The 72,089-nt window shown below is 40.4% G+C and overlaps 1 protein-coding gene across 1 annotated transcript; it reads right to left on the bottom strand.

Annotated features, from left to right (window-relative positions):
* Positions 1-49,586: 49,586 nt before the first annotated feature.
* LOC145396146 (growth hormone secretagogue receptor type 1-like) lies at positions 49,587-69,041 on the bottom strand. Its single transcript, XM_080269589.1, has 5 exons — positions 68,598-69,041; positions 55,893-56,111; positions 53,421-53,569; positions 50,985-51,066; positions 49,587-49,616 (listed from the first exon to the last, which is right to left on the bottom strand). The coding sequence occupies exons 1-5, from the start codon at positions 69,039-69,041 to the stop codon at positions 49,587-49,589; spliced, it is 924 nt and encodes a 307-aa protein (XP_080125715.1).
* Between the last annotated feature and the right edge of the window lie 3,048 nt (positions 69,042-72,089).

Genomic DNA, 72,089 nt, shown 5'->3' with positions numbered 1-72,089 from the left:
TGTGGGTGACAAAGAGATCATTAATATGAACCAGGAACAGTGTTGGGGCCAGAACTGATCACTGTGGCATGTCGACGTTAATTGGGTGGAAAATGGAATATACATCATCTATTTTAATTTTCCTGTCACTGAGATATGAGGAGATCAAAGGAACAAAAGAAGTTAGTCCATAGCAAGGGAGTTTGGACATCAGGGAACGTTGCCATACTCTATCGAAAGCTTTAGAAGTATCAAGGGCTACTGCATGAGTTTCTCCATGTAGGTCACTTGATTGATGGATGGTATGAGTTAGGAGATTGAGTATGTCAATGGTGGATCTTTCGTGGCAAAACCATATTGATAGATACACACACACACACACACACACACACATATATATATATATATATATATATATATATATATATATATATATATATATATATATATATATATATATATGTATGTATGTGTGTGTGTGTGTGTGTTCTTACCTAATTGTTCTTACCTAATTGTATCTTTACAGGAATGAGTCAAGCTCGTACTGTCCCGTGTCTTAAACCATATTTATCGTACATATCCTTAAATTTGTGAATTGTTTTGGCACACACTATTTCATTCGGTAGTGCATTCCATCGATCAATTGCTCTGTTTGGGAAACTGAATTTCCTTACGTCTTTATCACCTCTCTTCTTATGCAGTTTTTTGCAGTGTCCTCTTGCTGATGCTTCTCCATATGTTAAATAATCATTTATGTCTATTTTCTCCTTTCCTGATATGCACTTATATAGCATTATCATGTCACCTCTATTCCTTCTCTCCTGTAGTGTTGGTAGATTCAGTTTATTTGGTCTTTCTTCGTAGCTTAGGTCCCTTAAGCTTGGTATCCATCTTGTAGCGGCCCTTTGAACTTTTTCAATCTTGTCTATATGCTTTTTGAGATAAGGACTCCAGACTACTGATGCATATTCCAGGGTTGGTCTAATGAATGATGTTATTATCCTTCTTAGCATGTCTCCATTTATGTATGTGAATGCTATTCTCATATTTGCAAGCAGTGTATGCATGTTCCGAACCTTCTCGCTGATGTGGTCAGCCGGAGATAGTCTGTTATTGATAATCACACCTAGGTCTTTCTCTCTTTCTGATGTGTATAGGGTTTTATTTCCTAACTTATAATCCCAATCAGGTCTTTTTCCACTTTTACCAAACTTGATTACATGACACTTGTCCAAATTGAATTCCATTTGCCATGTACTACTCCATTCATGAAGTTTATTTAATTCTTCTTGTAGCTCTCTACAAGAGTCTGTGCTAGTAATTCTCCTTTGTATTTTTGCATCATCTGCAAACATATTCAGATAGCTCTCATTTCCAGTGTTACTGTTTATATCATTTATGTACACTAAAAACATGATTGGTGCCTTCACCGAACCCTGTGGTACTCCACTAGTCACTTCTTTCCATGATGAGTAGTTTCCTCTTAGTACTGTCCTCATTTCTCTTTTTATGAGAAAGTCTTGCATCCAACAAAACAGTTTGCCTCGAATTCCTCCTTGATGGTACAGTTTCCATAAAAGTCTTTGGTGTGGTACAGTGTCAAAAGCTTTCTTGAAATCTAAATAGATATTGTCCACCCATCCTTCCCTTTCCTGTATTGTGTTTGTTACTCTGTCATAGTAGCTCAACATATTAGTAACACATGATTTTCCTTTTCTGAAACCAAACTGTCTTTCTGTTATCATACTGTGTTCTTCTAGATGATTTACCCAAGCTTTTCTTATAAGTTTTTCTAATACCTTGCTAACAACACTGGTCAGTGATACTGGTCGGTAGTTGAGAGGATTTTGTCTATTTCCTTTCTTGAATAATGGGACTATATTTGCTTTTTTCCAAATATCAGGTAGTTTCCCTTGACTCAAGGATCTCTTGAAAATTAAAAAATAATGGTTTACTTAACTCCTTTGCACATTCTCGTAATACCCAACATGAAATTGTGTGTGTATGTGTGTGTGTGTGTGTGTGTGTGTGTGTGTGTGTGTGTGTGTGTGTGTGTGTGTGTGTGTGTGTGTGTCTGTGTGCGTATATATATGTGTGTGTGTGTGTGTGTGTGTGTGTGTGTGTGTGTGTGTGTGTGTGTGTGTCTGTGTGCGTATATATGTGTGTGTGTGTGTGTGTGTGTGTGTGTGTGTGTGTGTGTCTGTGTGCGTATATATATGTGTGTGTGTGTGTGTGTGTGTGTGTGTGTGTGTGTCTGTGTGAGTATATATGTGTGTGTGTGTGTGTGTGTGTGTGTGTGTGTGTGTGTGTGTGTGTGTGTGTGTGTGTGTGTGTGTGTGACAGAGAGAGAGAGAGTCCAAAGAAGGTCACTGACGCTGAGAAGTCAATGAAGTCCATTTAAATTATCAAGCTCACAAGTGTTAAAAAAAAAAATAGCTGAGAACAAAAAAAGATATGATGAAAGGAGATACGAAAGAAAAGGAGATGTGAGACAATGCAATGATGAAGGAAACTCTGAGCAAAGACAAAGGAAGTAGGAAATACGGAAGGAAAAATTGAAATGGGGTAACTATGAGGAGAAAGATCAGAAATGGAAAGGAGAGAGAGAGATAAAGGGGTAATGGAAGGAAACGAGAAGAAAAAAAAAAGGATGTATGATATGAAAAAGATAAAGGTTGGCAGGAAGAAATAAATCAAAAATATCAAAGAAGGAGGAAGGGAAGGAGAGAAAAACATTAATGAAAGATATGCTGAGGAAAGAAGATGGAATGAGTGAGTGGGAAAAGAAGTAGGAAATGAAACAAAATAACAGTGAAGTGAAACCTAAGGAAAGTAAAAACAAAAACGGATTTCCAATAGTGCCTCGTTCATCTTAGAAACTTGATTTCCTGTAAAAGAGAGAGAGAGAGAGAGAGAGAGAGAGAGAGATGCGAGCAGGTCAACAAAAGGACGGGTAGTCAAATTATGCAGTCATATGAGTGCTGTAGACATAGGGCACTGAGTGAATGCAGACTAGTGTGTTCCGACGTAGTGTTTAATGTTTTAGTGTGGTGTATGTAAAGTCGTGTAGGTGCCTGTGATGTAGCTGTGTGTGTGTGTGTGTGTGTGTGTGTGTGTGTGTGTGTGTGTGTGTGTGTGTGTGTGTGTGTGTGTGTGTGTGGTGTGTGTGTGTGTGTGTGTTTTGGAAATAAATTGCGCCATAATTATCCTCCTGTGATTTATACTCCGTTCCTTCGGGCACACAGATACTCCGTCAATTGGTCACTGCCCGCGATCGTTCGTTGGTGGTGCACATTCCGTGGATTCCCTCTCATATTGGTCTCACAGCCAACAACACTGCTGACCTCCTTGCAAGGACTGCCAGTGGACTGGATCCACCCACTGTGGATGCTACTAATGCCTCCCCCATTTGCTACAGGCAGATAGTGCGCAGAGCAGCCCGCTCCCCTATTCTCTACCCTAGAAATGCTGAGAGGGTTCACAGTGCGTCCATCCAACATTATGACCACTTTCTCTCTCGTCCCCATATATATCGTCGCAGTGGTCTTATGGTTCGTCGACACAGCGAGATGTGTGTCCGTCTCAGACTGGGCTACCGACCTGTGTCGCAGGTGGCCAGGGTGGGCAACGCACCTCATTTCTCCTCCTGTAAGCTGTGTGACGCACCCAATGCCAACACCCTTGACCATTATTGTCTGCAGTGTCCACTTGTCTCTGATTTAATACCACACGGACTCACAATAGTGGACTCTTGTAAATAATTATTGGAAGATGATAACCTAGATGTTATTTTCATTCATCATCCACACTTTGGTGGGTGTTAATTTGTTATAGCTCGACAGCGTGTCCTGCGTGGCACTATTTCCCCTGTACTCACCTCAGATATGGCCGCATGGCATTGTACTAGATTTGTCGCCTTCTGGCGTAATAAATATATCAAATCAATGAATCAATTTTCGGGCACTTACCTCAGATCAGGGCTGGATTAATAACGAGCTAATGAGAAAAATCGCCGGCATTAAGCGTGGAATCAGAGAGGCGAGGCGGGGATAATCATTAGGTGGGGTTGGAGGTGCCCAATATCCTGGAACCAAATGTCTTCATTATCTGGAGTCCCGAGGCCTTGTTATCCAAAGGTTTGTTCACTTTTTCTTAATTTTACCAAAGGAAGCGTTTTTTATATGGACGATAGTGTATACAAGCAGGTGATGTGTGAGGCTGTGGTTCTCTCAGGGTTCGGAATTAAGGTGCTTTGGTGCAATATTAATGGTGCAGCCGAACTTGTCCCCAAAATGTGGGGAAACAAGGTAGAAAGTGGCTGCAGTGGTGTAGGGGAGTGGAGTGTGGTGTAATGTGGTGTGGTACGATGTGGTTTGATGTGGTGGGGTGTGATGTGGTGTGGTGTGGTGTTATGAGGCATGATGTGTGGCGTGATGTTGTGGTGTGGTATGGTGGTGTATTATGTGGTGTGGGATAGTGTGGTGTGGTGTGGTGTAGTGGGATATGATGTGGTGTAGTGTGGATTGGTATGGGACGATGAGATATGGTATGGTATGATCAGGTGGGATGCAGGGCCGAGCGTGATTCAAGTGACACGTGCTCTACTGACCCATGAACGTACCCAGACAAACACACCTATCAACCAATTTATTTACTGTACACAACACGACAGTGACCAACGTCTCCTGATACCTACTGATACGATCTTCTAAACCACAGCGCCTTCAGAAGTTCTATACGTTTTATGACCCTTGAATTAAAGAACAGAACAATCTTTCTTGACGCAGATTCATGCAGTTCACGCTTTATATCATGCACTTCTGTTCCCATCGGCTTCACCCCTTAAGTTCAGGGATACTTTTTTTAAACATCTTGTTCCTAGTAGCTGAGTTTATTTACATTAACATATTTCCCTGGAAGACGAAGTATTAATGAAGGTTTTACCTAACTTTTTCAGCTTGAAAATTCTCTCCTAAACTCAACAGTGTCGTGGTTGCCAGGCGAAATGTGTTCCGATCTGAGAGCAAGGAATAATACTGGGCATGTGCTTCACTATGGCATCTAGAAGGGCCGGATCTATGACTTTGGAAAAGATGGGCATGATCCACAGCGGCATTACTACAAGTTTGAATTAACGATTGTTTATTGCCAAACTCAGTATTAATTAACTAAACCCTCTCTTCACTGAATTCATCCAATTATTATATGTTTGTATAAAATATTGCTCCGTTATTGTAAGTAATTAATCTACTGAAGTTGAGGGTGGGGGGCGTGAGCACTCCACACTTCCGTCAAATACGTGCCTTAGTAACAAGTGGACGTAGACATTAATAAGCCTCATCAATAAATACCCTGGGAGTGAGCAATGACTTTCAAAATTTTGTGAGGCAATATTCAGAAGTATGACGTACTTCAGCCTATAATGTTTCATATTATCTCTACTAACTACTTCAATGGTGTCACTGACACAAATTGTACAGTAGTCCATATTTTAGGGATATAAACAGGTCTTAACGTCGGCTCTTTCCACTGCCTAACCCACAACATTATCACCTCAACTTGTGCTATCAATCCAGTTAATGGCTGCGGAGTCTTCGAAGAAGCAGCGGCTGTGACACTTTGGAGCTGCTGACTACAAGGTTCTCAGACAGTAATGCTTTGATTTTTCCCTGGAATGATTATTGTTTGCATGGCCGAAAGCCATGTAAGGGTGCCTCGTGCATTATGAAGATTATTCACTGGGGCATGAAAACATACATTCCATTCTCTTATTCAGTGAATAATGCAATGAAAATGTTTTCTCACATTTGCTCTTATGCTGATATAAATTATTCCTTCCCTCTCTCTGCTTGCATCTATGATTGTCTCGTCCTCTGTCTATGAGGCATCACACTTTTATGTTGGATCCATATGACCATAAATATTTTGAAACTTGTGCGCATGTTTATTTCATCTGCATGGATCAATAAGTTGAAAAGCATCTAGAAGCAAATGCATTCATTGTCCTTTACATTTCACACAATGGAAAAACACCGTAGCAACTGCGATTTGGTTGCATCATAATTGTCACCTACACTACTCGCACTTCATCACCGTTCTCTCCTATATTACACACTGGTAATCTCTGTCATGCTTGCCCTTCTTGTCACCTCCCACCACTACAGTTTTATAAAACTCTGACTCAAAGTCTCTCACCATTAACTCCTGCTATAAACCCATGACAGACAGTTCACATAACCAACAATAATTACATAAAATATATCATGGTTTGCTCTTTTTCTCAAGAAGCAAGGATGAAGACCATTTATTTCTTAATTTGTGTGTTGTTAAGAATACCTCACTGTCCACACCTTACTAAATATCAGAATGGTTATATAAAAATAATTTCCAACGAGAAGGATGTATCCTTGAGTATTCTTCACGTAGCTTATATAACATGAGTAAAAGATAATAGTAACTGTATAAATGAGAAAGGAAAGCATGGCGGTGGAATGAGTGAGTTAATGGTGAGTGTGAACTAAGGTAATGAAGGAGCTGACCTATTGATAGTTAGGCAGTTTGAGTTATTGATGATGATTCTAATGCTTTAGAAATATGACTGGTAGTAATATGAACGGATATGGTAATTTTGTTCGGTAATAGCTAGAGATATCATGAATATACTGTAGGCATAAGAATCATATCTCGAACTTATTTTTGTGTGACAGGTTTTAATGTGAAGGGTTGTGGGTTTATGAAACAATCACGGTATTTTTGTCTTTATATAACTTTCATCCGACACATGGCAGTTAAAGCAATGACTCAGTGTTGATATTTTATCGTTTAGAGAATCATTAATATTATTTTCCACAAAATTTTCCCTAGTGCCTATCAAACATGGTATAAAAACAACATTGCATGGAGATGTATCTGCTATATAGATGGATCAGGTAGGGTTTGATCTGCTAGTCTTAAACGTTACAGTAACATTATTCTGGGAGACATAATGAGGTCGCTAAGTTTTTGCTTTAATACAGAATTATAGAGGATGTCTAGATCATATGAGATGCAACAGTTGGTAAACCTGACTTAACCAGCCTCCGCCCCTGTGGCAACCGTTGCTTTAACAGAAAGAATGTATTAATCTACATATTGTGAAGAGCATTTTCACTTACACCTATTCAACTGCAGTGACCATGTAATACATCCATGCTGGCCTTGAGATATCATGTGGTAAGCCTTGGAAAAAAAATATTGCCCAATCTGATAAGTTTTCTTCCCAGTAAAACTCCATCGCTTCTTTAATAAACGATGTCTGTGAGAACACTGGTACAAATAATTAATTAACACAAATGTGCATATATCTTTGTCGATGATTACTCCTTGTTTCCATAATAACTGCACCATAAAATACAGCAGTTAACCAAGATCACCCTGACAAGTAATGAAGTTCATTCATTGAATGCTACGCTTTACAACCGCAGGTTACAAGACATCGCCAACTAGCCACGTGACGGTGTAGCAGGTTCAAGTGTCCGCGGGAGTAAATAACAGATGGAATAAAAATTGTCGCTCAGGAAAGATACAGGCTAATGATACAAAGGACAGAGAACAACTAGAGGTCTGTGTATGGATGCTGCACGAGGAATGCATCGATGTAGGTTAGTGCTCTCATCAACATACGAGTGAGGTAGTTGTGGGGTGAGTAGAAAAAAAAAATAACAGAAAGAGAAACAGAAATGGGAATACAGAGAATGAGGCGAAGGGTTAGTCAAGTGAAGAGCAATGCAACAAGTCAGTCTGTACCGATGTAGATCAAACGAGCTTGTTGCTTAATATGGTAGAAAAAGTTGTGACTTAGATGGTGTCGTCATATTATGGAATGACTGCAGAAATCGTGATATAATGGGTACATGTGAGTGGGTTTCAAGGTGAGAGGAGAGACATGGTAAACAAAGAAGAAAATGGAAGGGTATGGGAAAGTAAGAAAGACAGGTAAGAAAATTAAGGATGCCAGGGAATTATCCAAAAATCGAGTTTTTGAATGAAGTATATGTACGAAGAACCAAATGACAAAGGTTAGGTATCCCTCTCGCCCATCATTTTTTAGAGAGTCAGCGAAGGGCTCTGATATTTATAACCGATGCGCCTTTAAAAGTAATAACAAGTAAAATTTATGAAGATAGTTAAGCATATTATGGTGTTAGGATCCTGGGAGTTTGAGTGATATATGAATGGTTGGGTGGTCCGTAACACTGGGTAAATTGTTCATACATATCCCATATTTATTTCTCTTTGTTTCTGATATCTCCACCACTCTCCTCCTATGCGGGAATATCCATCATTGTAATGATTAGCAAGCACACACACACACACACACGTGTATATAAATAGATAGATAGATAGGTAGATGTATCTATGTAAATATAGATATAGAGATATACATACATACATAGATATATACTGTACATACATGCACACAAACCCCCCCATCTATATATATATATATATATATATATATATATATATATCTATATATATATATATATATGTGTGTGTGTGTGTGTGTGTGTGTGTGTGTGTGTAGGTACGTATGTATTTATGTAAGTATGGACGTAGGTATTTATATGTTTGTATATCCCCTCCCTGTAAAACAAATAACTCAGAGTCAAATGGCCACCCCATACGGGATTATGGCGTCTGGCAATGGATGGATGGATGGATCTATTTTTGTCTAAATGGAGGTATGTATGTGTTTGTATTTATGTATGTTTGTTTGTGTGTGTGTGTGTGTGTGTGTGTGTGTGTGTGTGTGTGTGTGAGAGAGAGAGAGAGAGAGAGAGAGAGAGAGAGAGAGAGAGAGAGAGAGAGAGAGAGAGAGAGAGACCAAAGAAGGTCACGAAGGCTGAGAAGTCAATTAAGTCCATTCTAATTATCATGCTCACAGGTGTTTTTAAAGAAAGAATATTAGCTGAGAACCAAAAAAATATAATGATTTCATGAAAGAAGATAGTACAGAAAATTAGTAGGAGAAAATAGAGAATGCAATAATGAAGGAATCTCTGACCCAAGACAAAGGAAGAAGGAAATGAGGAAGGAACAAATGAAATGGAAAAACTATGAGGAGTAAAATCAGGAACGATAAGGAAAGAGAGATAAAGAGATAATGGAAGGAAACGTGAAGAGAAGGAAGGGATGTATGGTACGTGAAAGAGACAATTGGACAAGAAGAAATAAAATAAAAATAACAAAGAATGAGGGAGGGAAGGTGTGAGATGACATTAATCAAAGCTAGGATGAGGAAAGAAGATGGAATGAGTACGTGAGAAAAGATGTAGGAAATGAAACAAAATAACAGTGAAGTGAAACCTCTGTAAAGTAAAAAGAAAAGATTTTCAGCATTGACTCGTCCATATTAGAAACTTGGTTTCCAGTATGAGAGAGAGAGAGAGAGAGAGAGAGAGAGAGAGAGAGAGAAAGAGAGAGAGAGATGCAAGCAGGTCAACACAGGGACGGGTAGTCAATTATGCAGTCATATGAGTGCTGTAGACATAGGGGACTGAGTGAATGCAGGCAAGTGTGTTGCGACGTGGTGTATGGTGTTCTAGTGTGGTGTATGTAAGAGTCGTGTAGGGACCTGTCATATAGCTGCGTGTGTGTGTGTGTGTGTGTGTGTGTGTGTGTGTGTGTGTGTGTGTGTGTGTGTGTGTGTGTGTGTGTGTGTGTTTTGGAAATAAACTGCACCATAATTATACTCCTAAGAATTATATTCCGCTCCTTCGGGCATTTACCTCAGATCAGGGCTGGATAAATAACGAGCTGATGATATAATCGCCGGCATTAACTGTGGAATCAGAGAGGGGAGGCGGGGATAATCATTAGGTGGGGTAGGAAGCACCCAGGATCCTGGAACCAAATGTCTTCATTATCTGGATTCCGAAGCCTTGTTATGCTAAGGTTTGTTCACTTTTTCTTAATTTTACCAAAGGAAGCGTTTTTTATATGGACGATAGTGTATACAAGCAGGTGATGTGTGAGGCTGTGATTCTCTCGGGGTTCGAAATTAAGGTGCTTTGGTGCAATATTAATGGTGCAGCAAAACTTGTCCCAGAAATGTTATAAGCAAGGGGAAACAAGGTAGAAGGGGGGCTGCAGTGGTGTTTGGTAGTGTGGTATATTCTGGTGTTGTGTGGTGTTGTGTGGTGTGGTGATACGTGATGTAAATGCTGTGATGTGGTGTGATGCAGTGTGGATTGATGTGATGGGGGATGATGTGGTGTGGTGTGGTGTGGTATTGTATTACGAGGTATGATGTGTGATGTGTTGTGTGGTTTGGTATGGTGGTATGATTGGTGTGGCATAAAGTGGTTTGGTATGGTGTGATGGGGTAAGGTGTGGTGTGGTGTGAAGTGGTATGGGATGATGTGATGTGGTATGGTATGGTGTGATGTGGTGGGAAGCAGGGCCGAGCGAGATTTGACATGTGTTCTACTGACCTATAAGCGTACCCAGACACACATAATCCTTTCAACCAATTTATTTACTGTCAACACGGCAGTGACCAACATCTCCTGATGCCCACTGATGCGATCTTCTAAACCTTACAACGTTTTCAGAAGCTGTGTACATTTTTTATCCTTAAATTAAAATGCAGAATAATCTTCCCTAACTCAGTTGCTTGCACTTCACTCTTCATATCATGGACTTATTCCCCCATCGGCTTAACTCGTTAACTACAGAGATAACTTTTTACAGTTCTTGTTCCTAGTAGCTGAATTTATTTCATCATCCGGACCTCCTTTCCCACTCAAGGACAGGGTGAGGAGAAGCAATGTCCAGACAGCACAAATTTGCCCAGTCCAACGGGCCACGCTTCCATTCACTCATCATTCAAGTCCCCGGAATCATGGCTCTATCGGATACGCCAAAGACATTCACCACATTCTGTAGCTTCACCTAAACGTATCCGACAGAGTCAATCCGGATGCAGCCACGATAAAAAAGGGTGCCAATACCCCTTATTATGCTCTTCTCCTCACAGCATTCATCCAGCCAGTTCAATCTCTTGTCAGCCCCCTGGCCTCACCGACTTCCAAACCTCTCTTCCTCACACACTCATCCACCATATCTCTCCACCTTCTTCTTGGCCTACCTCTCCCTATGTCTACAGCACTCATATGACTGCATAATTTGACTACCCGTCCTTTTGTTGACCTGCTCGCATCTCTCTCTCTCTCTCTCTTTTACAGGAAATCAAGTTTCTAAGATGAACGAGGCACTATTGGAAATCCGTTTTTGTTTTTACTTTCCTTAGGTTTCACTTCACTGTTATTTTGTTTCATTTCCTACTTCTTTTCCCACTCACTCATTCCATCTTCTTTCCTCAGCATATTTTTCATTTATGTTTTTCTCTTCTTCCCTTCCTGCTTCTTTGATATTTTTGTTTTATTTCTTCCTGCCAACCTTTATCTTTTTCATATCATACATCCTTTTTTTTTTCTTCTCGTTTCCTTCCATTACCCCTTTATCTCTCTCTCTCTCCTTTTCATTTCTGATCTTTCTCGTCATAGTTACCCCATTTCAATTTTTCCTTCCGTATTTCCTACTTCCTTTGTCTTTGTTCAGAGTTTCCTTGATTATTGTCTTGTCTCACATCTCCTTTTCTTTTGTATCTCCTTTCATCAGATCTTTTTTTGTTCTCAGCTATTTTTTTTTTTAACACCTGTGAGCTCGATAATTTAAATGGACTTCATTGACTTCTCAGCGTCAGTGACCTTCTTTGGTCTCTCTCTCTCTGTCTGTCACACACACACACACACACACACACACACACACACACACACACACACACACACACACACACACACACACACACACACACACACACACACACATATATATATACGCACACAGACACACACACACACACACACACATACACACACAATTTCATGTTGGGTATTACGAGAATGTGCAAAGGAGTTAAGTAAACCATTATTTTTTAATTTTCAAGAGATCCTTGAGTCAAGGTAAACTACCTGATATTTGGAAAAAAGCAAATATAGTCCCATTATTCAAGAAAGGAAATAGACAAAATCCTCTCAACTACCGACCAGTATCACTGACCAGTGTTGTTAGCAAGGTATTAGAAAAACTTATAAGAAAAGCTTGGGTAAATCATCTAGAAGAACACAGTATGATAACAGAAAGACAGTTTGGTTTCAGAAAAGGAAAATCATGTGATACTAATATGTTGAGCTACTATGACAGAGTAACAAACACAATACAGGAAAGGGATGGATGGGTGGACAATATCTATTTAGATTTCAAGAAAGCTTTTGACACTGTACCACACCAAAGACTTTTATGGAAACTGTACCATCAAGGAGGAATTCGAGGCAAACTGTTTTGTTGGATGCAAGACTTTCTCATAAAAAGAGAAATGAGGACAGTACTAAGAGGAAACTACTCATCATGGAAAGAAGTGACTAGTGGAGTACCACAGGGTTCGGTGCTGGCATCAATCATGTTTTTAGTGTACATAAATGATATAAACAGTAACACTGGAAATGAGAGCTATCTGAATATGTTTGCAGATGATGCAAAAATACAAAGGAGAATTACTAGCACAGACTCTTGTAGGGAGCTACAAGAAGAATTAAATAAACTTCATGAATGGAGTAGTACATGGCAAATGGAATTCAATTTGGACAAGTGTCATGTAATCAAGTTTGGTAAAAGTGGAAAAAGACCTGATTGGGATTATAAGTTAGGAAATAAAACCCTATACACATCAGAAAGAGAGAAAGACCTAGGTGTGATTATCAATAACAGACTATCTCCGGCTGACCACATCAGCGAGAAGGTTCGGAACATGCATACACTGCTTGCAAATATGAGAATAGCATTCACATACATAAATGGAGACATGCTAAGAAGGATAATAACATCATTCATTAGACCAACCCTGGAATATGCATCAGTAGTCTGGAGTCCTTATCTCAAAAAGCATATAGACAAGATTGAAAAAGTTCAAAGGGCCGCTACAAGATGGATACCAAGCTTAAGGGACCTAAGCTACGAAGAAAGACTAAATAAACTGAATCTACCAACACTACAGGAGAGAAGGAATAGAGGTGACATGATAATGCTATATAAGTGCATATCAGGAAAGGAGAAAATAGACATAAATGATTATTTAACATATGGAGAAGCATCAGCAAGAGGACACTGCAAAAAACTGCATAAGAAGAGAGGTGATAAAGACGTAAGGAAATTCAGTTTCCCAAACAGAGCAATTGATCGATGGAATGCACTACCGAATGAAATAGTGTTTGCCAAAACAATTCACAAATTTAAGGATATGTACGATAAATATGGTTTAAGACACGGGACAGTACGAGCTTGACTCATTCCTGTAAAGATACAATTAGGTAAGAACAATTAGGTAAGAACACACACACACACACACACACACATACATATATATATATATATATATATATATATATATATATATATATATATATATATATATATATATATATATATGTGTGTGTGTGTGTGTGTGTGTGTGTGTGTGTGTGTGTGTGTGTGTGTGTGTGTGTGTGTGTGTGTATCTATCAATATGGTTTTGCCACGAAAGATCCACCATTGACATACTCAATCTCCTAACTCATACCATCCATCAATCCAGTGACCTACATGGAGAAACTCATGCAGTAGCCCTTGATACTTCTAAAGCATTCGATAGAGTATGGCACCGTTCCCTGATGTCCAAACTCCCTTGCTATGGACTAACTTCTTTTGTTCCTTTGATCTCCTCATATCTCAGTGACAGGAAAATTAAAATAGATGATGTATATTCCATTTTCCACCCAATTAACGTCGACATGCCACAGTGATCAGTTCTGGCCCCAACACTGTTCCTGGTTCATATTAATGATCTCTTTGTCACCCACAATCCCATCCACTCATACGCAGATGACTCAGCACTACATAGTTCATTCACACTCAGACACCTATTTACAGAGTCTAATATCTCTTCCTCTCAATTCAGTACAGCCATCTCCATAAATCAAGACCTATCTACGATCAGTGAATGGGGACAGAACAACCTTGTCTCATTTAATGCTAGTTAAACTAAATATATCCAATTTACTAATAGACAGATATTACCAGATTCGTATATTACCTTCAGCATTACTAATATTCTCATTGCCAAAAGTATTGAAATTCTCGGCGTCTCACTTAACAATGCTGGACCTCTCATGTTAGATTGCTTGCTAAAACCGCCTCAAAGAAACTTTGATTAATGTACAGGGTTCGTAACTTCTTCACTGACGAGCAGTTAGCTATAATTGTTAAGAGTCATGTGCACTCTCAGCATGAATATTGCTCACCCTTGTGGAATGGATGTGGAGAGGTTGCATTAAAACAACTAGACAAAATTCAGAACAAGGCTGTTAGAATTATTAACAACCCTGCCGTTACAAATAAACAACCTCCCCTACAAATAAGAAGGAATGTTGCCTCCTTTGCAATATTGTACAGATATTTTTACGGCAAATGCTCAGGCGAAGTTGTGTCCATGGTGCCACCTCTCCATGCTTTCCCTCGAGCTACACGGGCATCTGGTAGGGCTCATAACTGGAATGTCACTCAGCCATATTGCAGAACTTCTGCCTATCAGAATTCTTTCATTATCCGTACTGCATCTCTTTGAAACTCGCTTCCCCAGAGTTGTTTCCCTCCAAACTTCAACCTACAGCTGTTCATGTCTAACGGTTAAAGATTTTTTATAAATAGAGGGCACCAGTAATCTGGTGTATGGATTATATTTTTTATTCTTTTTCATTCCTCTGTTCTGTTATTAATATATATATATATATATATATATATATATATATATATATATATATATATATATATATATATATATATATATATATATATATGTGTGTGTGTGTGTGTGTGTGTGTGTGTGTGTGTGTGCTTGCTAATCATCACAATGATTTACATTCCCACATAAGAAGAGAGCGGTGGAGATATCGGAAACAAAGATAAATAAATATGGGATATATATGAACAATTTGCTCAGTGATATGGACCATCCAGCCATTCAAATACCAAACTCCCAGGATCCTAACACAATATCGTATGCTTAACTATCTACATAATTTGATGTTATAACGTTTATAGGCGCTTCAGTTACAAATATCAGTCATCGGCTGAGTTTCTAAAAAACGAAGGGCGAGAGGGATACTTTTGTCATTTGATTCTTCGTACATGTACCTCATTCATAAACACGATTCTTAGATAATTCTCAGCCATCCTTAATTTTCTTACCGCACACTCTTACTTCCCATGCCCTTATACTTTCTTCTGTTTACCATGTCTCTCCCACCCCGTTCATACTCACACATATGTACCCATTACATCACACTTTCTGCAGTCATTCTTTCCATAAAGTGACGGAACCATCTAAGTCACAACCTCTTATACCTTATTAAGCAAAAGACTCATTTGACCCATATCTGTACCGAGTGACTTGTTGCATTACTCTTCCCACTACGGACTCAACACCTATTTCTCTTCATTCCCATTTCATTTTCTCAGTTATATATTTTTTTTTCTACTAACCCCACAACTAAGCCACTCACCCATATACCGATGAGAGCACTATCCTCGTGCAGCATCCATACACGGACCTCTGGTTCTTCTCTGCCCTTTGCATCATTAGCCTGTATTTTTCCTGAGCGAAAATTTTTATTCCATTTGCTGTATAATGTACTCCCGCGGACATATGACCCTGCTACATGTCACGTGGTTGGTCGGCGATATCTTGTAACCTGCGGTCGTAAAGCGTAGTATACTATGAATGAACATCGTCACTTGTAATGGTAATCGTGGTTAGGTGCTGTATTTTATGGTGTATTTATTATGGTAACAAGGATCGAGAAATATGTATGCATATTTATGTTAAATAACTATTTGTATTAGTGTTCCTCACAAGTTTTTTTTCTTAACGGTGTGATTGAAATTTTTTGGAAAGAAAACGTACCGGATTGGGCAATATTTTACTCACAGGGTTACCACACGATGTCTCAAGGCCAGCATGAATATAATATTTGGTCATTGGAAATGAAGAGGTCCAAATGGAAATATCTTTCACAGTATGTAGATTAATACATTCTTATTGTTAAAGCAACGTCTACAGTAATATCATGAAGGTAATTAACTAAAATTAAACAGTGACAAAAGTTTACCATCCTGCTTTACCGCCTCCACCACAGCGGGTCGGAGGCCAGTCTAGTCAGGTGTACCAACTGTTCCATTCCGTATGACCTACACATCCGATACTCTTCTGTATTAAAGCTAAATTTATTAGTCAGTGACCTCATTATGCCTCTCACAACAATGTTACCGTGAAGTTTAAGACTAGCAGATCAAACACTACCTGAGCCGTCTATGAAAGTGGTATGGTACATCTCCATGCAATGTTGCAATTATAGCCTGTTTGATACGCAACACGGAATCTTTGGTGGAAAACAATATTAATGATTCTCCAGACCATAAAATATTATCACTATGTCATGGCTTTTACTGACATGTGTCGGATGAAAGCTATATAAAAACAAAAATAAAGTATTTGTTTCATCAGCTGGTAACCCTTCACCTTAAAACTTGTCCCAGTAAAATAATTTCGAGATATGATTCTCATGCATAATTATGTTCATGATATCTTTAGCTATTGCTGAACAAAATTACAGTATCCAATGATATTACTCCCAGTCATATTTGTAAAGCATCTGAATTATCATCAGTAAGGCAAACTGCCTAATTATCAACAGGTCGGCCGGCTTTATTACCTCACTTCACACTCATGGAAAATTCACTCATTCCACCGCCATGCTCTCCATTGTTATTGATACAGGTATTGTTATCTCTTAATCATGTTATATATGCTTCGTGAAGAATACTCAGGGATACATCTTTAACGTTGGCAATAATTGTGATATAAACCTTCTCTGGTATTTCGTATGATGTGGACTATGAGGTATTCATCACAACACACAAATTAAACTATAAATGGTCATCATCCTTGCTTCTTGAGAAAGGGACAAACAATGATTATTTTATGCAATTATTTACGGTTATGTGAACTGTCTGTCAAGGGTTTATAGCAAGAGTTAGTGTTGGGAGGCAGTGAGTCAAGGTTTAAAATAGCTGTAGTGGTGGGAGGTGACAAGAAGGTTAAGCATGACAGAGATTAGTGTCGTGACAAATGTGGTGCCACGAAATTGCAGTTGCTACGGTGTTTTTGCATTGTGTGAAAAGCAATTGACAATGAATGCTTTCACTCCTAGATGTTTTTCAACTTCCTGATCTATGCAGATGAAACAAAATGCACACAAGTTAGAAAATATCTGTGGTCATCTAGATCCAACAAAAAGTGTGACGACTCATACACAGAGGACGAGACAATCATAGAAGCAGACAAAGAGAGGAAGGAAATAATTTATAACACCATTGGAGGAAACATGATTAAACATTTTCTTTGCATTATTGACCGGAGAAGAGAAAGGAATGTATGTTTTCATACTGAAGCGAATAATCTCCATACTGCACGAGGCACACTCAAATGGTTCTCGGCCACGCAAACAATAATCATTCCAGGAAAAATCAAGGAAGTACTGTCTGAGGACCTCGTAGTCAGCAGCTCCAAAGTGACACAGCCGTTGATTCTTTGAAGAGTCAACAGGCATAACTTGATTGATAGGACAAGTCAAGGTGATAATGTTGTGGGTATGGCACTGGTAAGAGAATCTTGAAAGCCGACGGTAAAACGTGTGTATGTCTTTCAAGTCTGGACTTCTGTACAGCTCGTGATCGTGACACCACTGAAGTTATTAGTAGAGAAAATACGAAACATTAATGGCAAAATTACGTAATACTTCTGCATATTGCCTTACAGAATTGGAAGTCATTGGTCACTCCTAAGACATTTATTCAATAGGCTTATGAATATCTATCTCCACTTACTAATCAGACACACATTTGATGGGAATGTGGGGTGCACACGCCCCCCGCCCTCGTCGTTCAATATATTAATTACTTATAACAACAGAGCAACATTATAGAGAAACATATAATAATTGGATGAATTCAGTAAAGAGAGGATTTTGTTAATGAATATTGATGAGTTTGGTAATGAATAAGCATTAAATCAAACTTGTATCAGTACCTCTAGTAATTACGCCAATCTTTTCCCTAGTGATAGATCCGACCCTCTTTCATGCCGTAGTGAATCATGTGCCCAGAATTATTTCTAGCCCTCAAACAGCAACACACCTCGCCTGGCAACCACGACATTGCTGCGAGCATTTTTGACATGAAGAAGTTACGTATAACCTTTAATAAAACATCCTGAGCCTGGGGAATATCGTATTGGGGTACAGTGACAGAAGAGAGAAGAAAATGTGCAAAGTAGTTGAAAGTAGAGTGACACAAGGAAGAAATGTAGCTGTTGCAATGAAGGCCTTGATAAGAAACAGAGGCTTGAGTGTTGCAGCTGCACGAGGCTTACAGGAGGGTGCTAGTGCCAAGTTTAACATATGGATGTGAGACTATGGTGTGGCATGAAAATGAAAAGTCAAGAGTAAGAGCAGTGGAGATGGGAGTGCTGAGGAATGTATGTGGAGTACAGAGGGTCGATAGGATACGGTATAATGTAATTCGTGAAATGTGTGGAGTGAGAAAGTCGGTGGAATCGAAGAGAGTGTACAAAGATGATATAGTCATGTGGAGAGAATGGATAACAATAGAGTGGTGAATGCAGACCAGTGTGTTGCGACGTAGTGTTTAATGTTTTAGTGTGGTGTATGTAAAGTCGTGTAGGTACCTGTGATGTAGCTGTGTGTGTGTGTGTGTGTGTGTGTGTGTGTGTGTGTGTGTGTGTGTGTGTGTGTGTGTGTGTGTGTGTGTGTGTGTGTGTGTGTGTGTGTGTGTGTGTGTGTGTGTGTGTGTGTGTGTGTGTTTTGGAAATAAATTGCGCCATAATTATCCTCCTGAGATTTATACTCCGCTCCTTCGGGCACACATATACTCCGTCAATTGGCCACTGCCCGTGATCGTTCGTTGGTGGTGCACTTTCCGTGGATTCCCTCTCATATTGGTCTCAGCCAACAACACTGCTGATCCCCTCGCAAGGACTGCCTGTGGACTGGATCCACCCACTGTGGATGCTACTAATGCCTCCCCCATTTGCTACAGGCAGATAATGCGCAGAGCAGCCCGCTCCTCTATTCTCCACCATAGAAATGCTGAGAGGGTTCACAGTGCGTCCACCCAACATTATGACCACTTTCTCTCTCGTCCCCATAGATATCGTCGCAGTGGCCTTATGGTTCGTCGACACAGCGAGGTGTGTGCCCGCCTCAGACTGGGCTACCGACCTGTGTGGCAGGTGGCCAGGGTGGGCAACGCACCTCATTTCTCCTCCTTTAAGCTATGTGACGCACCCAATGCCAACACCCTTGACCATTATTGTCTGCAATATCCACTTGTCTCTGATTTAATACCACACGGACTCATAATAGTGGACTCTTGTAAATAATTATTGGAAGATGATAACCTAGATGTTATTCTCATACGTCATCCACAGGGTGGTTGTTAATTTGTTATAGCTCGACAGCGTGTTCTGCGTGGCACTAGTTCCCCTGTACTCACCTCAGATATGGCCGCATGGCATTGTACTAGATTTGTCGCCTTCTGGGGTAATAAATATATCAAATCAATGAATCAATCTCCGGGCATTTACCTCAGATCAGGGCTGGATTAATAACGAGCTAATGAGAAAAATCGCCGGCATTAAGCGTGGAATCAGAGAGGCGAGGCGGGGATAATCATTAGGTGGGGTTGGAGGTGCCCAATATCCTGGAACCAAATGTCTTCATTATCTGGAGTCCCGAGGCCTTGTTATGCAAAGGTTTGTTCACTTATTCTGAATTTTATCAAAGGAAGCGTTTTTTATATGAACGATAGCGTGTACAAACAGGTAATGTGTGAGGCTGTGGTTTTCTCAGGGTTCGGAATTAAGCTGCTTTGGTGCAATATTAATGGTGAAGCCAAACTTGTCCCAGAAATGTGGGGAAACAAGGTAGAAGGGGGCTGCAGTGGTGTAGGAGAGTGTGGTGTACTGTGGTGTGGTACGATGTGGTTTGATGTGGTGGGGTGTTATGTGGTGTGGTGTGGTGTTATGAGGTATGATGTGTGGCGTGATGTTATGTGGTGGGGTATGGTGGTGTATGATGTAGTGTGGCATAGTGTGGTGTGGTGTGGTGTAGTGGGGTATGATGTGGTGTAGTGTGGATTGGTATAGGACGATGAGATATGGTATGATATGATCAGGTGGGATGCAGGGCCGAGCGAGATTCATGTGACACGTGTTCTACTGACCCATGAACGTACCCAGACAAACACACCTATCAACCAATTTATATACTGTACACAACACGACAGTGACCAACGTCTCCTGATACCTACTGATACGATCTTCTAAACCACAGCGTCTTCAGAAGTTCTGTACGTTTTATGATCCTCGAATTAAAGAGCAGAACAATCTTTCTTGATGCAGACTCATGCAGTTCACGCTTTATATCATGCACTTCTGTTCCCATCGGCTTCACCTCTTAAGTTCAGGGATACTTTTTTTAAACTTCTTGTTCCTAGTAGCTGAGTTTATTTACATTAACATATTTCCCAGGAAGACGAAGTATTAATGAAGGTTTTACCTAACCTTTTCAGCTCGAAAAAACTGCTAAACTCAGCAGTGTCGTGGTTGCCAGGCGAGATGTGTTCCGATCTGAGAGCAAGGAATAATACTGGGCATGTGCTTCACTATGACTTTGGAAAAGATGGGCATGATTCAAAGCGGCATTACTACAAGTTTGAATCAACGATTGTTCATTGCCAAACTCAGTATTAATTAACTAAACCCTCTCTTCACTGAATTCATCCAATTATTATATGTTTGTATAAAATATTGCTCCGTATTGTAAATAATTAATCTACTGAAAGTTCAGGGTGGGGGCCGTGTGCACTCCACACTCCCTTCAAATACGTACCTTTGTAGCAAGTGGACGTAGACAATAATAAGCCTCATCAATAAATACCCTGGGAGTGGGCAATGACTTTCAAAATTCTGTGAGGCAATATTCAGAAGTATGACGTACTTCCGCCTATAATGTTTCATATTTTCGCTACTAATTACTTCAATGGTATCACTGTAACAAATTGTACAACAGTCCATATTTTAGGGACATATGGTACACACGTCTTAACGTCGGCTTTCAAGAATCTCTTTCCACTGCCTTACCTACAACATTATCACCTCATCTTGTGCTATCAATCCAGTTAATGCCTGTGGAGTCTCCCAAGAAGCAGCGGCTGTGACACTTTGGAGCTGCTGACTACAAGGTCCTCAGACAGTAATGCTTTGATTTTTCCCTGGAATGATTATTGTTTGCATGGCCGAAAGCCATCTAAGGGTGCCTCGTGCATTATGAAGATTATTCACTGGGGCATGAAAACATACATTCCATTCTCTTATTCGGTGAATAATGCAATGAAAATATTTTCTCACGTTTGCTCTTATGTTGATATAAAGTATTCCTTCCCTCTCTCTGCTTGCATCTATGATTTTCTCGTCCTCTGTCTATGAGGCATCACACTTTTTTGTTGGATCTATATGACCATAAGTATTTTTAAACTTGTGCGCATGTTTGTTCATCTGCATGGATCAGTAAGTTGAAAAGCACCTAGAAGCAAATGCATTCATTGTCCTTTGCATGTCACACAGTGGAAAAACACCGTAGCAACTGCGACTGCGTTGCATCATATTTGTCACCAACACTACTCGCACTTCATCACCGTTCTCTCCTATATTACACACTGGTAATCTCTGTCATGCTTGCCCTTCTTGTCACCTCCCACCACTACAGCTTTATGAAACTCTGACTTAAAGTCTCTCACCACTAACTCCTGCTATAAACCCATGACAGACAGTTCACATAACCAACAAAAATTACATAAAATATATCATGGTTTGCTCTTTTTCTCAAGAAGCAAGGATGAAGACCATTTATATTTTAATTTGTTTGTTGTGAAGAATACCTCATTGTCCACACCTTACTAAATATCAGAAAGGTTATATAAATAAATTTCCAACGAGAAGGATGTATCCTTGAGTATGTAATGCCACAAATTTAGTATTCATGTATATGTTTAGAGGTACTGTAATTTCTAAGTTAGATAGAGTGTAATTTGAATACTAGTCTATAAGGCTCCTGTTCTAAGTAGTAGTTCACGTGTTAATGATCGATATAGGGACAACTTTATTTTTATATGTATATATCTCTGTATCTATGCATAGGTAGTGTAACTGGGAGTGTTGAGCTATGGGAGTTCACTCATCTGGTAGGTAATGAATAACAGATGTGAGCAACATCCTCTTGCTTGTGGTGCATCATTGCCGGGCGCCAAGTTTAACCATTAAACAGAATAATAATGGGTATGCAATTCTTTTCGTATCATTGTTGTGAAATGCTTACTAATGAAGCTGCTAGAATCCAAATATGTGAAATTGATAGTCAGAAAAGGCAAACATAATGTAATTTGTGAGGATCAAGTAGTTCCGCTTGCCTTAGCCGTCACTAGATGGCATAAGCTACCCCAAACTCTGGGCGGGATGGAGGTAAATTCAGTATTTAACTGTGGTAAGAAATGAATCCCAAATTTTCCCCAATTCAATCAAAAGTCCTAACGTCATGTGTACTCTGCTATATAAATAGTGAAGAGAATTAAAACCCACCATATCGCAAAAACACAGTCTCATTTGACTAGCAGTAGCGTCCCTGTGGGCCCAGCTAAGCCACATTGGCTAACCAGACGTTACGAGTAACAGACGTTGTTTCAGATCAGCTGTACACATTCCTAATTTCTTCCCCCTTGCTTGTATTAATTCTTGCTTTGCCGTGAACAATATGAAGTAATGTTGTTAAAACCTTAACGTAGAGATTGGCTAACCAGACGTTACGAGTAACAGACGTTGTTTCAGTCCACAGACACCGTGACTTTGGGGTTTGCACGAGGCCATCATGTGAATTTGCCCATAGACTTGTTGTACACACACACTTACACTACCCACAAATAGATTTATAACTGAATGTAGTAGCAATTGAATTATGAATCAATCAGGTGAACCTTTTTTTTTTTTTTTTGATAGTAGATAATGTACAGAATTTTAAAAGTTAATGTGATCATGTAACGGAAAAGTGAACTTAACTCATCAACCGTTTTTTTTCTCTTCTTTTATTAATAGGTTAGAAATATTGGGAGTGTTGAAGTGAATTTAGTGGTTGTATGGATATGTAATTACGAATTGTTCCTCAAGGCTAAGCAAGCCCGAGTGATTTTGAAATATTAGTGAATTGTGTGATGAGGTTAGACTGGCCCGACGTAATAGTATATGATTGAATATTTTTGGTTCGAGGCTATGCCAGCCCGAAAAGACAGTCCATGTCATTGAATGTCCCAGTCTTGAGGCTATTGACGAGCCCAAGAATAACTGATAATCGAGAATGTAAGGTGATGAACTCAGGAGTCACTGTTAAATATCCAAATTGTTTCGCTTGGTAACAGTACTGTATTATTATCGCCCAAACTAGTACTTAATTTACAACTCATTTCGTATTATTAAAGATCATGTAATCCAAAAAATGTCTGTTGTTTAACAAGTATAGATTTATTAAAGTAAAGTATATGCGATTTTGATATCCAACCAAGGGAATTTTGTCCTCTCACGCATGACTCACTCCCCTTCCAGTTCAAGATTCCTCCGCTTTGGGAACGACTAACACACGTGCTACTAACTTATTCTCGACTCGGCTAAAAATACAAGCGCTACCAAAAATATCTTTTATGCAATTAACCTTTATCATTCAAAGTCGAATTTACTCCCCCCCCCCTTTGTTTTTTTCTTAGGTGAATACTTTATCAGTCATTGAGGGGAGGCTAAGTTGAGTACCCTTTGTATTATCAACAAGTAAGTTAAACAGAACAAACCTGATAAATAATGATGGGATAAAATTTCTCATCGTTACACTGATGAACGACGGTGGGATAAAAAATCCTACCGTTACAAGTATTCTTCACTTAGCTTATAAAACATGATTACGAGATAACAGTAACTATAAATGAGAAAGGAAAGCATGGCGGTGGAATAAGTGAGTTAATGGTGAGTGTGAACTAAGGTAATGAAGGAGCTGACCTATTGATAGTTAGGCAATTTGAGTTCTTGATGATGATTCTAATGCTTTAGAAATATGATTGATAGTAATATCAACGGATATGGTAATTGTGTTCGGAAATAGGTAAAGATATCACGAATACAGGCATGAGAATCATATCTCGCATTTATTTTTCTGCGACAAGTTTTAATGTGAAGGGATGTGGGTTGATGAAACAGTCACGGTATTTTTGTCTTACATAAATTTCATCCGACACATGTCAGTCAAAGCAATGACTCAGTGTTGATATTTTATCGTTTAGAGAATTATTAATATTATTTTCCACCAAATTTTCCCTGGTGCCTATCAAACATGGTATAAAAACAACATTGCATGGAGATGTATCTGCTATATAGAGGACCCAGGTAGGGTTTGATCTGCTAGTCTTAAACGTTACAGTAACATTATTGTGGGAGACGGGTTGTTAAGTTTTTGCTTTAATTCAGAATTATATAGGATGTCTAAGTCATATGAGATGCAACAGTTGGTAAACCTGACTCAACGAGCCTCCGACCATGTGGTGGAGGGGGTAAATCAGGATGGCAAGCTTTTGTCACTGTTTAATTTAAGTTAGTTACCTTCACTATATTATGGCAACCGCTGCTTTAACAGAAAGAATGTATTCATCTACATATTGTGAAGAACATTTTCACTTACACCTATTCAACTGCAGTGACCATGTCTTACATTCATGCTGGCCTTGAGATATCATGTGGTAGGCCTGGGAATAAAATATTGCCCAATCTGATAAGTTTTCTTCCCAGTAAAACTCCATCGCTTCTTTAATAAACGACGTCTGTGAGAACACTGGTACAAATAATTATTTAACACAAATGTGCATATATCTTTGTCGATGATTACTCCTTGTTTCCATAATAACTGCACCATAAAATATAGCATTTAACCAAGATCACCCTGACAAGAGACGAAGTTCATTCATTGAATACTACGCTTTACAACCGCAGTTACAAGATATCGTCAACTAGCCATGTGACGTGTAGCAGGTTCAAGTGTCCGCGGGAGTAAATAACAGATGAAATAAAAATTGTCGCTCAGGGAAGATACAGGCTAATGATACAAAGGACAGAAAACAACTAGAGGTCTGTGTATGGATGCTGCACGAGGAATGCATCGATGTAGATTAGTGCTCTCATCAACATACGAGTGAGTTAATTGTGGGGTGAGTAGAAAAAAAAATAACAGAAAGGGAAACAGAAATGGAAACATAGAGAATGAGGCGAAGGGTTAGTAGAGTGAAGAGCAATGCAACAAGTCAGTCTGTACTGATGTAGATCAAACGAGCTTGTTGCTTAATATGGTAGAAAAGGTTGTGACTTAGATGGTGCCGTCATATTATGGAATGACTGCAGAAATCGTGATGTAATGGGTACTTGTGAGTGGGTTTCAAGGTGGAAGGAGAGACTTGGTAAACAAAGAAGAAAATGGAAGGGTATGGGAAAGTAAGAAAGACACGTAAGAAAATTTAGGATGCCAGGGAGTTATCCAAAAATTGAGTTTTTGAATGAAGTATATGTACGAAGAACCAAATGACAAAGGTTAGGTATCCCTCTCACCCATCATTTTTTAGAGAGTCAGCGAAGGGCTCTAATATTTGTACCCGATGCACCTTTAAAAGTAATAACATGTTAAATTTATGAAGATAGTTAAGCATATTATGGTGTTAGGATCCTGGGAGTTTGAGTGATATATGAATCGTTGGGTGGTCCGTAACACTGGGTAAATTGTTCATACATATCCCATATTTATTTCTCTTTGTTTCTGATATCTCCACCACTCTCTTCTTATGTGGGAATATCTATCATTGTAATGATTAGCGAGCACACACACACACACACACACACACACACACACACACGTGTATATAAATAGATAGATAGATAGATAGATGTATCTATGTAAATATAGATATAGAGATATACACACATACATAGATATACACTGTACATACATGCACACAACCCCCCCCCACATATATATATATATATATATATATATATATATATATATATATATATATATATATATATATTGTTACATAGCCCATGATTTCATCATCCTTTGTGTAATTTTAACGCACAGTATGCTGCATGTTTGATCACGAGCGTGTTCTGCCTCAGTCCCCCCCTTCTACCGTTATAGTAGAGTAAGTCGTCCTTTCTGTTGTTCAGAGCAGGATTGTCAACTCTTTGTCCCCATGGCTTCATTTGCGCGTCCTTCTTACAAGTTGTATCAAGCTCTGCCGGCCCCTATATAATGAGCTCAGTCTCTGCATCATTGCCACTTAGATCTACTCCTCATTTTGTTCACATCTCTGTCCTCCCCTGTACAGTTATTATTGTGAGTGCTCAGGAAGTCTCCAACCATCTAGCAGCTGTGTGTAATTTGAGTATAACTGTTGTTGCATTTTTTTCTTGTACTGTGTAGCATAAGGTTGATTCTTAGGCCTAGTAAGGTTTTTGTAATTTATGTAGGGTTCTTATTGTCAGCCATCATTAATAATACTTTGTATCTGTAATAATTTATCTTGCATTAACTGAGCATTACCCAGTGTATTTTCATTTTATCAGGGCTGACTTAGATAAATTTACTCTTGCTAATTTCGTGTTAATAGAGGCTATTGCAGTTAACCATATATTTAACCTGTTTTTTGCCATTACATTATCCTTATGAGTCCTGAATGTTTTGTTGTTAGTTTGAGCATTAAACTTTAACTTGTAATTTTACCTAACTCTTTGTTTTGAACCTGGAACTTTACGGGACAGTAGTGATTTTTAGTATTCTCACTTAAAGTGTACATTATCTTTCTCTGTTCCGTAACATAAATTTGGCGATCTCTCATCAGGATATTCAGGATATTATCATAAGGATATTGCTTGATATTTTGTGACTGTTACTTATTCATAATGTCTACTATTACTACACTTGATGAAGCCAAAGATTTTTTGTCAAATGTGCAAACAGTGTGTGATGTAGAAAACAGAACAAAGAATGAACTTAAGCTTGTTGCTCAACAATTGGGAATTGCTGTTCGCTCTCATCATTCTAAAGATCAAATTGTTGACATGATTAATGAAAGCTTGTTTAATGTAACTCCTCCAAATGAGCAAACACAGATTGAATTAGTTAAGTTACAGCTAGCCCTGCAGGAGACTCAGGCTAAGGAGGCGGAGTCTCGTGCTAACGAGGCTGAATTTCAGGCCCGTTCTAAGGAGGCTGAGGCACAAGTTGAAATTGCTAGGATTCAGGCAGACCATGAGTATCGCATGAAACAAGGTGGAACTGGATCATCTAGCTCTGATGATTTTGATGTGGCTAAAAATGTTAAACTTGTCCCTCCTTTTAATGAATCTGATTTAACAAAGTATTTTCAGTTGTTTGAGAGGGTAGCTACAGGTTTTAATTGGCCCAAAAAGTATTGGTCAGTACTCCTTCAAACTGTTCTCACCGGTAAAGCTCAAGTAACTTACGCATCTTTGCCTCAGGATCAATCTGATAATTATGATGTAGTTAAGAGCTTGATTCTTAAGGCCTATGAGCTTGTTCCTGAAGCTTATAGAGTAAAATTTAGGACAACTTACAAGCAAGATAAGCAATCCCATGTTGAGTATGCAAAAATCAAAGAAGATTTGTTAGAGCAGTGGTTAAATTCTAAGAATGTGGATTCTGATTTTGGTAAATTTAAGCAGACGATTTTGCTGGAGGACTTCAAGAGGTGTGTTAATAAAAATGTAAGCCTATATCTTGATGAGAGAAGAATAGATAATTTGTCTAATGCTGCAGTTTTAGCTGATGAATATGTTCTCACTCACAAGAGATATTCTAAAGAAAAAGGGAAAGCTTAGAGTAAGTACGTTGCCTCTACTCAGAGTACAGGTAACAGGAAAGAGAATAAAGATGATGTTTCTCAGGAAGTAAATACCAGCTTCACCTCTAGATTTCAGAAAAGTAAATGTACTTATTGTAGTAAGCTTGGTCATACTACGGAGAAATGTTTCAGGAGACAGCGTGATGTGAACAAAAAGGAGTCTTTGAATATTCAGTCAATTGGTCTAGTGTCCATCCTTGAGAGTTCCCAGAATTCTTTAACTGAGTTAACTGAACCTGCTTTGAGGGGTAACTTAAATTCTCATGATGGAGCTCCTCTTTTGAGCAGTAACGTGGGTGACACTCTCAAGAGTTCATGTGCTAATTTCCTGTCTGATGGTTTTGTCAGTCCTCTGGACAGTAATGACAGGAAATCAGTTAATATATATCGTGATACAGATGGACAGTGTGAAGAGAGCGCTGGATGCGAGAGGGATGTCTGTTGAGCAAGGAAGAGTGGCTGTGCGTGACAGAAATAAATGGAGAGAAACTGTGAATGAATAAGTGATGACGCAGCCCTGAGGGGATATTCTTCCGCATTTGGTCTGATCAGCTAGTCAGGTCAGGTGCGGGTAAGGGGATGGGTCTGTTATGATGTGGCAGGGGTAAACCAGTTCTGCTGTCGGGCCCTGCTGCGGATGTCACTGATTGCATTGCCCAGTTGACCCTTGTGCGGTGTGGTGCGGTGAGGATCTGTCCGTTCTCCCCTTTGGGGCTAAGATGCGAATGAATGTGTTTGAATGGATGAGTAAATGGAGAGTGAGTCGTCCTGTCTCGGCTACCTCCCTTTCCTTGGGGGAAGCAGCCTAGGTATATAGATAGATAGATAGATAGTGATACAGGTGCTTGCCAATCCCTTATGCTGACCAGTGTTCTAGGCTCTAATGTTAATTCCTCTGATGAAACTGTAATCTTACAAGGTGTAGGGAATAATTACTTCTCTGTCCCTCTGTGCAGAGTGAATTTAGAGTCTGGTTTTGCTAATGGTTCCGTTATGGTTGGGTTGGTTGAGACACTCCCAATGTCAGGTGTAACTTTCTTACTTGGAAATGATATTGGTGGAAGTCAAGTGTGTCCAGCTCCTCAGTTGTCTAGTGAGCCAGTGGCTGCGACCCTGGATTGTGATGTCCCTGATGTGTTCCCTGCATGTGCTGTCACTAGGGCTAAGTCTAAAGTTACTGGTGATTTAGAGGATAATGATGATGATGATGTTATCCTACCTGACACTTTTCTTGCTAATTTGGACCACTCACCAGATGAGGCAGTACCCCGTAGTGTTGATAATTTGTCTCGTCAAGAGTTGGTTGAGTTGCAGGTTGCTGACCCTGAGTTGAAAGGTCTAGCTAACTCTGCTTACAGTGAAGAAGAGTCAGCCGGTGCTTCTACTTGTTATTATGTAAAGTCAGGAGTACTCATGAGGAAGTGGAGACCCCCAACAGCATCAGCCGACTGTGAATGGGAGGTTGTACATCAAGTTGTCATCCCTCGTGTTTGTAGGCAGGATATCATTAGAGTGGCTCATGATTCCAGGTTGGCAGGACACCTTGGAGTGAGGAAGACTGTGGCACGCATTTTGAAACACTTCTACTGGCCAGGTATCTTCAGGGATGTTTCCTGGTATTGTAAGTCTTGTCACACCTGTCAAGTTGTGGGGAAGTGTAATCAGACCGAAAAGGTTGCACCTCTAGTTCCCATTCCTCCTTTTGAGGCGCCATTCACCCGTGTGTTGGTGGATATTGTGGGCCCTCTTCCTAAGACTTCTTCAGGATTTTCTTGTGTTGACCCTGATTGATATGGCTACTCGTTATCCTGAAGCCATTCCACTTAGAAATATCTCAGCAAAGAACATGGTTAAGGAAATGCTAGGGTTCTTCACAAAGTTTGGTCTGCCCAAGGAGGTACAGTCAGACCGGGGAAGTAATTTCATGTCAAATGTTTTCAAGCAGTCTCTGAAAGAGTTGGGCATCTCCCAGATCACGTCTTCAGCTTACCATCCCCAGACCCAAGGAGCGTTGGAGAGATATCATCAAACACTCAAATCGATGCTCAAGAAATACTGTTTGGAACATCAGAAAGACTGGGATAAAGGTCTTCCATTCGTTGTATTTGCCGCAAGAGAATCTCCAAATGAATCACTTTGCTTCTCACCCTTTGAACTACTGTTTGGCCATGAAGTAAGAGGACCCCTTAAGCTACTCAAGGAATGCTGGCTGTCGGAGGAAGATGACGTCAACCTGCTGGAGTATGTGATGAAGTTCAAAGAACGGCTGTCCACTGCTTTACAACTGGCGAGAGAGAATTTAGGAGCTGCTCAGAAGATGAAGACTTGGTATGATAAGAAGTCCAGGTCACGCCACTTTCAGCCAGGAGATCAGGTTTTGATTCTGCTACCGGTGCATGGGCAACCTCTTCAAGCCAAGTTTAGTGGTCCTTATTCCGTGGAGAAGAAACTCAGTGATGTCAACTATGTCATCGCCACACCAGATCGTAGAAAGAACAAGCAACTTTGTCACATCAACATGCTAAAGTTATATCACAGGCGAGACGAAAATAATCCAGTCTGCACTGTAGCTGTTCCACCTGAGTCTGCAAGTGAAGCTCTCCCATGCAGTATGAGCCTGAGTGATAGTTTGGGGAAGAATCCTGATATCATGAATGATCTCCAGACTAAGCTTTCTCATCTACCTCCCGAGGAAAGGCAGGAGTTTTCGGTATTACTGCAGGAGTACCCGCAAGTGTTCCGTGCCACTTCAGGAAGAATGACAGTGTTGATGCATGATGTCGATGTTGGAGACGCAGAGCCAATTAAACTGCCTCCTTACCGTGTGAACCCAGTGAAAGTTCCTCTCATCGAGAAGGAGCTTGGCTACCTGTTGGACCACAAGATGATTATTTCCCTGTCAGAGCGAGTGGAGTTCTGTCACTCTAGTCCCTAAGCCAGATGGGTCACAGCGGCTTTGCATCGACTACAGACGTGTTAATCAGATAACCAAAACAGACACTTACCCTCTCCCTCGTGTGGAAGATTGCATAGAGAAGATCGGAAAGGCTAGGTACATAAGTAAGTTTGATTTGTTAAAGGGATACTGGCAAGTACCTATGACTGAACGTGCTAGGGAGATCTCATGTTTTGTAACACTAGGAAAGACTTTTTCATGTTCTGTAATGCCATATGGTATGAAGAATGCACCAGCCACATTTCAGAAGCTCATGAATGTTGTAACAGAGGGTTTGGCAGGGTGTGTTGTTTATATTGATGATGTATTAATCTTCAGTGACAACTGGAAAGATCACCTATGCCATGTCAGTAAATTTCTTGAGCGTTTGGTTCAGGCTAATCTTGTAGCTAATTTATCAAAGTGTGAGTTTGGTCAAGCTAAAGTTCAGTACCTTGGGTACGTAATTGGTGATGGACATGTTGCACCACCAGGAGCTAAGGTTCAGGTTATAAGTGATCTTCCCAGACCTAAAAGTAGGAAAGAGCTACAAAGATTTTTGGGAATGGTAGGTTATTACAGGAGATTTGTTCTTAACTTTTCTATTCTTGTATCACCACTTACAGACCTACTGAAAAAGGGAGTTAAATTTGTCTGGACCGATAACTGTGAATCCTCTTTCAGCAAACTTAAAGCTATCCTATTAAGTCAGCCAGTGCTCGCTAGTCCAAATTTTGCTAAGCCTTTTAAGATGGCTGTTGATGCAAGTGATACAGGAGCTGGGGCTGTTTTGCTGGAAGAGGATGATCAGGGTATTGAACACCCTGTATCTTATTACAGTAAGAAGTTCACTCCACCTCAAAAGAACTACTCAACTATTGAGAAAGAGCTTTTGGCCTTGATTTTGGGTTTACAGCATTTTTCATTTTATTTGTGTTCTGGTTTTGACCCCATAGTCATTTATACCGATCATAACCCACTGAAATTCCTTAGTAAGTTTAAAGATAAAAATCAGAGATTGACAAGATGGAGTCTACTTCTTCAGGAGTATTCATTAGACATACAACATGTCAAGGGGAAAGAAAATGTTATTGCAGATTGCTTATCTAGACTTTAGACAGATTGTTTTAGAGTAATATGAAATTTCCTTTGTAAATTTCTTTTTCTTTGTGGGGAGGTGTTACATAGCCTATGATTTCATCATCTATCTATCTATCTATCTATAGCCCGACGCCCTAATCCCGCAAAGGGTGGCCGCAGACAAAACGCCTCCAAGTCACTCTGTCACCCACCATTTGACTCCCCTCCCCCCAACTCACCCCCCCCCTCCCTCATATACCTCTCAACTCCATCCCTCCACCTCATCCTCGGTCTACCCCTCCCTCCACCTCACCTACATACACCCTCTTAGTCAGTCTTTCATTCTCCATTCTCTCCACATGTCCAAACCACCTCAGTGTATTTCTCCTAATCTTTTCAACTACATCCACATCTACCCCACAACGTTCCTTCACTTCTTCATTCGTAAACCTGTCCCTCCACGTCACTCCACATGCTCCTCTCAAGTAACTCATTTCCACTGCTCTCACTCTTGACTTGTTCCCCTCTTGCAATGTCCACGCCTCGCTTCCATACGTCAGGGTAGGGATCACAATACCATCATGCAGTGACTTCTTAACTTCCATACTCACCTCCCTATTTCTCATCACTGCTTTCAGTGTACCGACAACCTTTCTTCCCTGCTGTACCCTTTCACGTACTTCATCCCCCAAAGTTCCATCCTTACTCATGACACTACCCAAGTACTTGAATGCACTCACATTCTCCATATCCTCACCATCCAACCTCACTGCACACTCTGTGACTTCATTCCTCTCAAACACCATAACTTTACTTTTGTTTACATTAACTTTCAGCTTCCTCCTCCTACACACTGTCCCAAATTCATTCACCAAACCTTGCAACTCCCATTCATCTTCACTCAACAATACTGTATCATCAGCAAACAGCAACACCGGAAGCTTCCAAATCTCACCCTCATTCATTAGGGCCACCCCCACATCCACTGCCCTACCTTGTACTTCCTTTACAACCCCATCCATATATATATTAAACAGCCATGGAGACATTACACACCCCTGTTTCAGTCCCACATTGAGATCAAAGAACTCACTCAGCTCACCATCCACTCGCACCGTAGCCCTAGCTCCCTCGTACATACTCTTCACAGCACTCAACAATTTCCCCTCCACTCCATATATTCTTAATACCTTCCACATACCTTGCCTATCTATTCTGTCATAAGCTTTCTCCAAGTCCATGAAGGCAGCATACACTTTCCTTCCCTTCTCTAGATACTTCTCCACTAAACATCTTAGAACAAATATCTGATCTACACACCCTTTTCCCTTCCTAAAGCCCCCTTGTTCTTCTCCGACTAGCTCCTCTGTCATATGCCTAACCCTATCAGTGAGTATTCTACCATATATTTTACCAGTCACACTAAGAAGGCAAATACCCCTATGGTTACCACATACTTCTCTCTCCCCTTTTCCTTTGTACAGAGGAACAATTATACCTGATTTCCAGTCCTCTGGGACCCTTCCCTCTTCCCAAGCCAATCTACACAACTTCCATATCCACTCCACAACAATCTCACCCCCAAACCTAAGCATTTCACCACACACTCCATCAATTCCTGGGGCCTTTCCCAGCTTAATCTTCTTCATCGCTTCCACTACTTCCGACCTACTGATCTCTTCCTCCCTCCTCTCATCTCTTCTTCTCCCAGCCATTCCCCAACCACTTATACTCACACTGCTCTCACTCTCTACATTCAACAAATCCTCAAAGTGCTCCTTCCATCTCCTCAATTTCTCTCTCTTCTCCACCAACAATCTATTATTCCTATCTTTCACTCCCCTACTATTTCCCCTTTCACACTGCCTTACTTTCTTTACCTCCTTCCAAAACAATTTCTTACTCTCCCTCCATTTCACACTCAGATTCCTCCCAAACTCTTCATCCACTTTCTTCTTACTCTCCTTCACCAGTCTCTTAACCTCCCTTCTCCTGCTCACATATACCTCTCTCTTCTCTCTCTCATCTTCTCCCCTACCTCTACTCGCCAACCATTCACCATATGCCTTCTTCTTTTGTTCCACAGCTCGTTTCACCTCATCATTCCACCATGCTGTCTCTTGCACACCCTTGCATCTCCTCCTCACTCCACAAACCGCCTCACACGCTGCGCTTATCTCTTCCGTGAATATCTTACATACGTCTTCCACCCCTTCCATCTGCTCTAGCTCATACCTTCCCAATCTTTCTTCCACTATGTAATTGTGTAATTTTAACGCACAGTATGCTGCATGTTTGATCACGAGCGTGTTCTGCCTCAGTCCCCCCCTTCTACCGTTATAGTAGAGTAAGTCGTCCTTTCTGTTGTTCAGAGCAGGATTGTCAACTCTTTGTCCCCATGGCTTCATTTGCTCGTCCTTACAAGTTGTATCAAGCTCTGCCGGCCCCTATATAATGAGCTCAGTCTCTGCATCATTGCCACTTAGATCTACTCCTCATTTTGTTCACATCTCTGTCCTCCCCTGTACAGTTATTATTGTGAGTGCTCAGGAAGTTTCCAACCATCTAGCAGCTGTGTGTAATTTGAGTATAACTGTTGTTGCATTTTTTTTCTTGTACTGTGTAGCATAAGGTTGATTCTTAGGCCTAGTAAGGTTTTTGTAATTTATGTAGGGTTCTTATTGTCAGCCATTATTAATAATACTTTGTATCTGTAATAATTTATCTTGCATTAACTGAGCATTACCCAGTGTATTTTCATTTTATCAGGGCTGACTTAGATAAATTTACTCTTGCTAATTTCGTGTTAATAGAGGCTATTGCAGTTAACCATATATTTAACCTGTTTTTTGCCATTACATTATCCTTATGAGTCCTGAATGTTTTGTTGTTAGTTTGAGCATTAAACTTTAACTTGTAATTTTACCTAACTCTTTGTTTTGAACCTGGAACTTTACGGGACAGTAGTGATTTTTAGTATTCTCACTTAAAGTGTACATTATCTTTCTCTGTTCCGTAGCAATATATATATATATATATATATATATATATATATATATATATATATATATATATATATATATATATATGTGTGTGTGTGTGTGTGTGTGTGTATGTGTGTGTGTGTGTGTGTGTGTGTGTGTGTGTGTGTGTGTGTTTAGGTACGTATGTATGATTGTAAGTATGGACGTAGGTATTTATATGTTTGTATCTATTTTTGTCTAAATGGAAGTATGTATGTGTTTGTATTTATGTATGTTTGTGTGTGTGTGTGTGTGTGTGTGAGTGTGTGAGAGAGAGAGAGAGAGAGAGAGAGAGAGAGAGAGAGAGAGAGAGAGAGAGAGAGAGAGAGAGAGAGAGAGAGAGAGAGAGAGAGAGACGAAAGAAGGTCACGAAGGCTGGGAAGTCAATGAAGTCCATTCTAATTATCAAGCTCACAGGTGTTTTTAAAGAAAGAATATTAGCTGAGAACAAAAAAAATATAATGATTTCATGAAAGAAGATAGTACAGAAAATTAGTAGGAGAAAATAGAGAATGCAATAATGAAGGAATCTCTGACCAAAGACAAAGGAAGAAGGAAATGAGGAAGGAACAAATGAAATGGAAAAAGTATGAGTATAATCAGGAGCGATAAGGAAAGAGAGATAAAGAGATAATGGAAGGAAACGTGAAGAGAAGGAAGGGATGTATGATACGTGAAAGAGACAGTTGGGCAAGAAGAAATAAAATAAAAATAATAAAGAAGGAGGGAGGGAAGGTGAAAGATGACATTAATCAAAGATAGGATGAGGAAAGAAGATGGAATGAGTACGTGAGAAAAGATGTAGGAAATGAAACAAAATAACAGTGAAGTGAAACCTCTGTAAAGTAAAAAGAAAAGATTTTCAGCATTGACTCGTCCATATTAGAAACTTGGTTTCCAGTATGAGAGAGAGAGAGAGAGAGAGAGAGAGAGAGAGAGAGAGAGAGAGAGAGAGAGATGCAAGCAGGTCAACACAGGGACGGGTAGTCAATTATGCAGTCATATGAGTGCTGTAGACATAGGGGACTGAGTGAATGCAGGCGTGTTGTGACGTGGTGTATGGTGTTCTAGTGTGGTGAGTGTAAGAGTCGTGTAGGGACCTGTCATATAGCTGTGTGTGTGTGTGTGTGTGTGTGTGTGTGTGTGTGTGTGTGTGTGATTTGGAAATAAACTGCACCATAATTATACTCCTAAGAATTATATTCCGCTCCTTCGGGCATTTACCTGAGATCATGGCTGGATTAATAACGAGCTGATGAGAAGAATCGCCGGCATTAACTGTGGAATCAGAGAGGGTAGGCGGGGATAATCATTAGGTGGGGTAGGAAGCACCCAATATCCTGGAACCAAATGTCTTCATTATCTGGAGTCCCGAGGCCTTGTTATGCTAAGATTTGTTCATTTTTTGTTAATTTTACCAAAGCAAGCGTTTTTTATATGGACGATAGTGTATACAAGCAGGTGATGTGTGAGGCTGTGGTTTTCGCAGGGTTCTTAATTAAGGTGCTTTGGTGCAATATTAATAGTGCAGCAAAACTAGTCCCTAAGATGTGATAAGCAAGGGGAAACAAGGTAGAAGGGGGGCTGCAGTGGTGTTGTGTAGTGTGGTGTGGTGTGGTGTGGTGTGGTGTGGTGTGGTGTTTGGTGCTGTGCGGTGTGGTTTGATGTGGTAGGATATGATATGGTGTGGTGTTGTGTGGTATTGTAAGGTATGATGTGTGGTGTGGTTTGGTATGGTGGTGCATATTGTGGTGCGGTACAGTGAGGTGTGGTGCAGTATGATGTGGTGTGGTGTGGAGTGGTATGGGATGATGTGATGTGGTATGGTGTGGTGTGGTGTGATGAATTGCCTAGCGAGATATAAGTGACGCGTGTTCTATTGACCCACAAACGTGCCCATACACATACACAGCAATCAGTAAGTTCATTTGCTGTACACAACATGGCAGTGAGCAACGTCTCCTGATGCCCATTGATGCGATCTTCTAAACCTTACAAAGTTTTCAGAAGCTGGCCACGGTTTATGATCCTTGAAGTAAAAATCAGAACTGTCTTCCTTATTGCAGTTGCATGCAGTTAACACTTCATATCATGCACTGCTCCCCCCCATTGGCTTAAACCCTTAACATCAGGGATAACTTTAACAATTCTTGTTCCTAGTAGCTGAGTTCATTTACATTAAGATATTTTCCCGGCAGAGGAAGTATTAATAAAGGTTTTATGTAACTTCTTCAGGTCGAAAATGTTCTGCTAAGCTCAGCAATGTCTTGGTTGCCAGGCAGGGTGTGTTGCAGTCTGAGAGCAAGGAATAATACTGGGTATGTTCTTCACTAAGGCATGAATCAGGGCCGGATCTATCACTCTGGAAAAGTTGGGGATGATTCCTTGTGGCATTACTACAAGTTTCAGCTAATGTTGTTTCATTACCAAATGATCTATCTATCTATTGCCAGACGCTTTAATCCCTTAAGGGTGGCCACAAACAAATCGCGTCCATGTCGCCCTGTCCCCCGCCAGTTCACTGCCCTGCTCCCAGATCACACACCCCTCTCTCATATACCTCTCCACTCCATCCCTCCATCTCATCCTTGGCCTTCCCCTCCCTCTCCCCCCCTCCACCACTCACATACACTCTCCTCGTTAGTCTCTCACTTTCCATCCTCTCCACATGGCCAAACCACCTTCAGTGTGTTTCTCCTAACGCTTCCTATCACATCCACATCCACACCACAACGATCCTTCACTTCCTCATTTGTCAGTCTGTCTCTCCATATGACTCCAATGCTCCTCTCAAATAGCTCATTTCCACACCTCTCACTCTTGATTTCTGTCCCTCCCACAAAGTACAAGCTTCACTTCCATAATTTCGAGTTGGTATCACAATACTGTCATGTAACAATATTTTCACTTCCATGCTCACTCCTCTGTTTCTTATCACTGCCTTCAAGGAACCAACAACCTTTCTTCCTTGTTGTACCCTTTCACGCACTTCACTCTCTAAACTTCCACCCTTACTCATCACACTATCCAAGTACTTTAAACGCACTCACATTTTCCATTTCCCCCTCATCCAGCCTCAGTGTACATTCACTGACTTCACCTCTCTCGAAGACCATAACTTCCCTACATTCACCTTTAGATTCCGTTTCTTACTCTCCCGAACTCATCCACCAAGCCTTCCAGGTCCCCTTCGTCTTTACTTAACAACACAGTATCATCTGCAAACAACAGTACAGGGAGTTTTCAAACACTGCCCTCTCTCATTAGGGCGCTCCAACATCCACCGCCCTACCTTGCATCCCTTTTATAACCCCATCCAAACTCACCAGTATTATTAACAAAACCCTCTCTTCACTGAATTGATTAAATTATTCATTTAAGGTACATATTACATATTATTTTGTATATAATATTGCTCAATTATTGAAAGAAATCAATCTACTGAAAGTAGCGGGTGGGGACGTGCGCACCTCACACACCCCTGTCATCCGAGTCTGATTAGTAAGTGGAAATAGATATTAAAAAGCCCCATGAATTAATATCTTGGAAGTAAGAAACGACTTTCAAAATCTGGTGTGGCAATATTCGGAAATTATGTACTTTTGCTGGTAATGTTTCATACCTTCTCCAATAATATAACTTAAGTGGTGTCACTCTCAAAAGTTGTAAAGTAGTCCAAACTTCACAGTCATGCATACGTTTTACCGTCGGCTTCCAAGGTTCTCTTACCAGTTCCTTACCCACATTATCACCTTTACTTGTCAAGGAATCCAGTAATGCCTGTGGACTCTCCAAATAAGCAGCGGCTTTGACACTTTGAAGATGCTGACTGGGAGGTCCTCCGGCAGTACTTGCTTGAGTTTTCCTGGAATGATTATTGTTTGCATGGCCGAGAGCCATCTGAGTGTGCCTAGTTCATTTCGAAGGTTATTCTCTCGGGCATAAAAACATACATTCCTTCCTCGTATCCAGGGACTAATTTAAATAAAAAGGAGCACTCCTGTTCTAATGTTGCCCATAACAAGAAGGCAGCCTATAAAAGGTACGAGAACCATCGCTTTCCAGAATCTCACCCGTATTATTTCTCTGCTCGTAACCGTGCCCAAGTCTATTCTCCGCTCAGCTAAGAATAATTTGATTCGTACTAATTGCTCTGAACTCTGACTCAAAGTCTTCCTGCTCCTTCTAGTACCTTGCCATGAACGTTTCTATCAGTTTTACGTCATCCTCCTCTTTTCCGTTTTAATGGCTCCGTAACTATTTCTTGTACTGAAAATGCAGAACTTTTGCTCAGCCTTTCTCCTCCAGTTCCACCTTAAACGATTCAGGTGCAGTTCATCCACCTCTTTCCTCCCCTCTGACCTCCTAATGACTGACACTAAAATGTTTTCAGCTGATGCATTTTCTGCCCTCACTAAGGTCACTCTATTGTCCTCAAGAACTGTGCTTCTCTGCTGACACCCTACCTAGGTAAGCTCATTTGCCTTTATCTGATGACTTGTACCATTCCTTCTTGCTGGAAGTTTGCTCTCATTCAGCCTGTCCCAAAGATGGATGACCATTCCTAACCCTGTAACCATTGACCAATTGCTTTATGATCCTCTTTTCAAAAGTTTTTAACTATTCTTAAAAAAATATATATATATTCCTAAGATAATAAAACTATCATGTGGAAGCGAAATTTTAAAAAGTACGTCGCCTTAATGAAGTGGCTAATAACTTTCAAGGCACCGTTTTCCTTAAATCGGCCTAAATTTACCATCTCTTCATTTCGAAACCTGAACTGTAATAATAAATCAACACTAAAATATGTGAGTGCATTTAAGTACTTGGGTGGTGTGATGCGTGAGGATGGAAGTTAGAGGATGAAGTGCTTGGAAGAGTTCAGCAGGAAAGAGAGGTTGCTCGTTCTTTGAAAGCAGTGTTAAGAAATAGGGAATCAGCATGGAAGTAGTAAAGTCCATCCATCCATCCATCATCCAGTCCTACGTTGCCTCATGAGGAACGTAGAAGCACAGGGCTAGGCAAGTTAGTCTTGACATTTAAAATGAGAATAACCAGCCTCACAACCCCTGAGTGGCATTATGTAAACAATAAACCCCAACCACCCTTTGGATATAAACCTACACCGGCTCAATCCGATTGGAACGCCTTAATTACCCACTAAACCACCAGCGCCATAATTTGGTTATATGGTTACCACCCAGCACAGTAAACGGTTTCCTGGTGTACAGGAAACCATTTGGCTTGTCACTCAGTGTAGAGTCACCCATAGGCAGAAGGAAGAGGGCAAAATGAAGGAAAGAAAGACAGAAGGGAGAGTGTAAAGTCACCCGTAGGCAGAAGGAGAGGAAAGAATGAAGGAAACACAGACGAGGAAAGAAGGAACAGAGGAAAGGGGAGGTACCCGAAAGCAGCACTTCATCGAGTGAATGGATGGTGAGCGCCCCCATCAACCAGTACGTCCCCACCAACCACTAAGTAATAAAGTCACTTCATGATAATATTGTGATACCAACTGTAACATATGGAAGCGATGCATGGACCTTGTTGGAAAAACACAAGTAAACAGTGAGAGCTGTGGAAATGAGTTATTTGAGAAGGGCATGTGGAGTTACATGGAGAAACCAACTGACAAAGGAGGAAGTAAGGAGCGTTATGGTGTGGGTGTGGATGTGATAGAAAGGGTTAGGAGATAATTATACACTGAGGTGGTTTGTCCAAGTGGAGAGGATGGAGAGTGAAAAGCTATCGAGGAAAATGTATGTTAGTGAGGTTGAGGAGCGGAGATGGAGGGGGAGACCGAGGATGCGATAGAGGGATGGAGTGGAGAGGTATATGAGAGAGGGGGTTGTGAGCTGGGAGGAGGGCAGCAAAATCGTAGGGGAGAGGGCGATTGGTGTCGATTTGTCTGTGGCCGTCCCTTACGGGATTAAAGCCTTTGGCTATAGATAGACAGACAGATAGACAGATATTAAAAGGGCCGAATGTTTGACATTGTCCTGTGACCTTAAATTCTGCCTGATTGTTCTCAATACTGAACCACTTCTCGCTCTGCGTTTTCGCACACACCACTATTGTACCAAGTCTGGTTGAAATCCGTTCAAAACTCTAAAATCTGACTTATTCCCAAATTATTCTCTATGACCTTTTTCATTCAACATATACCATGCTCCAGACCCAGTGAAAAAATAATACCCCCTCTACAAAAAAAAAAAAAAAAAAAAAATAGTTACTGGTTTTGTCATTTAAGAGCTAGAGAAGTATAAGAAAGAACAAGAAGAAAAAGAAGACTATTGAGAGATCGGTTTATTTTGCTGAATGCGTTTTAGCGTGTTAGTGTTAACTTTTTGCTACTTTAGGAGAAGTTCTACATCTAGAAAGGCATGAGCAGTAAAGCTAGATGTGTAAAAAGAATAATACCTTCGTGTTTGATGTTACAAAAATCATATTTGTTAATGCTTCTGGGACCGGTGAAGCCATCCTTACACAGAGTTTCTACTGACCCTTTGATATCAGAAGGGAGCACTCAGAAATCGCAACACCCACGTCCACCAACTGATATAAAGGCTGAAAATTTGACTTTACCCTGTGGCCTTAAGCGACGACAGATTACTCTCAAGATCGAATTTCTTCATTTTTGCCCAACTCTTAACCCTTCCACCAACTTTGGCTCCGGTCATGTCTGACCTGTTTGAGCTAACGTTTTCCAGTGACCTTGAACTTTGATCTATTCTTGTGGCTGATTATTCTCAAAATCGAATTTCTTTTTCTATCTTTAACACGAAACCTTCCATAAAGTTTTGACTACGTCAGATAAAACCTGTTAAAGCTGACCTTTCCGTGAGACTTTAACCATTGACCTACTGTATTTCTCTCTTAGGAAACTTGGTTGATCCTCAACTCAACATCCATGTTTGATACATATCAGATGAAAACTGCTTGATTTTTTTATATCCCACAGAAACGTGGATTGAACCTTGACCTTTGCCTGTCACACCGTTTGACTGATTGCTTGCAAAACTGAACCTCTTTATTCTTACCTGACCTTCAACACATTCCCAAAGTTGGTGTAAATTAGTTAATAACTATTTCAGTTGACCATGACAATTGACCCGTTGGTCACAACATTAATAGGTCTTCTCCTTCGCCAAATTCAATCCTTCCTCCGACTTTGGTCAAAATCGGATGAAAACGGTTTGAGTTCTTTTCTATCGTCACAGGGGACGAATTTTGCCCTTACTCTGTAGCGTTGACCTCTAGCTGATTTGTCCCAAAAATGAATCCCTCTGTCCTTACCTGACGTTTAATACTTATCAAAATTCAGTGTAAATTTGTTAAAAACTGCTTAAGTTGATCTTGCCCTTTGACCTTGAGCTCTGACCTACTGTCCTCGAAAACTGTAGATCTCGTATTAATCTGACACTCATCCCTTCCATCAATTTTAGCTAAAATCGGGAGAAAATTCTCTGAGTTATTTAATTAACAACCACATAAATAGGTCGAACATTGACCTTCTCCTGTAACCTTGACTTTGGTCGAAATTAAATAGAAACATTTTAAGGTCATCTTGCTAGGTCCCCTTTAATCTAGCTCTGTGACCTATATGTTTCACAGTGTTCTAAAATACAAACGGTTCCTATACAAGCTGTCTCTCAAATTAATCAACAAGTTTGATTAAAAGGAGTCAGCAACTGCTGAGTTAATATAGCACACACACACACACACACACACACACACACACACACACACACACACACACTATCTATATTAGGCTGTTTCCCCCAAAGAAAGGGAGGTAGCCGAGAAAAGACAACACACTCCCAATTTACTCATCCACACACATTCATTCGCATCGTAGCCCAAAGGGAAGATGAGACAGATCCTCACTGCACCAAACCGCACGAGGGCCAACCGCACAGTGCAATCAGCGACATCCACTGCAGGACCCGACAGTAGAGCTGGTTTACCCCTGCCACATCACAATGGACCCATCCCCTTACCCGCACCTCACCTGATCAGCTGCATGAGCATACCATATGCGGGAGGATATCCCCTCGGGACCACATCACCATTATTCATTCACAATTTCTCTCCAGTCATTCCTATCATGTGCAGCCACTCTTCCTTGCTCAACAGCCATCCCTCTCGCATCCAACGCTCTCTTCAAACTGTCCATGCATCCTATACGTGGTCTTCCTCTCAGCCTTACACCTCTCACATCTGATCCAGTTATCTTTTCCACCAATCACTCATCATCCATTTTCTCCATATGCCCAAACCATCGCAACACCCTCTGCTCAACTCAATCAGCCATCTTCAGCAAAACTCCAGTTCTCCTTCGCACTTAATCATTTATCGCTCGATCCATAGGCGTCACACCACACATACCCCTCAGACAACTCATCTCCATTACATTCAAACTTTTCCTCTGTGCTACACCTATATTCCATATTTCAGCCCCATATAACGCAGTCGGTACCACTACATCCTCATACAGCCTTCTCTTTACATCCATTCGAAGCGAATGACATCTAAACTCTTTTTTCATTCCTCCCAGCACCTTTCCTATTTCATTCATTCTAAACTTCACTTTTACATATAATCTTCCATCCACAGCAACATGTGACCCTAAATACTTAAAACACTTTACCTCTTCAAGCAACTCACGATTCAAAACTATATTCATCCTCCTACCATCTACCAACCTCGTGCACTTCATTACTTTACTCTTATTCTCATTTACTTTCAATTTCCTCCTTTCACACACTCTTCCAAACTCCTGTATCAACTGTCTCAATCTCTTCTCTGACTCAACCTCAAGTTCAGTATCATCTGCAAACAGCAGCTGATTCAGATTCCACTCTCTACCATCAGCATATACCAGACTCAAACCTTCACCTAACACTCTCACATTCACCTCCATCACAACACCATCCTTATAAATATTGAATATTAAACGTCCAAGGCGACATCACACATCATTTCCGCAGCCCCACTCTCACGGGAAACCAGTCACTCACAGTATTTCCCACTCTTGCATACGCAATACTTTTACGTAAAAACTTGTCACTCCTTTTAACAACCTACCAACAAGTCCATACAATCTCAAAACAGTCCACAAAGCCTCTCTATGAATTGAATCATACGCTTTCTCTAAATCCATCAACGCCCAAAAAATCCTTACCTTTCGCTAAATACTTTTCACACACCTGTCTCACAGTAAACTCCTGATTCACACATCCCCTCGCTCTCTTAACCTAAAGCAACGCTGCTCATCACCAATCATTTCCTCTGTACCCTCTCTAACTCTCTTACTAAACACTACCATACACTACTCAAAAGACTCATACCCCTAAAGCTAGTACATACATACGTATCACCCTTACCTTTATATGACGGAACCACGCAAGCACTTGCCCAGTCAAGTGGTGCCATACCTTGCACAAAACATATATTCAACAATCTTACTAACCTCTCAACAATAGTCGCTCCACCACCTTTCAGGTATTCCACAGCTCACTCATCCATACCTGCAGCTTTCCATGCTTTCATCTCCTTTCCTGCCTCCTGCACTTCCTCCATCGTGATCAAAGAATCATTCAGCTCTCCCGACACATGTATTGCTCGCACCCTTCCGTGCGCCACAATCTCAGCTTCCCTTTCCTCCTCTATACTTAACAACCTTTTATAATACTTCACCCATCTCTTCCTTACTGCTTTCATCTCAGTTAACATCCTTCCATCTTCCGCTTTTACACACACACCCCACTAGAAAATTAACATCCGTCCTCACTCGGTGAGAGGTGGGTGTAACGCTGATGATAATGATGATGGTGATATGGAAGCAGAAGTGACCTGGAAAAATGAGGTATCTTAGGCAAGAAAGAAGGTTGAGAAGAATGGAGGAGGGGAGGAAGAGGCCATTGTAGATTGAGGAAATACCGGAGAGCGAGAGAACAGAATGTCAGCAGCAAAAAATGGAAGTGTTGGAGCCAGTTGGCGGGCCCAGGGAGAAAAATGTGTGTTGCAGGATGTGTCACGGCGGCCTTGTGTAAGAGTGAAGGGAAGGTGAAGGAGAAGGTGAGGGTGAAGGGAAAGTGAAGGTGAAGGTAAGGGTGAAGATGAAGGTGAAAACGGTGATGGTAAAGGAAAATGTGGAAGTGAGGATAAGGGTGAGAGTGATAGTGATGATGAAAGTGCAAGCGAGGATGACGATGAAGGTGATGACAAAAATGAAGGCAAAAGTGGTGGAGATGGTGAAAGTGACGATGAAGGGGATTAGAATGCGAATATAAAGATGAATGGGTAGATGATGGTGAGAATGAAAGTGAGGATGATGGCGAGGGTGAAGACAAAGATGAACGTAAAATGGCAACAGAGAAATTAAAAGTGAGGGTGAAGGTGAAGTAATGGTGAAATTGAAAATGTGGGTGAATTAAGCGTGAAAGTTAAAATGACAGTAAGGGTGAGGGTAAGGGTGAAGGTGATGGTGATACTGAAAGTGAAGGTAAGTCTGTAGGTGACGAAAGTGAGGGTGGTGTTGATGGTGATGGTGAGGGTGATATCAAGGCAAAGTTGATGGTGACGCAGAAAGTGAAAGTAAGAGTGAAGGTGATGAAGAAAGTGAGGGTGACTGTCAAGGCCAAAGTGATGATGGTGCTGAAAATGAAAATGAGAGTGAGGGTGATGGTGAAAGTGAACTTGAGAGTGAAGGTCAAGGCAAAGGTGATGGTGATATTGAAAGTGAACGCAAATATGAAGACGAAGATGGTGGTAATGGTGAAGGTGAGGGTAAGGCTTACGGTTATGGTGAAAGTAAAAATGATGGTGAAGGTGATGATGAGTGAAAATGAAGTCGAAGGTGATAAGAGGAAAAGTGAGGGTGAGGGTAAAAGTGAAGGCGGTGGTGATGGTGAAAGTGACGGAAAGGATGAAGGTGAAGACGAAACTGATAGGTATTATTAGGCTGGAGTTGAAGATGGTGATTAAGGTTTTGTGTGTGTGTGTGTGTGTGTGTGTGTGTGTGTGTGTGTGTGTGTGTGTGTGTGTGTGTGTGTGTGTGTGTGTGAGTGATGAAATGCCTGTATACGAACTTCTAACCCATTCAGCACGTTGGCTGTACAAATTTGGACATGGGGCTGTAGCAACATCCCTAAGCCCAAAACCACATGGAACAAACGAATGAATAACACGCTTAAGATTCCAAAATTAAATATTAAGGAAACAATGACAAAAACTACAGATAAGACAAAATTATACCCACGCCTAAAATTAACTTTGCGGAAATACATGAAATGAAGCCTACAAACAGGTGGATCGCTTCACACTTCACTGATTTTATTTCAGTTAGACAAGGGAACGTAAACATTGGGGAAGGATAATGGCCTCATCACTCACATACACAGAATTCCTTTTATAAATATCACACAACGAACAGAACACGTTACCAGAAACAACACTAAAGACATATCAATACAGTTCAAATTACACAATATTACAAAACACAGTAAACATGAACATGCCATCACCAATAACATAGCCCTTATGATACACCCCATTTCTCACCCTGCTCTAAAACACTCCTAACACAGTAATAGCCGTTGGTCTCAGTGCATATGATCTCTCATAGCTTAACACACAGAGTACACAGTAGACAAGGAGCCCCCTTACTGAAGAATGACTAGAACACCTGAACATCTTGAACAGCAACCACACCTCAACACGATCCCAGCATAAACATTATCAACCATCCTCAACATAGGTACTCCCTCACTAGCTACTGTAAGCAGGTCATTAGGAATGCAGTCCAAAGTCCCTCATCCGAGAACTTTCCCATAAATCACATCACAGCAATTATAGCAAATCCAGAAAAAATTGGGAAACTTTCACAAACTATGAAACTAACTGCTCTAAGTCACACAAGACATACAGGATGCACTAGAAACTTGCAATTCCAGCTCCTTGCCAGACATCGACAAAACACGTGAAATTTGGACAAAACCATTGCAACAATTAGTAAATACCATATACCCTGTAATAATATCAAAAATTTACCCCTAATATAGGTCCTCAAATAAATCAACTCCTCTAGGAAGGAAGAGATTCAAAATAACTTAACCAATCCCAGCTAACTAGAATCCATACACAACCAAAATAATATCACTGACGAACTTATTCCAGCTGGCAACCGTGCAGTGCTACATGCCTCTCAAGGGGCCCGTTCTGCTACAGGGCCCTCGAGAGCCAGCGTAATAAATATCTGACCCAGTTTAATGTACTACTTCGTTCTCGAAGGCAATAAATGAGATTGGAGGAAAACAATGTTCTGATATGTTTTTATGCCCGAGAGGGGGGGGGGGCATAAAACCCAAAAGGAACACATGTTAGGTTAATGCAACTGTAAATAATTTTTGAACATCCTTGATTACAGAAAAAACAGCAACATATTCTGGAAATCAATAATCTCCTCACATTCAAAAACACCTCCTCCATCCCATGATGCCTTACTGAATACCAACGGAACAATATCCAGCGTGAGGGAACAAGAAAACAGCCACCCCATACTCTGCCATACATCCACATACACACACACACACACACACACACACACACACACACACAAATCAAAGCATAGACATCAAAATAGCTTTTAGAGGAATCAAAGGAAACTTATAAAATCACCCTCGATTCACTTCACAGATAATCCAGTATATGATCAACGACACTTAAAAATAAAAAGCAACAGGATCAGATCATTTTTCAAATTTCTGCTTAGAATCCCTCAGGCCAATAGCAGTAAATACCGTAACTAAAGTTTTAACTTTTCCTGGACTCAAATGAAATCCCAATATCTGGAAGAAATCATTCTTCATCCCGTTCCTCAGTCCAGGAAAGCCAGTAAATATTTCTTCGTCAAACTGAACAATATTGCTGCCATGTCATCATCATCATCATCATCATCATCATCATCATCATCATCATCATCATCAGCCGCTGCAAGTCCACTGCTGAACAAAGGGTTCCTCCAACCTTCTTCACACATTCCTTGACTGAGCCAGTCTCTGTCAGGTTTTGTCTGCAAACTTCTCAATTTCGTCTCTCCATCTCCTGTCTGGCCTTTTTCTGCCACGCTTACAATCTCCTGGAGTTCAGTCAGTCAGCCTCTTGCTCCATTGATCATCCCAAATTCTTGCTAGATGACCTGTCCATCTCCATTTCTGTTCTTTTATAACCTCAGTAACTGCTATGTATACAGTACAAATTCACAGAAAGACATCCTAAAGATGTATCATCCCTCTATCTGACTCTCAGTACGGATTCCGGCCTAAGAACTTAGCCAGAACATAGCTTTCAAAGTTGGCCCAACTAATTTTTGACGGTTCAAAAAAAGTAATGTCCTTATGCACACTATGAACAAAAGACACAAATAAAGATTTTGATACAGTACCACGGACTCTCATTTGTGAAAATTTTAGGCATAAATATGGAGAACAGTGACAAGAAAAGGCTGGCCATCTTCCTCTCAAGCAGACAGGCAAAGGTGCTCTGCCAAAGCCAAAGTTCCCTATATACAAAAATAATCTATACCCCACAGAGTTCAATCCTCTCACCATTTTCTTTTTTTTCAATCATTTTCTTCACGACCTACCTATGCTTTCTCATTCAGCAACAGTACAGTCCTGTGCTGATGATCTAGCAGTAGCTTACGACACTCCAGAACTTATTAAAAAAAAAAAAAAAAAAAAAAAGATCCTATGAGTACTGTAAGTCTACCCAGTAAAACACTGGCATCGACAAAACAGAACGATAGCTTCACCATCTAAATGAATCATCACCCTTGTCACTCCAAAGAGACATTAACCTTTAGCGCACACACAAGTTATCCCCTTTAGCCAACCACTTCCACTGGAAAAAATCCGATGTTCTGTGATTTACTTTGGGAACACACATCAACTTTTCTCAACATATACAAGCATCGTCGGTGCATAGGCATATCACAAACTCAACGCCTTGTAACAACCCACGGGCATTATTGTCAGACAACAGAAGGAAACTGTATATAAATTGCTCAGTTGAATGAAAATGGACTGTCCACCCAAAGATGGCCTTAACCTTAAACTCCACAAGCTTGAAGGAAAATAAGCCACACACACACACACACACACACACACACACACACACACACACACACACACACACACACACACACACACACACACACACAATATGGATCATTACAGGCTGTATCGAGACCATAAACGCATATTATCTGCACCAAGGAAAATCAATCCAATCAATGGTAACACATATACGAGGGGAACACTTTTCATTGCCTCTGCTCAAGGCCAGTTTCACTGGTCTGTTTTCTGCAGCATGACCCTCTGCAAAAGATAAATAAAAATAAATAAGTAAATAAATAAATGAACGAATAAATAAATAAAAACAAGCTTAAAACTAAACAAAGTGTCTCAGTAACATCCTTCCCCCTCTACCCAACACTACACGTCGGAAGTATATACACGTGGCTACCGCAGCCACCCAATACTTCGACCCAAACACCATCCTTCACGAACTGCCACCACATGTCCATCCTTCCGAAGTTACCCTATCCAAAGAGACACAAATAAATCTGGTCACACTGCAATGCGGCCATCACCCTTCCCTGCCGCGGTACCAACACAAAATGCATTTCACAAACAGTCCGTTACACCCACACACTGCACATTTATTGAACTCACTTACCATACTATCATAACAGACAAGTTATCAACATAACCCCAGCAAAATATTTCTGGAGCGCTTGATGATGTGGATGATTTCCTGCAGTCTACTAGGTCTACGTATGGATGAGTCTCGGGTTGTAACAACAACAGCAACACTAGCAGCAGCAAAAACAATAAACAACAACAACAAGAGCAGAGGCTGCAAGAATAAAAACAACAACATCGCCATGAACAACAACAACAGCAACTCCTCTCTGATTTTATATTTGCTCCAAATAAATCATTTTAATTGGAATAATGGAGATCTCTCGTAGTGATGACGCTGAACAAAGCTTGCAATAACCTTTGTCATTCGATGACGTCTTTATTTTCTAAATCGCTAGCCTCGTGCGAAATCTTCAGTTTTGAAAGATCAATGTTATTACAGTACTTAATAAAGATTAAATCCTTCAAGTTCGGTGTCTTCCCAGTGATGATTAAAATGGTTTGATGGCACCAAAAATATTGTATAAATATACGTCATCATTCAAAAAGCGATTATGATCCCCATGAACACATTTCCTGACATGTGTGCCTTATGTATTTGGTCGGCCGTCACTCCATTCAATACGTGAAAAAAAAAAAAAATCCACTAAGGTGAATGACATGGCATGGCCATAGTATGACTGGATACAACCCAAAATACGTCCTGATTAAAATGCCGTCGAAAAGCCTGTATCTTAGCTTTCCATTTCAGCTGATCTAACTGAAGGCATTAAATGATCCTCTATTAACACATTCCCCAACAGCTGATAAAAAGAAATAAGAAATATGTCGTCGGATTGAGAATGTGAAATTCTATACAAACACACGCCGCGACGCCATGCCTTCTGTTGGGCTGATGCCGGCAGTCTGTTAAACTCGGGTAAATGAAATAGATTTTTACTAGTAAAAAGGTATGAGAATAGTAAGCGCTCAAAAAAAAAAAAAATACCCTCGATGTCAGTGAACTATGATGGTTTATAAACACACTCCACTTCATCCTACCTTGTGCAGAGGAGCTGCCGGCACTCCGTTGAATTCGTGTAAGTGTAGGAGGTCGTCCCTGTGACGGTACCGTCGGGAGAACCTGTGCGGGAGCACATGATGGGTGAGAGGGATAGAAGCAACAAAGCACTGAAGAACACATCATGAAAGGAAAATCAAGAAGAGGAGAGAAGGCAGAGAAAAAGGCAGAGATAAAGATGCCGACAAAGCAACACACACACACACACACACACACACACACACACACACACACACACACACACACACACACACACACACACACACACACACACACATACATACATACTACTACGACACATATATACACAAGCAAACACACACACACACACACACACACACACACACACACACACACACACACACACACAAAGCAGCCAGTCATGAGGCTCATTGTGCATTCCTTTCAGTAACTGTTGACTGTATCACTTGAAATCTCGGGGGACCTAATGCCCAGTTTTGTCACTGAGGTCTAGCCTGAGGTATGACTGCATAAGAACACACTGGTTTAGACACCCCAAAACGGATACGTGACCGTAGATGTAAAATGTTGTCCAGCTCGGGAAGTTCCATAGGTGATTCTTTGGCAACAGCACTGGCTACGATGGGGATGTCTGACAGATCATTTCGATGAAATCGTTTATTGATCGCTACGAGATAAGACATGCTTCTTACACAGTCCGAGATGTGGACTAAGCTTTAAAAAAATCTTAAGATTATTACTTATGATGTGTACGGAGTGGAGATATGTCAGATAATCACCAGCCTGAAATGCAAAGAGCATATTTTTGTCCTCAGTCACCCAGCTCAGCTTCTTCATTATATGATGTGTCTTACGGGAAGGTATAGGGCACCCCGTACAATATGAATTATTCTCCTCCTACAGGGGTAAGTGGGTGAGATGCAAGACTAAAGCCACTTGATCACTCTTATTTTAATTACTAGCGAGTCAGAGAAAGTTGGAAGCCATTGTTTCGATCGAATATGTGTATGAACTATTATTTGATTAAGCTGTTTTGTTTCATGAGAACTGTCCGTGAAAAATACTTTTTGGTTTGAGAATAAAACCATACACAAATCCAAACGAACATTTTTCATAGTGCTCTGTGAAATCGTTCACTACCACAAAAATGCCATTTTGGCAACTGAGAGCTTAGCAACGAAGTTGCAGATCAATTCTTTACGGTCACTAAATTACGAAAGGAACGCAAGCACCTCAGACAGGAGGAATGCTGTGATTGAGATAACACCTTTTCCATTCAAGCACAATCAACCCCATCCCCTCACCCTCACCTCCACACACCCCTATGGGTACTGGCCACCATGAGAATTACATGACTTAAAATGTTCAATCTCCCATCTCTCTCCCCTCCTACCTGCTGTGCTCATTGATCAAAGGGATTGGTGGAGGTGGGGTGGAAAGGTGTAATTATACTTGCATGACATTTCTTTTTTAATTCTCTTAATACTATCGCCTCTATCACAAGAACTGCTTAAGTCTTTTTGGTACTGTGATTTCCTTAGGAGTTGAAAGACAGGAAAGAAAAACAAATTAAAAAATAATCAATACACCATATTATAGATGTCCTCCATTCATAAGAAAGTGTAAGAGTTGGACCTGAACAATTTTAGGTTGTAGCTTCGAGGGAAACTAATCTAAGGGAGCGTGTTCCATAGAGTAGCAGTTCTGGGAATAAATGAATTCTGAAAGGCAGAAGTTCTGCAATATGGCAGTGTGAGCGACAAGTCACGAGCCCTACCAGATGACCGTATAGCTTGGATCAACAGGTTGTGTTTAACTGAATTATGAAGAAAAAAAATTAAATATCACCAGATACGATTAACACAGTGATAGTCTCATTATAGTCCTCATAACTACAATTAAAAACTTAGGCTTATGAAGTAATATTAGATATGATTATTTCACCACAAATTAGTGTGTCGTATGAACATTTTCACTTACTCAGGTCTCCACCCAAAACTTTGAGGACATCGACAAGACGGATATTGACTTAAAAATTATGAGTTTGCATCTCCCTACTGACTCTTGCACTTCAGCTGTTCTAGCCAATCAGGCACAAACTACAAAAAGGGGCCTATGGTAATATGAGATTGGAATGACCTTCAGTTACTTATTGTTATCTAGTAGGAAGTTACTAGTATATCCGGCCAATCACTAAGTTCTCTCCTGAACAAACCCTTCCATTCTGCCGTTCGCTTTAATTTTCTTTCACTCTCTTCCATTTACACTACTCCCCTCCCGTTCATTCTTTTTTTCCCTTTACTTTTCCTTTCTCCCACTCCTTTTGCAATAAACATGTCCCCTCGCTCACTTTCCACCCTTTCTGTCTTTTTTCTTCTCCAGCAATTACCGACACCCTCTCCTTCCCCTTCCCCCCGTCCCCTTCTGCCACTAACTTTATAAGCTGTCTGGCGATGAGTGTGTTCATGACGACGATCATGATGAAGGGTACGACGAGTGTAAGTAACGTGTCGATCCAGTTGATGACGTTCATGAGGCCACGGTAGTCCATCCTCAGGTTGCACTCGGTGATGGATACACCATCCTGGAGGGAAACATGGATTCATTTGTTATGTCTATCATGGTGCTAAGGAGAGAAGTCTTCACACGGTGGTACTGATATAGCTCTTATGGTTATAAAAACATCCTTCAACTCCCTTTATATCTTTTGAAAGAAGGACGGTGAACTGGAGGAGAGAGTCAGCTTGAGGCCTTGTCCACTGGTTTCATGTTTAGATGAGCCAGAGGCCAAAACATTATCACGAAGCCACAGCAGTCCAACTTTAGGCTACATGAGTGGTACACCGTGCTGATAGAATACATGAATATAGATAAGTTATACTGGATTTATTTTAATTAGACAAAATAAGTCACATCTTTCTGAGTGCTGAGTCGTGATAGGTAATGTAAGAAAGACAGTAACACTCAAAAATCAAATACAGTGAGAAGAGCAAGCACCACCTTTCAAGCAGCAGTATCAACCAACCAGCTGCAAAAAGAGGTGGGACCTCTTCATCAGAAACATAAAAACGAATGGCAACATGACAGAATGACAACTGTATCCTTAATCACACAAAAACACAATTATTGTCATTTTGCTTCGTTTGTTTGTATGTTCGTATGTTTGTTTGTTTTTTTAGCAACATTACAGAAAAACGGCAGAACGAAATTACATGAAACTTTCCAGATATGTGGGCACTGGTTCCCAAAGAAAGTGATAAAATTTTGGAGGTAATCGCATGAACCTGAAAGGTCAAAATCAAGGAGACAGATTTTCAGAGGGTTATTGAAAACGGTTGAAGATAGAGATATTTACCATTAGGAACAGACAGGAACTCGTAATATGGGCATTCATTGGGCACCAAGACCTTTGACCTTGAGTGACCCTGAAAGGTCAAGCTCACGTCCGGTGTTGGTTTTTAATTGGTACCTTAACCTTTGACCATAAATGACCTTGAAAGGTCAAACTCAAGGTCACGAATATTCAGGGGGTTATGACTCGAAACTCGCTGAAGATAGAGCTATTTACTATTACCAAGATATAGGATGTCTCATATGAGCTTTCATTTGGCAGCATGACCTTTGACTTTGAATGACCCTGAAAGGTCAAACACAAGATCATGGATTTTCAGAGGTCGTAACATGAAAAAGTTTGCGCCATTACCTTAGACTTTAATTAGAGGCTTCACCAAAGCCTGTTTCAGAGGTCTGCCACCAGGCAGTCTAGTGTCACCCAGCCTCGATTATATGTTTTTGCGGGGATTTAAAGATAAGTGAAATTGTACCTAATACTAAGTTTATAATAATATTGTAATTAATAGGAATCGTTTTTCCTACTCATCAATCAAGTGCACATATATACCTGTAAAGGAAGAAAAACCAGGCTTGCAGAGAATCTTAGCTAGGGGACTAAAATAGTGTGCTGTCTATTTACATGTATTTGAATAAATCGTGTGGAGTTAGTAAAGGGAGATTACCTTCAGGACTTCTGATGTGTGTTCTAGCATGTTTTAATGCAGTAAGCTGTTCCACTGAAAATAATGTACTTAAACGACTGCTTAGTTGGTGAATCAGCCATATTTATGCAAACAAACGGCAGTGCGGTACGACACTATAACCATAGCAGAGTACGAGGAGTTGAAGTGTAAACTTACTAAACTGCAATGGAGCCAGGGAAACATTTAAAAGAATTATTTATGTTAGGCTACTAAGGTGATCAAGACATCCAACAGGTTCTTATTGTTATGAAGTGTCATACATCAGGCAGGGCAACATACCGAAAGATAGTGCCAAAGCTGCGGCTACGTTTCTCTTTTCATTTGTGGATACTAACAAATGACAAATATTTTAATCACTGTTATCTTGCTTTATGGATGGTTCTAGTAAAATTGCCTAGGTTTTGTCTCTATGTTATGCTTACAGAGATTAATAAACTTACGAAAGCTGGAGTTACTAAATGACACTTACAATACATTATATATGATCAAAAGGCTCTCACATTGTGATTTCTTTGTAGCATATCATGCCATCTGAGTAATTTGATGACTAAAATATATTTTGGGGTGTTTTGCCTTATGTCAAAATTAAAAAGAAATTAAGCTCTGGCTACTTTTTCAATGCCTACCCCACATCAGAGCTGGGCGATGGAAGTGAAGCTAGTGGCAGATTTCTGAAACAGGATCTAGTGAAGTGTCTGATTGTGCACTGGCAATAATGGCAGAAAGGAGGCAGTATTTAACAGCAATAAAATAACTGCTGTCAGGCGAGGTTTGTTGTGCCTGCCACCCTTGTTTCGGTATGGGAAGCAAAAAAGCCCTACTGTAACAAAGAACATGAACTTGCACGGTAACACTGAAGGGCTCACTCACCTCATCGTGGTGGACAATAACGCCGGCTGTAACAAAGACATAAAGATGCACGGTGACACTGAAGGCTGCCAGTGATGTAATGATGGTCTTGGCTCGGTGAACGGTACACACGGTGGGCCGCTGGAGGGGGTACTGCACTGCTATGAACCTCTCTACTGTGAACGCCACTGTCAACCAGACACTCAGGGAACTTGATACCGATCCTAAGTAGATTTCAAGCTGGTGGAGAAGGATTATTATTATTATTATTATTATTATTATTAATTATTATTATTATTATTATTATTATTATTATTATTATTTCTACATTATTATTATTATTATTATTATTATTATTATTAAACTGTATTATATTATATTGTCCTCTCCACATAGCCAAAACACATAAAAGTACTTCTACTATTGCTTTTATGCACTTCTACATCAACAGCACAGGACAGTATCCCCTAACTTCCTCATTTGTTTGTCTGTCTCTCCATAGAAATCCACAGAACTGACTCATGTACCGGTAACTCATTTCGCTACTCTCACTCTTGACTTGTGTCCTTCCTACAAGGTCCAGGATACATTTCCATATGCCAAGGAGGGATCATAGTACTGCCATGCATTAACTTTTATACTACCTGGCTCATTTTCTATTGGGGGTCACTGCTCTAAGCGAACCAATTACCTTTCTACCCTGATGTAACGGTTCATATACAGTACTTTATTCCCTAAACTTCCATTCTAGCTCAGTACACAACCTAAATACTTCATGGCACACTTCATTGATTTCCTGACAATCCAGCATGACTATGGAGAGGTTGAACAAAGAAGCTTGACTAGGAGTGTATAATTATGTGAGGTGGAGGGGGAAGGGGGAGACGACGATGAGACGGAGGGGTTAAGTTAAAGTATATGAGAGGGGGAAGTGAGTTGAGGGCAACCAGACGGCAGAGGACAGGGTAACATGGAGGCGATTCATTTGTGGCCCCACCTTACGGGATTGAGGCTATGGCATTATATATATATATATATATATATATATATATATATATATATATATATATATATATATATATATATATTTATTTATAGAGAGAGAGAGAGAGAGAGAGATGATGATGATGATGATGATGATGATGATTATTATTATCATTATTATTATTACTTCCTCCAATCCTTGGGAAAGTTATCATATTTTTGCCATTCTATCATTATTATTATTGTTATTTAACCCTTAGTTAGTCCTGTGGGGTATTCAAACGTGGTTGGTCCGGTGGGGTGTTACAACACTCCAATACAAAAATACATGTAGTGTTACTAACATGTAAAATATATTCATACTGCCGCCTCAGCAGATCTCTGCAATCACTAATGAAAAGATTGAATGCCTTGTAGGTGGTGCTTATTATTTCATAGTAAAAGACAATAAATTTTAATATCAGTAAATAAATAACAAATGGACTCTTATCTCATTTGTCAGGTAAACACGCACAGGAAAATACATTTTGTGATTTTAAAAATCAGTATAATGACAAACAATATGCAAAAATAAGATAAAAAACCAATCTATATCACAATATGATCTAAATGGTTATTTGATGGGGTGACTGGACACCCCAGAAGGATGGAGAGTGCCCTTCTCTCTCACTACAGCAGAGGCAGGACTAAACCAATCCACATGCTCCCTCCCCTCACTGAATCAGGAGAGTACTGGAACGGAGGGAAATATTCGAATTACCGGCTAGGAAATATGATCTTTAAAAAAATTTGGGATGCCAAAACACTTCATCTGGCTAACGAAGGGTTAATATTATTATTATTGTTATCATTATTATTATAAAACTTTGATACTTGAAAGGCCACTTGGCCTAGATTGTAGGCCCTAGAACCTTCCAACCTGGTCAACTTAGGCGCACAGTCGTCCGCTTCTCTTAGACAGTTATGGTGACAATCTGTCAACCGGATCTCTAAATATTATCTGAAACACAGACAAGTGGGTCAGCTACGCTATCTCAAGAACTGCTTCAGCTTGGAAGGTGAAACTTTGCTACATTACAGCCTTAACCCCTCCGTGGCCGAAGGCCCGGAATTTTTAGTGCATGTCAGGCCGACGCCGGGACCATTTTTTGAAGTTTCGAAAATTGATTTTTTTTTCTTGCCATATTGAAGAGAAAGTTTAGATGCACCTAACAGTGCAAATCCCAGCTTCCTAGACGCATATTGTGGCTTGCAATGGAGCACGGAAGTTGCAGAAATATCGGCAATCGATATCGCCGCCCAGGGGACTGCACAAGGCAACTGGGCAGGTGTTGTTTTTTTTTTTTTACCCCCCAAAACAATGTGAATGGTGCTGAAATGTTGTGCATATATGAGATATGATGATATCGAATGATTTCAGTACATAATCTGTCAGGAATGGCTTAAAAAAAAAAATGTTATGAATACTTTTTCACCTTTTTGATAAAAAAAGGTCTATGGTAGTTTCGAGATATTTTTTACGTTATCGTTGTGCTCATGCTTGGAAAAGGGAGCGAAAGAGTTGAATTCTCAGTCCGAAATTAGATAACTGCACGTCCTCCAAGGCTAGACTCTGCCACGGGAGAATAAAGTGAAGGGTCAGATCCGATTAGCAATACGTAAATTGAGTCGCAACTTCGAGCTCCCACACCACGAGCATGGCTAAAAATAGACTTGTAATGCAGTTTCAGGCCTAAGAATAAGTCTAATTATTATGAAAACAAAGAAGAAATAAATACGTTTACAGACGGGGGAAAACGTATTTTTTCCGTAATAACATGTTCATCTTTATCATTTTACGTTCATCTTTATCATTTTACCTTCTTATTTTCGCAATATATATTGCTGTCTCGTAAACAGGGTAGTTGTGTGTGTTTTGCAAGGGAGGAAAAAGATTGTATTTTCTTTCTGGGTCGAGATAATGGGTGTAACTATGTCTTTTTAGGCATGGCCATGAGCGAAAAAATCGTACATCCTCTCGTCACGACAGCAGGTGGTGAACTGACAGGTGAGGTGTGAGAGCGTGAAGTCAAGGTCAGTCTCATGTCCCAGATGTTCGTTCACTTCCCGAAGGTTTTCACAGTTTTCTACAAGTCGCACTGCATCGAATGATCCAAACCATTACAGCAAACCTGAGCAAACAAGTAAAGATACCAAGACAAAAAATGTATTTTTCACTTATTGTCATGTCTTTTTTGTATGTGCCTGTAGTACTTCATAATCGTAAATAGGTAGTTGTGTGTGATTTGCAAGAGAGGACAAAGATGATATGTTCTGCCTGGGTCGAGATAATGGGTGTAGTTGTGCTTGTTTAGGCATGGCCAGGAGCGAAAAAATCGAAAATCCACTCATCACAGCAGCAGACTCTGAGCTGTTTGATGGGGTGTATGGGAGTGAAGTGTACGTCAGTGTGAAGACTTTCAAAACGTTCGTTCACTTCCCAAAAATTTTCGCAGTTTTTTATAGGCCGCGCTCAAACGACGCTGGTGGCCATTTATCGGCTAAACATCATTCGACGCCGGCGGCCACGGAGGGGTTAAAGCAGATGCGGTGCAGAAAAAAATATGGTTCCAATCGGTTGATTATCCACTGTGATCGTCTGGGGTTAAAATTGGGATTTTTTCAGTTATAACGAATGTCACCTAATTTTCCAGGGAGGATCAAAGCGAGCCACAAAGCTTAGTGGACTTATAGACTGTAATCACCTGAGGTGACTTGTACAAGTTCAGCAACGTTGACCCCTCCTGGAATGAAAAATTAGGACTTTTTCGGATATTCCGGATGTAACCTAATCTTCCATGAAGAATTAAAGCTTGAGCCCCGGACCTTTGTTGACTTCTAGAGTGTGATGACCTAAGGTGACATGCACAAGAACGGTGACCTCGAGCTCAAGGTCCCATTATAGCTTGGCTTCTAGTATGCAATGCCTTTGGGAAGTATTTTTTTTATACCAAAATTGTTCTATGACAGTTTTGCAGTGTTCCAAAACAAATAAAATAAAAATAATAATAATAATAATAATTATTATTATTATTATTACACTATTATATATTGGTTGGTGGAGGCACCCAACTTCCACTCCTCTGATGCAGTGCTGCCTAGAGGTAACCTTACACTGAGTAACGATTCAAATGGCTTAATAATCCAGGAAACATTTATTACACGGGATGGTAACAGGATATTACATGTTCTGTTGTGAACTAATGCATTAAGGTGCTCCAACAGGATTGGACTCTCAATGGTTTGCATCCAATGAATGGTTATGATATATATTGTTCACCTAAGGTCACTAAGAGGAGAGGCTGATTATATCTATTCTGTCTATCTATCTATTGCCAGACGCCTCAATCCCGTTTGGGGTGGCCACAAACAAATCACCTCCACGTCGCCCTGTCCCCCGCCATTTCACTGCCCTGCTCCCAATTCACACCCCCCTCTCTCATATACCTCTCCACCTCATCCCTCCATCTCATCCTCGGCCTTCCCCTCCCTCTTCCCCCCTCCACCTCACTCACATACACTCTCTTCGTCATTCTCTCACCCTCCATCCTCTCCACATGGCCAGACCACCTCAGTGTGTTCCTCATAACGCTTCCTATCACATCCTCATCCACACCACAATGCTCCTTTATATCCTCATTCGCCAGCCTGTCTCTCCATGTGACTCCACAGGCTCCTCTTAAATTACTCATTTCCACTGCTCTCACTCTTGACTTGTGTCCTTCCAACAATGTCCAAGCTTCACTTCCATACGTTAGAGTTGGTGTCACAATACTGTCATGAAGTAACTTTTTCACGTCCATGCTCACTTCCCTGTTTCTTATCACTGCTTTCAAAGAACCAGCAGCCTTTCTTCCCTGCTGTACCCTTTCAAGCACTTCACCCTCCAAACCTCCATCCTTACTCATCGCACTACCCAAGTACTTAAACGTACTCACATTTTCCAATTCCTCACCATCCAACCTCTCTGTACATTCTACTGACTTCACCTTTCTCAAAGACCATCACTTTACTCTTCCCTACATTCACCTTTAGATTCCGTTTCTTACACACTCTCTCAAACTCATCCACCAAGCCTTGCAGCTCCTCTTCGTCTTCACTCAACAACACAGTATCATCTGCAAACAACAGTACAGGGTTTCCAAACACTATCCTCTCTCACCAGGGCCACTCCAACATCCACTACCCTACCTTGTACCTCTTTTATTACCCCATCCATGTACAGATTGAACAACCATGGAGACATGACACATCCCTGTTTCAACTTAACCTTCAAAGAGAAAAATTCACTTAGTTCACCATCCACACGCACTGCAGCCTTAGCACCATCATAAATACTCTTCAGAGCATTCAGCAACTTCCCATCTACTCCATATATTCTTAATACTTTCCACAATCTTTGTCTATCCACCCTGTCATATGCTTTCTCGAAATCCATGTAAGCCACATACAACTTCTTTCCCTTCTCTAGAAACTTTTCCACTAAAGATCTAAGAATGAATATCTGATCTACACAACCTCTTCCCTTCCTAAAGCCTCCCTGTTCTTCTCCAACTAATTCCTCTGTTCTTTCTCTAACTCTGTCAATAAGTATCCTACCATACACTTTTTCTATTATACTAAGAAGACAAATGCCCTTATGATTACCACACTTCTTTTTTCCTTTTTCCTTTGTACAAGGGAATAATTATACCTGATTATATAATTGTTTTAAATTCACAGCTCTGCATCTCTCTGCACCTGATAGGGGAGAAAAGAAAATAACTGCATGATTGATGGATGGAACTACCACTACTCGTACTACTGCTACGGCTACTACTGCTAAAACTGCTACTAGTGGTATTATTATCTATCCATCTATTGCCAGACGCCTCAATCCCTTAAGGGGTGGCCACAATCAAATCACCTCCATGTCGCCCTGTTCCCCACCATTTCACTCCTCTCCTCGCAGCTCACCTCCCCCCCCCTCTCATATACCCCTCCACTCCATCCCTCCATCTTCCTCATATACACTCTCCTCGTTAGTCTCATGCTCTCCATCCTCTCCACATAGCCAAACCACCTCAGTGTATTTCTCCTAACGCTTTCTATCACATCCACATCCACACCACAACGCTCCTTCACTTCCTCATTTGTCAATCTGTCTATCTATGTAGCTCCGCAAGCTCCTATCAAATAACTGATTTCCACTGCTCTCACTCTTGACTTGTGTCCTTCCAAAAGGTCCAAGCCTCTCATTCATACGTTAGAGGTGGTATCACAGTATTATCACGCAGCGACTTTTTCACTTTCATGCTCACATCCCTATTTTTCATCACTGCTTTCAGAGAAACAGCAACTTTTCTTCCTTGTTGTACCCTTTCAAGCACTTCATCCTCCAAACTTCCATCCTTACTCATCACACTACCCAAGTACTTAAATGCACTCTCTACAAATAACTCTCTCTTCCGTCTCTCAACATCCTCCGTGCCTCTGCTTCCCATCCACCACTATATGCTTTTTTCTTTTGCACCACAGTTTGCCTCACATCTTCATTCTTCCATGCTGTTCCTTGCACCCCTTTTCATCTTCCCTGCACCGCATACACCACTGCACATGCTGCACAGATTTCTTCTGTGAAAATCTTGCACACACCTTCCACCTCCCCCATCTGCCCCAAATCATATTTACCCTACTGCACCTCCACATCTCTCCTATATTCTGTCTTTCTTCCATCCTCTTGCAACCTTTCTACCCTCCTCGAATGGACTACTTCCTCCTGTCCTTCCCTCCGTCTATTCCTCCTTTTCATATACACCTTGACTTTCACCACCACCAAGTGGTGGTCAGAAAGTCCACTCCCCCAAGCTCTGTATGATCTTGCATCCATTACATGCCTTCTGATTCTGTCATCCACACAATCAGTCATTGCCTTCCGTTCATTCAGTTCACCAAACACCCATCTCATCACTCGCCACATATACCTGTGGATCATTTTGTGCCTATAGACGATATTGGCTATCACCAACACCCTCCGGCACAAATGTTCACTAGAGGACTGCCATACTAATCCACTTCTGCAGGCACACCCCACTCAACAACTACTCCACCCACCTTCACATTCTCTACTTTTCCATTCATAGCTCCAATCAAAAACACTTTCTCATGCCTCTGGAATTTTTCCATGCATGCTTCCACATTTGCCCAGAACTCTTCTTTCATTCTGCTTGCACAATCTTGTGTTGCCGCATACACACACACACAATCGCCCACTTTTATATTCTCACTTTCAATCTAACTCATACAATCCTTGAACCAACTGAATCATACTCTCTTATATTCTTCTTCCATCTCTTCCACACAACAATTCATACTCCCTCTTTTGCCCTCTCATTCTCACCTTCTCTAGCGCAAATACCCTATCCATACTTCCACTCTTTCGCACTCTCGCCTACTATTTAGCCTCAGTTAATCCAGGTATGTCCACTTTTGCACCCTAAAGCACCTGGCAGTCCCTCTCTCTTTCACCTCATCATTGGCACCCGTTACATTCCATGTTGTTATCCGTACCATGTCCTTTGTCCTGTCCTTTATCATCACCTGTTGGTCAGTCCTAATCCAAGGCTTCTCGTTTGTATTTGTAGTTAGTTGTTTTCCAGAGAGGGGCACTAATCCTCGACCAACCCACTTGCTGAGATGTAGGGAACATGCATTGGTTGGGATTAAGGTTACTACCCAGCGTATTAAATGATTTCCTGGTTTGAAGGAAATTATTTGGCATGTCGCTCAATGTAAAATTACCCAAAATAGATCACCACTACACTGAGTGAGTGGATGATGGGCACCTCCACCGACCACAATTATTATTATTATTAATATTATTAGTATTATTATTATCATTATTATTATTATTATTATTATTATTATTAGTAGTAGTAGTAGTAGTAGTAGTAATAGTAGTAGTAGTAGAATAGTAGTAGTACTATTATTATTATTATTGTTATCATTATTATTATTATTATTATTATTATTATTATTATTATTATTATTATTATTATTATCATCATCATTATCATCATTACAACACCACCATCACCACCACCACCACCAATAATAATAATAATAATAATAATAATAATAATAATAATCATAATATTAACGATGATGATAATAATCAACACTGTGATGTGAAGGCCGCCATTCGCCACACGCTCACAAACCCGGACACAGAAATTCAGACGGTTCTTAAGCTGCGCAAGAAGATGCAAATTAAGTCTTATGCATGAAGGAGAGTGTAAAAATAATTAGATTTTGATTTACTGCTCTCAGTTTGAAAGACAGTAGGAAACCACAGATGTATACCTGATAATCTAAATGAGTTTTAGATTTATTCATCCAAGATAGAAACAAAAGAAGCCATAGATAACATCTCTCAAGTAGAAAAAACGACTTCCTTACAGCAGCAGAAGAAGCCTTAGATCTCTCAAGGTGAAGAATAAAAAGAAATGCAGTATATTTAGACCTGCCAGTCTGCAGAATCATAAATCTTATTAATATCGCTCCAGTTGATGAAGAATAAGATCAAACCTTAGATTTTAACGTGTCAAAAAGAAGTGGTGGATTTATACTTCCCAAGCAGAAGAATGAATAGAATTTGATTTATACATATCGAAGTGGAGGGTAGCATGACGTATAGTAGGTTCACACAATTCGATGTGAAGAATAAGAACACTTAGACTTAAACCTTTTTGAGAAGTAAGAAAAATTTTAATTATACATCCCATGAAGAAGAAGAAAAAGGAGGAGGGGGGGAAGGAGAAGAAGGAGAATTAGAAGGAAAACGAAAAGAATAAGGAAAATAAGAAAAACGAGGGGGCGGAGGAAGAGGAGAAGAAAAAGAAGAAGCAGGAGACGGAGGAGAAAGAGGATTAGAATTAGAAGGAGAAGACGAAGAAAGTGGGGTGAGGAAGATTTTGTGCCTGTCCACTGCACGAGCTGATATCACAGAAAATCAGCTTTAAGTCCCCAGTCTTCCTTTCAACACCAAGCAAATGGAGAGGCAGGGAGGGACCAGGATAATTGTTGGGGGTTTTTGGTGATGATGGTGGTTTTTGTGATGGGTGTGATGGTGGCTGCGGTGGATTAATGATCGTTGTGGTGGAGAATGTGATGTTTATGCCAGCTATGAAAGGGTAACGATGGTTGTGTTGTTGTGGTGATGGCAGCGGCAGTGGTAATGGTTGTGGTGATGTTATGGTAATGGTTGATGTTGTTGTAGTGATAGCTGATGTTGTGGTGAAGGTTGTGGTGGAGTTATTGTGGAATTATGGTTGTATTGCGGTAGTGGTTGTGGGAAGGGTTTATGGCAGTTACAGTGGAGTTATGTGATGGTGGTGGTTATAATGGGGTTTTAGTGGCAGTTGTGGTAATAAGGACAGTACGGTAGTGGTAATGCACTCAACCAGCCAAGCACGTACACACCAATGTTTTTCTTAGACAAAAGAAAGAGAGAGAGAGAGAACTGCAGCGAATGGGCGCGTTCACAAACTCAATAGTTGTTAGTGATCGCCAAATCAATTAATTAGGAACTCGGTCAAGTATTTCCCTCTCGCAGAGCCATATATGTTCTAAAAGCCCTTCCATGATATTTTAATGATGAAGAGTATATAAATAAACTCTTATCATTTACGTATCAAAGAGGTTAATGTTTCATCTGGCAAATGCTGAAGAGAATGTACTGATTATACGTTATAGAAAATGGTGCAGTTTATAAAGCCAGTATTCATGTGGAGACGAAGCCGCCGACCGCAGTCCCAAGTAGGCTAATGATGTTTTCAGTAAGACAACAGCAAAACTTCGAGCGGGCGTCTGCACAGCCTTCCTCTGATTCCTATAAATATTTTGCAGCCAAACGACTTCATGTTATTGTTACATAAACATATATGTCTGGAAGTGTTATATCATTAAAACTATAAGAAAAGACGCGACTGGGAATGTATGTAATCGGTTTTAAACTATTAAGAATATTTGCCCAAAAGTTTATTCGGTCAGTTTTATCAAAATGGAGCTTCCTTTCCTCACTTTACTGAGTAGATATGTTAATAGAATTGTACTTATGAACAAAGTCATAAAGGAACAACTTACAAAACAGTAGTTTAGTGGACTGCATTATTATTTTTCAAAGTTATCAGGTGAAGATTCGCATAATTTGGGGGTTTGTGAACACTCCTATTAGAGAGTGATGCTTGTGACTGCCCAAAAAGTACAGAACAACTGTAGCTTGAATTTTATAATTTAAAAACAATAAATCATAAATGCATATTAATGTACCAAGAAGAAAAATTACAAGTTACCTTAAATGTGAAAAAAACAGACATTTAAAAGTTCTATACAATTATGACAAACAGGGTACATTTGAAATAATCATAAGTTTCCAACAGGAGACCAATGGAAGGAGGCTCAAGGGTCTGGCTATACTCCTTTTACTCTAACTTGGCCAAAAATTGCCAGCTCTCCATATTGCATATGACGCTGAAACAACAGATCAATACCAGAATGATACTACTAACGAAAATCTGAGCCAAGTTAAGGTGAAGGAACTATAGTAGGCCCTGACATCTACAGGTTGTCAGTGGTTACATTATCTTACCATTTCATTCACAAATGATTGTCGTATGGCCAAACTACCCATTAGTAGTTACTTTTGTATTTCTCTATATCCCACTATATTGACCTCCACAATATTTTTCATAAATGCATAAGTTCATGAATCTATCACTCGTTTTTTTTTTTCTTTTTCATTTTTAAAGACTCCAATATGCTTGCATGCGTCGGCCTTGGTCACCCTAACAGCGGCTCTCCATGCTGCTTGATCTCTAGGCTCTAGCAGCCTCCCAATTCAGTCCCTTATCCCTGAGGTCTTGCTCATTGACTCCATCCCATATCTCTTTCAGTCCTCCTCTCGCAACCCTACCCCTAACTTTAACACTTCTCACCTTCTGCATCCAACTGTCATCCCCCATCCTCTCCACATGCCAGTACCACCTCAATCTACCCCTCCTCATCACATCACCACTACACACCAATCCTATCCCATTTCTTAACTCTTCCATCGTAAACCTAGCCACCTCAGGCCTCACACTCAAGGATGCACTACACATTCACCTAATCAATGTCATTTCTGTATGTTTAAGCCAGCGAATATCCTCTTTCTTTACTGCCCAGGTCTCACTACCAGACAGCATTACGCTTCTAACACATGCCGCATACAAAGATCCTTGACCACAGAGGGAGAACCCTCTCAGTGTCAGAGGAGGCAACAGCTCCCTGAACTTTTTCCAGCCACCTCTCACTCTAGCCACAGAGTTAGCTCCAGCCCCACCTTCAGCACTTAAAATGTCTCTCACATAACAAAACTCTTCCACACACTTGAGAGACTCTTGAGCAAGATCGGTCCTCTCACACCTGACATTCTTCACATGCTCTCCCCGACACACGGCACACATAAAATCAGCATTATCTCGCAGTCTGCCTCTAATACCACCACATCTCTTGTGCATCCGCTTATCCCAAACACTGTGCAAGACGGAATTACTTCCCACACCTTTGTGGCAAATCGTATATAGCCACCCTCCCTGTTCTCTGACAGCACCGCCACCAACCCTAGATGTGATCACCTTTGTTTAATCTGCATTTACTGTCAAGCCCTTGTGTCCTTTGGCATCTCTCCACATCCTAAATCTTTCTTTCACCTCCCTTTCACCCTCTGCAATCAACACCAAATCATCAGCATACAAAATCTCCCCCGGGAGCCCATTACAAGAAGTCTTGTGAGAGGGCTTCAAGTACCATGATAAACAATAAAGGGCTCAAGACTGACCCCTCATGCACACCAACATTCACAGAAAACTCATCATTCAAATCTCCATTCATTCTTACGTGGGTGTGAGCACCCACATACATAGCCATAACCACCCTAAACAGCCACTCCTCGATCCCAAGCTTTCTCTTTGCCCACTTCACTGCCTTTGTAGGGGCTGTGTTAAAGACTTTCTCCAAGTCAACAAAAATAAAGTACAGATCCCTTTTCTTTCCTATATATTCCTTACTTGTAAATATGAAGTGTTCAAAAAAAAAAATAAATAAGGAGCATAAACGGCTGTACAAAGAAACTAAAATGTAAGCCTGGGAATAATGAAAACACCGTAGATCAGTATGTGTTTAGTTATATAAGCACAGAGTGGTGAAGCTTGGATGATGGTCAGCAGCAGAAGTCAAAGTGCAAGACCATATCCATCATTAATTGCGTGTGTGTGTGTGTGTGTGTGTGTGTGTGTGTGTGTAAAGAATACCATCCTAGGGTCAGCCTACTCTGCCACTGAGGTGGGGGAAGGAAAGGGAAAATGACACATTAACTCCATCACTACGAGGGAATGAACATATCAGTTAGTGGGCAAAATATGAATAGCTACAACGACAGTAATAGCGGGCAAAGTTGTATGCAAGCCCCCCAAATTATGAGTCATTTGTCAGTCCATAACGAAAGCAATGTGCAATTTCTTCCTCTATATGGAAAGCATTCTGCACCGTGACATACATTCTAATTACATCTAATATCCGACAGAGCTCCTCTAATACACATTATATATTGTGGGGTTTTGATACATCGTTGCCCTCTCAGTTGTACTGCTGTGGAAGTGTACCAAGGCATAAGTGGTCACCCACCTGACACATGACGTTGATGTTGAAGGTGTTGAAGCCGAGCAGGTCAAGCCACACCAGGAACAAGATGAAGAGGTAGGTGACGTCAGCAATGGCCAGTGCTGCCAGGTAGTAGCTGGAGGACCTCATGCGTAGGCGCGTGTTGAGGAACACCACACATGACAGCAGGTTGCCGACAAACCCCACCACAATTAGCAGTGGTACATAGTAAAGGTTTAATTGACGTACCAGACCCCACTGCTCGTCTGTCAAGTTGCCATAATGCTGGTAGTCATACACATAGTCATCCTCCGAGCCACTACCATCATTGGCCACCAGTATCACCCCTGTGGGACGACTCTCACGGCATGACACGAGGATGATATCACCACTTACATTCTGGAAACGACACAGGTTGGTGGTGGTGAGGGCGGGACCTGGTGGAGGCACAGCATGGCTCACGTTCATGATGATGCCGACTCAAGGGTTCGCACCCAAAACTCCTGGTCCTGGTTCCCAGTCATCCTGTTCATTGGGCATCTTGGAATGAATGCTGTGCTGGTGATTAACTTGAATTTTGTACAGTTGGCCCATGCTGGCTTGGAAAGACTAGTTTTACCTATTTCAAATTTATTTGACTACTCAGTATATATTTTTGTTGTGGCGTAGAACTGTGAAAATCATGTCACTGCTTAAAAAATATATATATTATATGTAGACCACTTTTATACCGGTAACACTGATGTTTCTCTTTTCATTTGTTAGCATATTTTCCAATGAAGAAGCTTTATTCTGTTTTAGACATTTGTTTGGCACTTTAGACAGGTTCACACATTGTTTTCCATGTCTTCAGCTACAATGAGTCACTGAGTAGCCTCATTTATTAACATAAATGTCAGACCTCTTATTCACATTTTAGCTTGGCCTGTTCCCTTTCTTCGTTCTTTATTTATTTCAATTGTCTCATGGCATGGATAGTCACTGTTCAGTTCTTTTAACTTTTTCTTTGACTTTGTTCAGTTTTTCATCTAATTCTGAAATAAATAGCAAAAATGAGTTTGGAATGTTTGGTGTATGAAGCTGAGTCGGGCCGGTTACTACCTCCAATAGTCACTGTACAATGACTAGCTGCTAAATAGTGACTTGTCCTTTGGCTCATTCATCTCTCCAGGCCTACTTGTAGCAGTGTCTATAGGGCTATATTCTCATGGGATTAGGGGCCTTTCTAGCTTGTCTCCCTAAGCAATGTATCTTGTTGAAGGGAATATTAACGTAGCATTGAAAGAACAGGTAAGGAAAGGGTGCTAGAAATCCTGCTAAGTGGACGAAAATAGAATCCCATGTCTGGAGGTGGGAGAACTGAGGCACGGCGTTCCAACCAGACAGGGACAGAAAAGAAATTGGTGAAGGGGAGGATGCTGAGATGAAAGAGCTGCAGAAAACAAGTGAAGGAGGAAGAAGCAGACAAAGGATGACGAAGAGAAGTTACGAGGAATTCACCACTTGAAAGAGGAGTGATGTGGGTTGCCGGGAGAGGAAGAAAGGGAGGGAGAATGATATAAAAATGGAAAATGACTAGCTGAGAAGTAAATAACAGGAATGACATATTAAAATGAAAGGGACACTAAGTTAAAGGAAAGATGTAAAAGAGTAGAGAGAAAAGGGAATATTAAGGAGACATGACGCTGAGAGGATTAGGTGGAGTGGATATCAAAGGTAAGAGTGACATGGGTGAGAAATTAATAGATCAAAGGGAGTGTCGATGGGGTCAAAAATACGCTTCAACAAGGTTAACAGAGAAGGGACTAAGATGAGGAGGAGAGGTAGAATATTAAGGAATGTGAAGAACTATCAATGTCTTTACCTGAAAATGTCAAAATTAAGGTGTACCATACCAGGGTCCTACACAAGTGAAAATATGCAAACGTAACTCCGATTTTAAGGCGAAAGTTAAACAAATCGGAAACAGTATATTACTGTCCAGCTCCCAAAGGCAAGTAGCTGGAAACCATTAACACAGGCAGGTATGCCAAGCATTGCGAAAACTAGAGTATCAGAAATACAACGTGGATTTTGGAATAACTGCTTTTGCCTTACGAATATCTTCGATGTTTTCAACAATACTGCGAAGACGGGACCATATCTTTTGATGCTGCGTACATCTGTGTTCAAAAGGTGTTTGAATAACTGTCCAACAAAACACTTGCGAACAATAATAGGTACATAGTTTCAAAAAGAGTGTGTGTAGATGGATCGAAATTTGCCTTATGGGGTGTAAACAAACAGTTGTAGTTAATGTAAATGGAGTGGAAGAATGTTAGAATATAACCACAATATTTAATGTTGGATCTGTCTATCTATCTGTCAATCTACCTACCTATCTATCTCTCTCTCTCTCTCTCTCTCTCTCTCTCTCTCTCTATCTATATATATATATATATATATATATAGATATATATATCTATATATATCTATATATATCTATATATATCTATCTATCTATCTATCTATATATATATATATATATATATATATATATATATATATATATATATATATATATATATGCCTATACGGTGCTGATAATGGATAACATTACTAATAACTAACATACATCTTTGCAAGGACAGTGAAACTCAGAGATATCATTATAATTGTTAATTGGGTCGAAACATTGCAGATGGACTTCAATATTTACAATTTAGCGCAAAAGAGTAAATATTGATGGTGATAAGTAAATAAATAAAAAGGCAGATATCCTATAATTATCAGCCTGATAATGAAAACCACGAAAAATAGAAATCTTCGGAGTAAATTATTTGAAATTATGCAGCTGATATACAAAGGCAATTTGCAAAATGAAGAAAGACTTGGAATCATTGGTGGATCATTCGAAAACAAATAAAAGACCTCATACTAGCTTTCCATAATTCTCTAGGATGTACACACTGTTCTGCTCATATCTCTCAATTGCTAACTAAAACACATACAGAGATGCTGACAAATTAAACCACTGAGTTAAAGAACTGATACTGCCGTTGAGAAACAAACCATAGGGCGACGGAACGATGATCAATTACTTTAGCTTAACTGAACAAAAATGAACTGGGGATTTAATTTAAAAAAAAATCAGTAGATATATGGCAATCGAAAAACGGCTTCATGCTCGTTGGACTGAATTACACTACCAGGAATAGAATCTTAAAAAATGGCGACTGATTTCAGGCATATTTTTTCTATACAAAATTGTAACCTTAAAAAACAATCTGCCATCCATTTTCATAAAGTAGACTGCAATAGTAGCATTTAAATATTAGTTCGATAAGAGTTTGGCAACTAAGCATCTCAATCCTGAAAAATACATTTCTGAAGTATTTTATACAATATAATGCGTGAAAATCGCAGTAAAACATCATTCTTTATCTGATGATGAGAATGTTACTTTCTCTTGCAGGTTAGGAAAACGTAAAAGCTAATAAACCAAAACATCATCATCACCATCATCATCATCATCCG

The sequence above is a fragment of the Coenobita brevimanus genome, chromosome 35, assembly GCF_032717465.1.
Source record: "Coenobita brevimanus isolate Jiangsu-jjx chromosome 35, ASM3271746v2, whole genome shotgun sequence".
NCBI lineage: Eukaryota > Metazoa > Arthropoda > Malacostraca > Decapoda > Coenobitidae > Coenobita > Coenobita brevimanus.
Note: the sequence above shows the minus strand (reverse complement) of the source record. Positions and strands in the feature narration are given on the sequence as shown.

What these genes read in the sequence shown, in the direction of transcription:
- LOC145396146 (XM_080269589.1), bottom strand. Translation starts at nt 69,041, where the DNA reads ATGAACGTGAGCCATGCTGTGCCTCCACCAGGTCCCGCCCTCACCACC. An exon ending in ATCGCCAGACAGCTTATAAA is followed by an intron (nt 51,067 to 53,420) that starts GTTAGTGGCAGA and finishes GCTCCCGCACAG; the next exon opens with GTTCTCCCGACGGTACCGTC. An exon ending in CGGCAGCTCCTCTGCACAAG is followed by an intron (nt 49,617 to 50,984) that starts GTAGGATGAAGT and finishes TATCTTTTGCAG; the next exon opens with AGGGTCATGCTGCAGAAAAC.